The sequence below is a fragment of the Pinus tabuliformis genome, chromosome 6 (assembly GCF_031772625.1).
Source record: "Pinus tabuliformis cultivar Carrire ecotype Pingquan chromosome 6, CPIR1, whole genome shotgun sequence".
Taxonomy (NCBI): domain Eukaryota; kingdom Viridiplantae; phylum Streptophyta; class Pinopsida; order Pinales; family Pinaceae; genus Pinus; species Pinus tabuliformis.
The window spans coordinates 1,090,881,571-1,090,953,659 of record NC_142292.1 but is presented as its reverse complement, the minus strand read 5'-3'; the positions used below and the strand labels follow the sequence as shown (position 1 = coordinate 1,090,953,659).

Below are 72,089 nucleotides of genomic sequence, written 5' to 3'. Positions count from 1 at the left end.
AGCTAGTTGAAGTTAGATCTTTCATTATAGGTTAGGAGCCATGCATTGGGATCTATGTACCATGCCTCAAGGTGTGTGCACAATGCTTCGTGATGCATGCACAATGCCTTGTGATCCTTGTATTTGCATTGGAATTCACGTACCTATCTACAATTATATTCAATTGTACTGGAATGCATGTAAAAGTTTCTTAGGATGTGTGTCCATGCCTTGGAATCTATGTTAGATGATATCGACGATGACATAGGCACCACATCATCACCTAAGGTCTACATCATCATTCATGTACACAACACATTATTTGGAGCATCATTATTATTCATTGTATATGTATTACTAGCACATGTGTTAAGGGCACCCCCCTTCTTGTATTCATGGCCAATGAAAGTTTATTTGATCTAGTTTTGAAATAGTGTGTCACATCCATGAGACTAAACATAATTAGTCACCACTATTACTCTTCTAGAAGTTTCTAGGAAGTGATTTGAGATTTCACGATGAACATTTACTTCTAGAACTTCTCAAAAGGGGGGCCAACTTCATGGATAGTTATCTTCTGATAAATTGCCCATAATTCTACCAGATCAATGCCATTAAATATGAAATTGAAGGTGAGAATTCCAAAAAGCGGTCATAACAAAAAAGAGATAAAAATGACCAACTTACATTATTGTAAAAATTGCCATGTGCAAATTATTGTGTTTTGATCGTTTTGCATGCACATGTATGGACATTTATTGAAGTAATGCTCCATTATTTTTAGTATGTTTTGACCTTGTCTGCCTCACACATGTGGACAAAGGTTGGTTAGGAAAAAAATTATAAATATATAAATGTATATAATTTTGAGGAATTAATACTTGAAATTCAACCAAAATAGATTTAAAAGCTCCACTAGTCACTAGGACAACGTCTATGAGTGAATTCAATATGACTTTGGTCAAAATGGAAGAACAACAAAAGTGAAGTGATCAGAAGTATGACGCACTTCAACAAGAGTTGAGGGAGAAGCATGCACTGTTAGAAGACATATCAATCAAATTGACAATATCATACAACAAGATCAAGCAAAGCTAAAGAGCTTGGTTGAAAAAAATCACAATGAACTAAAAGATTTGTGCACTATATTAGAAATTCTCATAATGAACCTTGCCACATCACAAACATGACTAGTCCACAACAAAATACTTCAAATACTTCCAATGTACCGAGCTCATTTAACATACCAAATTCACAAATAAATATACGTTCAAGTCCGTCTAACATTCCAAACCTGCATATAAATATAGCTCATCATGGCATGATGATTCATAGCCAATTCCCACCATATAGCCAACTAGTTCTTACTTATCCACCAAGAGATAAATTGGAATTCTCAAAATCAACGAGAATTAAAAAAAAGTTGTAGCCTAGTTCAACAAAGGAAAAGTATATTTTGAAATCTATGGTATTTCTAATGAGGATGAAAAAATAAGATATGCATCCATGCAACTGGAAGGAGACACATATCACTAGTAGATGTTGTGGAAAAAATAGGATATTTAATAAATTTAAAAATAAATTCTTTAACAATTCTAGGGTATCAAAGAAATATATTTTTTTCACAAAACTCAGCAAGTTGCAACAAAAAGGAAATGTGGATGAATTACATGTGAAAGGGAAGCACTAGCCACAAGAATATCTAGATTTTCGACAGGACGTTTAGTTCGATCTTACATTATCGAACTGAAACCACACATCAAGGTTGAGTTGAAGCTACATGATATTACAACTACAGAGGATGCAATACATAAAGCAAAGAGAATAATTTTGAAACATCATCACTACAAATATTTGATAAGGTCTACTCAAGGATAAGGATTTCCCAAACTACAAAAAATAGAAAATTCAATGTGTTTTCCACCCATTTAAGAGACGGTAAACCTAATTTGGAATCCCAACAAATAAAATAAGGAAAATGTAGACATTGTGGCTAAAAATGGGACCCCAAACATAAATGTTTTAAGGAAATGATACCAAGAATTTATATAAATATGATGCGAAAGATTCAAATAATGAGGAATCAATCGAAGAAGAAGTTGAGGACCCTCAACATTGTTCTATAGATTTAGATAATGAGAATGCACCACAAACATCACCATCCGCCACGACAGGAATAACCTAGCCTAGACATTAATATTAAAAAGGCATTTCAAGAATGAAAATGTAATGGTCATAATAGATACATGAAGCAAGCATAATTTTGTTAACACAAATCTTGCAAAAAGGTTGAAATTTTTCATATATCCATTGCTCGATATGAAGGTTATGGTAGAAGATCGAAAGAAAATTGAATGTGTAGGGAAATTCCATAAAGCTAAATTATAGATTCAATACTACAATTTAGAATTCCAATTTCACACTGTACAATTGGGAGGAGTGGATGTAGCCCTAGGCATCCAATGGCAACAAACATTAGGAACTTACTCCACCAACCATCAAATATACTTTGTAAATTTAGGTGGAAAGGAGAAAAGTATAAGTTACATGGGTTTCAATCACCCAAAAATCAAATTGTATCCTCCCATCAAATGGTGAAGTTAGTCCAAAAAGGAGCACTAGCATATATAGTACAATGTTATCAAATTGACATATTGACCTCAAGATTAGTTAACGTTGAGCCAATCGTGATTCAAGAATTAATTCAAAAACAAAAAAGAAATTCCAAGATCTGCACTTGGAGATGCCTCCTAAAAGGGAGATTGAGCACATTATTGAAGTTAAAACATGAGTGAACCCTATCAACATAAACCATATCAATATCTATGTTATGAAACCAGCTCAAGAAAAGATAGAAAAGATAGATCAACTCCTTAGAATTCAGCCTCTTTGAGGGGGCAACCTCCTTTACATTATATAAATGAACAATTCTTGGATGATTCAAATGACAAAACCTCCTTTCTATATATAGGAGTCTAAGGAGTCACAATATAATCCAGCCGACCTAACAATAATAATATAAAGCCACAAAAATAACAATAGAGGGATTCTATGGGGCACAAAAATAACAATATGGGGGTAATAGGGGCACAACAATATAAATAAGGGGTATAACTACAATAGTAATGGGGTAATCACTAGTATTATAGGGACCCAACAATCTACAACATCGAAAAACATAAATAGTCCAAGATCTAATGAGATGTGGTTTTATCACAAAAAGTAGAAGTTTTTATGCAACTCTTGTAGTCCTAGTTTGAAAGGACAAGTCTCTTAGAATATGCATAGATTATAGAGGGTTGAATAAGATAACCATAAAAAAAAAAAAATTCCTATTCCCTTCATACAAGAAATGTTGGATGAACTTCATAGAGCTAAGTATTTTTCTAAATTGGAGTTGAGATCAAGCTACTACCAAATCAAAGTACGATTAGAAGGTGTGGCGAAAATCACCTTCCAAACTCATGAAGGGCACTACAAATTCAAAGTTATGCCCTTCAGGTTAATGAACACTCCAACAAACTTTCAGGAAACCACGAATGAAGTATTATGACCCTACCTGAGTTTGTTTTACTTTTCTTATACGACATTTTGGCACATAGTGAACATGGGATGAAAATTTGAAGAACCTGGAGCAAGTTCTTTCTCCTCTAGAAAAGTACCAATATTACACAAAAATGTCAAAATGCACCTTTATAAAAGATAAAAGTATATTATCTAGGACATGTGATATTAAGGGAAGGAGTTAAGGTATACCCCAACAAAATTAAGGCAATCACAAGATGGCCCATGCCAACTAACATTTCCAAGTCAAGGGGATTTTTGACTTTGATGGGATACTATCGAAGGTCTATTCAAAAGAAATTATTAAAACAAACCCATGTTTTAATAGTTATTAAAAGTATGCTCATGTAACCACACCCATAAGAAACCTTTCAAAAAAGAACTCATTCCAATAGTATGATAAAGAAAACAAATGTTTTGAAATCTTAAATGAAATTATGTCCACCAGACATGTATTAGCAACTCCATATTTTTCAAAACATTTTGTAATCGATTATGATGCTTCAAGTTTTAAAATAGGGGTAATGTTGAGCGCCAATGGCACAGGAAACACTCCCCATGTTAGATGATGAAGGGAATATCATTCTAGAACTAGAAGGAACCATTACCACCAAAGAAAAGAAATTTCATTCATGAGTAGTTAAAGAATATCTCACTAAGTCAACGAACCTATTGGAAGAAGATCCCTCTTGGGAGACAATTTTTTTTGTCAACAACATCTTTCGTTACCTATGCTTTGAGTACAAAGCCTTTCTTTAAGGGGAAGGAAATATTAGTCATATAGTAAATAATAAACAAATAGTGAAACTAAAGAATATTAAATACTAAAATTCATGTCTCAAAGGGTCATGACTATTCATAAGGATACCTTAGGCTATATCTAACATGAGCCCCATTCATTATAACAAGATTCATAAATCATTATTTGTTCATTCTTTATAAATATACATAAATATTTCATTGGTCATTAAAATTCTCATGCACCAGAAGCAAACCTAAAGTAGAAGCTTCAAACTTTCATTTATGTGTGCACTTTTGATGGAATTCGACAGAAAAACGTGCAATTCTTCAATTTAACAAATGCTTACTTTTTATGCGAGTCTTAAGATTATCTTACCAAGGATCATCCTTACTATAGACTTGTTACACACCAAAATTCGGTAACCCGTAGGAGAAAATTGTTCACCTCACTGACAGTTAACTAGCCAGTTGAAATATGATGGTCTTCAGATATCTTTACACTAGAGCTCTCCACCTATTGCTCTAGTTAGTTCTCTCATCCATCTAGCATTCTTCTTGAAGGAAGGTGGATCATTTATCAACAAGTACTTTACCCATTTTAGAAATTATGTGCTTTCATTTAATATTACGAGCATATTAGTATGAATCATGGGGCAAGTTAGATGATTGTCTGCTCCTGATCATATCCTTGTTCCCACACTTCACCTGGGAGGTTAGCCTCTGACTTAGTCCAGTGGGACCTCCTCTAAGGCCTTATGCTTTAGGAGGGGCACTAATAGGGGGTGTTGATTGATATAACATGTCCATGGTAATACATACTTACCACTTTCCATCTTCAACTGTTATTCATTTCCATTTTTTGGGTTGATTGTCACTGGTCATTGAGATCGACACCCTATATCCACATCCTTGAGCCAGGGCCCAAAAACTTGGTCCAAACTTGGCCTTGGAGGTTAATGCAACTAAAAGAATGGTAAAGCATATTAAGCCACAATAGAAACAAAATGTAAAATGAAAAAGATGGTTGGTACTTATTTAGAACATGGTAAAAATCCTAACATGAGCTCTACCCCTTCATTAGCCATCACCTAATTCTTCAAGCATTTAATGGTTCATCTAAATAAAGAAACACTTGAATTTTGCAACCCCGACAAGTGAGAATAAGCGATGCACCAAAAAAAGACAAATCATTAAAGAAAAAGGTGCACTATAGGGGTGGAAAAGGCAGGCTAAGGATAGGGGTAACTCATGCCGCCATGATTTCTCCCCCCTTACATCACTATACTCAAGATGTTGGGCATCCATTAGCTAGTCTCATGGGTGTGACATCTTCCTTTAAGTATTTCCCACTCCATGACCACATTATCACTTATGCCTATGAATTGATGGGTCTACCTAGGACATGCCATTCCCCTTGGGGGTTGGAAACACCTAATAGGGTTGTTGACCTAATCATCCCTAACAAAAGTGAGGTAACTTGTTTACAAATCTTGAGCTAGTTAGACATTTTTTTTTGTTAAGCTTGGTAGTACCTCCTTTTTCTATTGATTTTATTAGCAAGTTACAACCAGTTCTGAAATTTGTTAGGTGGCCTCAACTTGCCCTGTGGGAAACCAAGTCTGTTGGCCACCTAACGACATGGTATGCCATCCAAAAATGATACATTTTGATTCTTTATACCCAAGCCATGTATGACTGTATGTTCATGTATACCCCGCTATCTACTTGCTTACTAGCATAACTGTAATTACAAGTAAAAGTAAAAGTTATCAAACCTACAAAAAAGAGAGACATCAATTTCATTGTTTTTCTTCCTCAGCTGAGGTAGATTAAACTGGATCCGGGTCTTTTGCAGTCGACCCTGGGAGTTCTATCGATGCTAGAATGTAAGGCAAATGCTTTTCAATGCGCTGGAGGCGCCCGTCCTGCTTCTATATTTGAAATAGTAGCTTTTGGAAGTCCTTTTTGTAATCCGGGAATGTCTGCACTGCAACGACCATATTCAAAGCAATTTGTGCTAGGTCCTTGCCCATAATTCCCTTCATTGACCAGTAGAGGAACAACATGTGTTTGAATTGGGTGACTCGGCATCGGGTATGCCTTGGGTCAAGAACTAAGACCCTCCAATCGTTTTCTTCAATCTCCACGAATCCTACTTGACGGTTCAAGTTTGCCTCCCACTCCTCTTTCAACTTTCAAATTTCTTCATCTATGCCCTCATGATAGGCATCCGCTGCTTCATTGATGATGCCGACAGATGGTTTACAGCCTCTCAACTTTTCCCCTGGGTTGCTAGATTTCCCTTCCTCTTATATGTCCTTACTTTTTGATTGCGGCCACGCGGGGTTGGGTTGCAAGTTCTGGCCGTTGCACATACCATTTTGTTCAACTTCCTTTGTGATGTTCTATGGCAGTGGATGCTCACGGGTGATATGAGCCCCCAACCTTTCGGGTAATAAGAACTACTGCCAACTTGTTGACCCATACAGAGACCAACAAGCACCCATAAAACCAAAAAAAAATTCTTGTCAGCATTCCAAGGTTCAGAATAGAGTTTAGCATGTTTTCCAGAAGAAAACAGGGGTTCCAACTCATAATCAGAATTATGATTTCCAGAAACCAGGCTCCATACCATCCACCTCTCATGGGTGCAACTCGAAGGATTTCCCTCCCCAAGCTGCCAGGAAGTTACAACCACAACAAAATCTCCACGCACTCAGTTACCCTTCTCCCCCTCATCCCATTTCCCCTCAGACTTCTAGGACCAATCGTTCATAGGCTTTCCTACATTTTCCCAATTCCCTTCCAGGTCAGCCCTGCTTAGATGCAGAGCCATGGCTGCAGTGTTTGTGAGCAGGCCAAGCTTTATGGTCATAGGCATTCACCCATACCCCTTAGCATAAGTAGTTCCTCGAGGCCATTCGGACAAATGCCAGGTGGGTTTGCCAGGAAATCCGCTGTTCGATTTCCTTCCCTGCTTACATGCTTTGTGATTACATATTCAAAATTCTTAATTAGCTCCCCCAGCTCTTGCACCAACATGGCGGTTCTCCAACTGTGATTAAGCTTATCCCAATTAGTCCCCTAGCTTAGTTACTTGAGAGTATTGATTATAAATTGGGAGTCTCCCTCTACTATTATCTTTCTGTATCCCATTTTAGCAGCTAGGATTATGCCTTTATGGGTACCTGCAAATTCTGATTCATTGTTGCTTACCTGTCCACAGTAATGCGCATATATGAACCTAGTCCCTGCTTTGTGATCCCGAAATAACCCACTGAACCCTACAAAACCCAAGTTTCCTTTCGAGGCCCCATCAAAACTTAATTTAAGAAAGCCCTCAGGTGGGGTGGTGAATATTTTAGCTGATTCCTCTCGCCCTGAGGTCAATTTCCAAGAGTATGGGGCGATCATAGTCAGTGCTAATTTAAGACATTTAAGAATTCTAGCTTCTTGGGGGTTTACTTGCCAATCGTTTGGTAACAATTTCTCGGCCAGGATAGTTTCACGGATATTTTGAACTATCCCTTCCCATACTAGCTCCTGGGTCTGTCCTCTATTCTTGAAGGTTCTACGGTTACGCTCCTTCCAGATTGTTTAGAGTGTAAAGCCTAGGCCAGGCTTGGTTGAGAAGCAGGCTGGATAAAAGTCCTTGGCACCACAAAAGAATGGATTCTCTAATGCTCTGGGGGTCCCAATCCATTCTACCAAAGAGTTCCTCTACTTGATCCCATTTTTGAGTGGCATATTGACATGTATTTAAAAGGTGTTCAAGACCCTCAGTTTGGCTTCCACAAAGAATACAGTATGAGGGCCTGTAAAAGCCTATTTTTTGAAGTTGATCCCGTGTTAAAGTTTTTCCTCTGCACACTAGCCATAGAAAGAAAGCCACTTTTGGCCACCATTTTCTTCCCCAGAATTTTTTCGAAATTGTTTGTTGATTCTGGTGACCCCAACCTACTTTTAATCCATACGCCTCTTGGGTCGTGTAAGTGCCTCTTGTTGTTTATCCCCATCTTAGGATGTCCTATCCTTCCTGTCTGGTTATTCTTCTGGATTCCAACTCTTTTTCTGACTACATCCATTGGTTCGAATCTGGTGGTTTAGGCCAATCCTCACGAGTTTTCCATCTTCTCCATTCTTCAGTTCTCGAGCCTTGTTTCCAGTATTGGTTTACTGTTTGATAGTTGTTGTTTGTTTTTTTTTTGTTTCTTTGTTTTTTTGTTATTTGTTTTTTTTTTTGTTTTGTTTTGTTTTGTTTTTTGTTTTTGTTTTTGTTTTTTGTTTTTTGTTTTGTTTGTTTGTTTGTTTGTTTGTTTGTTTTTTTGAGGCATAGAGGAACAAATCACTCTAATCTTGTTTGGCGAAAATCCTTCCCCTCTGTTTTTTTTTTTTTTTTTCCTGAGGCATAGAGGAACAAATCACTCAGATCTTGTTTGGCGAAAATCTTTCCCCTCTGTTTCCATGACTCTTGCCAGAATTCAGAATTGGGTTGTAGCCCCATTTGATAGTTGTTGTTGTTGTTGTTTGTTTGTTTTTGTTTTTTCTGTTTTTGTTTTTTGAGGCATAGAGGAGCAGATCACTCAGATCTTGTTTGGCGAAAATCTTTCCCCTCTGTTTTTTTTTTTTTTTTTTGAGGCATAGAGGAACAGATCACTCAGATCTTATTTGGCAAAAATATTTCCCCTCTGTTGTTTGTTTGTTTGTTTGTTTTTTTATGAGGCATATAGGAACAAATCACTTATATCTTGTTTGGCGAAAATCTTTCCCCTTTGTTTCCATGACTCCTGCCAGAATTGGGTTGTAGCTCCATTCCTGGTTTCCCAAAAGAAATGTTGGTGAATAAGGTCCCTGTTTTGAGCAACTAGACTCCATATTGCCAATCCTTTAGGTGGGTCTTGGTACCTAAGGATATCTTCGATGTGGGTTGGTGTACCATATTTCTGGGTCCAAATATGTTTCCATAAATCTACACTGCCTCTTATCCAACTCCACCATAATTTAGCTCCCATAACTTGGTTCAAGGTGAGAGGATCTCGCAACCCCAATCCTCCTTCCATTTTGTGCCTAGATAAGTTGGGCCATGACACTAGAGCCCATTTCTTAAGTTGTTGAGCTCCTCCACAGAGGAATTTTTGAAGGTCTCAACCATTTTGGCGCAAGATGTTTTGGGGGAAGCCATAACCGATAGCTGGTAAATTGGGATGGACTGGAGAATGACTTTGAGTAGAACCGTTCGACCTGCTAGGTTGAGATTTCAGAATGTCCAATTACTAAGATTCTTTTGAATATTCTGAAGGAGAGAGTTCTAACAAGAGGTTTTTAAAGAGTTCAAAGATAGGGTCGTTCCCAAGTATTTGGATGGTAGGGCGCTGATTCCAAAGCCTAGCACACGAGCTAAGAAGGTTCGGATATTTCTTGCGATATTGAAGAAGAAGATGCAAGATTTATCATTGTTAATCAGGGTCCCCGAGGCTTCCATAAAGTCTTGGAGGATTTCTTTGATACACCGAGCTTATTTTAGGGATACATGGAAAAAGAGCATGATATCATCAACAAAATGCTCGTGAGTAATTGTGAGGACATTTCCCCAAAGTCCGAGACCTTGGATTTTTAGGGACTGGGCTTCCTTTTTTAGATACCTACCCAGTCCTTCAATTGTCAAGATGAATAGGAACGGTGAGAGTGGATCTCCTTGTATCAAGCCTCGGGAGGGGTTGAAAGTTCTGTTTGAGGAGCCATTTAAGAGGATGGAATAAACAAGATAGGCCACCATTGCTGAGATCCAACTCATCCATCTATGATCAAAGCCATAAGATTTAAGAATGTTGGCGAGGAAGGTACAGCTAATATGATCATAAGCTTTGGATAAGTCTAGGTTGATTATCATACCAGTGACTTTGAGATGTTTTAAGGAGTGGATTGCCTCTTGAGAAGTTATAATCCATCCAGAATTTGATGACCCTCGGCAAATCCTGTTTGTTCCAGGGAGATGAGGTTAGGCAGCAGGGATTTGACACGCTTCACGATGATAGTGGCTATAATTTTGTATATCATATTACGCAGGGCTATATATCTAAACCCTTTGGGGTCCTCTGACTTGGCCATTTTAGGAATTAAAGTGATAAAAGTAGAATTTATGCTTGGACATACCTTTTGGTTGTGTCTAGATTCCTCCACCACTTCCAATACATCTTTGCCGATAAAGGTCCAGGCTACTTGGAATAATTCCCCTGGGAATCCATCAGGGCTAGGGGATTTATTTTTCACCATTCCTTTAACCACCTCTCCCACATCCTCCAAGGAGACCACCCTCATAAGCCCCAAGTTTTGGTCTCTAGATACCAGGTGAGGGATGTTTTGGGTAATTCTTCGAATTGCCTCTGTCCTGTCATTGACCGGTTCCATAAGAAGAGAGTGAAAATGATTCATGACATGTCCTCCATTTCCTCATGCTTGACTATTCTGTTCCCAACCTCGTCCTTTAGAGAGAAGATCTGACTGTGATGATGGTGCTGGATCATTGCTTTGTGGAAGAACTGAGTGTTTTTCCCCTTCTCTTAGCCAACTAATCCTGGATTTCTGTTTCCATAGGATCTCTTCCCATTGTCGGCATTCTTCCAGCCAGTTGATGATCCTCCCTTCTTCCTCAACTAGGTGTTCTGCCTTGCCTTGGCTTATGATTTGTTGTTGGATCTTTTCCATCTTATTTCTCAGCTGCTGCTGGTCTCTCATAATATGCCTGAACTCTTCCTTATTCCATTTCTTAATATTTCTTTTCATTTCCTTAAGTTTCAATTGGAACGTGTGCATATGGTTTCTTCCCACTTCCTCACTGTCCTTCCACCAATTTTCCACTTTCTGCATCAACTTCAGATCTCTGAGCCAAAAGGACTTGAATCTAAAAGGTCAGTTTTTGGGCCCTGTTTTTAAGTCAATTTCCAAGCGGATTGGCCAATGATCAGAACCCATCCTAGGTAGAATGGAGGCTTCCAAGAAAATGTCTCACCTAACTACCTGCTAAGAGATGAGGAATCGATTGAGCCGAGATTCGATCTGGTGAGGTCCCACCCTTTTATTATTCTAGTTGTAGGTTCCATTGTTGGTCAACATGTCCATTAAGTGCAGCTCGGTGATCATGTCCCAAAACCTTTCCATATTTACGTCCTGGCTTTGACTTCCCCCTTTTTTCTCCTTTAGGGACGTGATCATGTTGAAATCTCCCCTGACGATCCATAAGTCATCTCGATAATCTCCTCTTAGATTTTCTAGGTTTTGTAAGAAACCCCCTCTTTCTCCTGGAATATGAGGCCCATAAACTCCTGTTAGTAAGGCCCAATCTCGAGATCCAATATGCCTAAATCTCCCTGAGAGGATTCTGGGCTGACTAACCCAGTCCTCAAAAAATATTTCTGTTGTGTTCCATATGATGGCTAGTCCGCCTGCACTACCCCTGGCATCTTGGGCTACCACTTCATATTGCGGTTTGAAAGTCTTTATAATGTCTTTGAATTTAGCTTTCGAGATTTTGGTTTCTTGAATCACCATGATGTTGGGCTTGTCTTTCCTGAGTCTCTCTTTCAAATAGCGTTGTTTGCCTTTGCTATTAAGGCCTCTAATATTCCAGGATGTAATTATCATTTAGATGATTTGTTGAGTTTTTGAAAGACCGCGGATAGTGGTACCACCCTTCCAAAGTTCACCAGCACTTCTCCTATCATTTGGATGGTATCTTTTAAATTTTTCTGCCCTCGTTTCTTTCCTCCTTTCCCCAGGGGTCCCTGGTCTCCCCATGACTGATTTGAGATCCTATTTGTTCTGATTGAATTGATGCCCCTATGCCCTGTTTTGCTTTGTACTATTGGAATCTTTATCTGTAGAGTTGCTTCTAATCCTCCATTATAAAATGCTCATCCAAATTCCTCCACTCAATCAACAACTTTCGTAGGACCTTCTCTTCCTTGCTTATCTCTTATCTCTAGCTGTGGATTTCCATGTTGGCCTGTTCTACTGGCTATTCCATGGGCTCATTTTCCGTTATTACCTCTTCCACTTTTCTCTTGGCATTATTTCCGTCCCTTGGCAGTGATGGTTGGTTGTCTAGTGTTTCCATTTGCACTTCTCCTATCTCTTCCTCCTCCTGTAGGAATCTGTTATTGATTTGCACTCCTTTGTTTGGCTGCAGTTGGGTTACTTTATGGTGGGTGTTCTGATTCTACCTCCTCCTCTAGACTTCTTGGAAACCATCCTCTCCTTCTTGCATTTTACCAGAGTTATTGGTTTTGGATGGCTCTTGAGTGTCAGAGTGGTTTAGCGGGCATTCCCGGAACAAATGACCATATTCATGGCATCGACGACATCTAGAGGGTATGTGTTCATAATCAACGGGTTGCTGCGAAACCTCCTCGTGGTATTCCAGTTCAATGGATTCTGGTAAGGGTTCGGTTATATTGATATACAAAAAGATATGTGCGTAGGATGTGTACCTGCCCCTTCTCATCGAGTCTGCAACTTTCACGAAACTACTAATGGAGTTTCCGATACCTTCCAAGATGTCAGGATCCCAAAATTCCATCGGAAGGCTGAATTGGTGTACCCATACCAGAGCCATTATGATTTTTTCCAGATCTGGGTTATAACACTCCTCCCAGTGTCTCATAAATAATATTCCATTGTTGAAGAAGTATGTGCCACCATCAAACACCCTTTCTTTGTCCTCCAGGCTAGAGAAAATCACCATGAAGAATCCCCTAGCCCCTAATTTCAGCTCTATGTGCCCCTTTGGTTGCCATTTATGCTGGATCCACTTCACCATATCCCATTCTGTTGGCTAGAATCCTATAAATTTTCACATCATTGCATGGTCTTTCATATATTTCATGTAGTCTTCAAGTTTATTGCTGGGTATGACGAAATGAGGCTTCTCAATGGCCCTTGGAAGGCACTGGCTGTGCATACGGTTATGCCATTGAGCCCCGAGGACATGAGGCCCTTTTCCATGGCTGTTCTGCGTGCCCTACGCACTTGCCTCGTCGGTTACTATATTTAGGTAGGAGGGGATCTCCCCCCTTGCCGTGGCATTCACCCCGTCCGTCAGCTTTGCCATTTGTGGCAATCGAGCTCTGGTTTTCCTATGGTGTTCAGGCTTGCGATGTCAGATTGCTCAAAACCCTATCAGGATCTGCAAACCTTAGCGACTGTGCTCTGCATCCCAAATTTTTTTATAGCCATACCAAGTATCTTTATTCTCACTCGTCGTATTAAAGTTGCCTTCAGTGAGCTAGTTAGACATTTGAACATAAGTCTTGTGTGAAATATTCCTACGGCCCTAGCATTAGATATGGTCCACTATGATGCTTTAATGGCTTTATGTCCGTAATGATGTTGATATCACATGATCTTAGGAGGTTTGTTCATTTTGAATCAAATATGTAGTAAATATCCCTTGAGGGATGTCTTAACTCCTTTCCAACACACTCCAAAGGATGCTTTGGCCCATTCTAAGAGTAGGTGTTGCACCTCCATAGATGAGTGTTAGGCCTTGAACATATTTCACATGGTTCCATACCTATTGATGTACCTCTCGATGCTGAAACATTGGCCAAGGAAGCTTGGGCATTGACGTGATTGATGATGTGCCCAGATGGACCCATAATGTCCCCGGGCTTGCCTTCACCTTGTTTGATGGATGTTTCCTTGTTTTGGAGCCCGAATATGGATGGATGTCACCAAAATGACTTTGGAGGGCTAGCACACCATGCCTTGATGCCAACATTTTCCCTAGATGTAGATGATGCCACATCATCCCTATGTGCCCTAAGAGTGTGAAATAAGCTTCTTTATGGATGATGTCATGGTGGAGGAGGTGCCTTTTGAAGATGTACCCATGCATTTCTAGGATTTCTTGGAGTGAGGAGAACTCAATGGACCATTTCATCGCTTGCTTGATGGAGATTGATCATTCTTGGATTATGATGTCATGGTGGAGGGTCTTATTTCCCACACATGTGGGTTTTTCTAGATTAGTATTATGTTCTTGAGCTATCTCAAGGTTAGCTTGTGACCCTTCACCTAATTGAATGCTTAAACCTTTTAGGGATTTTACTTGTAAATTAATTAAAAGAGACTTGGTTGCTCTCATATAAATAGAGGTAAGTCTCTTTAACTCATGGATCATCATCATTCATCGCACTTCTCTTCTTCAGGAAGTGCGCATTAGTAATTTGCCTTCTTCAACATGGATGTAATGTGATCTTTAAGGAGTGAATTGCCTAGGGAGGGAGATGTTTGCATGGGAGACTTCATTGGGATTTATTGAAGTGATTGTTGTGGAATAGTGTAAGTTTCATGTTAATTTCCTTCCATTTTGCATGCTGTATTATGTGAATTAGGGTTTCTATGTGTGCCATATTAACTGAAATACCTTTCTTTGGAGTCTTAATTTTTCACGATACGTAAAATTTGTTTGCAAGAATCCTTCAAGGGAACCTTGATATATGCATCTATTGAACTTTAAATCTCCCATATAAGGAAGTCGCTAGGGTTTCTAAGTAGAGTTTTCCATTCTCTCACCCTCTTCATATTTCTTTTCCTAAATGACTTCATTGCCCAACTAGATCAAGGTACTAGTCTAGTATGCATTGATCAAACCTTAGTTTCTCTATATTTTTTCTCTTTTCTCGATAACTAGAGTTAGAATTAGGTTAAATTTACATTTTCTGCAAAATTTATGTTTATGTGTTATTTCCCTAGTGAAGGAATTGCATTTAATAAACATGAAAAGTAAAATCTAGCATTATTTGCATGTAAAAACCCTAGAATAATAATGATGTCATCTTATTTATTGCTATTCTATGCATGTTTCAGCAAAAAAAAAACTTTTTTTGCCCTAAACTTTGTCTACCCTTTGATAATATTGCTCCTTTGTTGGTCCATGCTTGATAGGCTATCTTCTTGAGCTTCTCTATGCCATCCTGTGCCATAATTCTATAACATCTCTCTTCTAAATTACATAGGTCTTAAGGAAGCATACTTGAAATTTGAACAACTCATACCTTAGCCTCTCAAGGCTTCGCCAATACCTTTCCTTCAATCATTTGACCTTACATCACCATTAAGCCCTTCTTTATTGAATATACTTTTGGTAATCTTCTGTAGGGATGTAATGTCCCCTTGAAATAGGCCTGTAATTTTGATTTTCTCACCATTTAAACATTTTGTCAAACACTTTGTAGGCAAATATTTCGTCAAAATATGAAAACCATACAACAAATAAACCCGCAATGTTACCACAGTAACTGGTAAAGAAAATCCCTCTTCTACTCAACTAGTGTACAAAATCCAATAATTATGTTTATTAATACCATAGAATTTTTTTTTTTTTTTTTTTCTAAATAAATCTAGCATAGGAAAAAATACACAACAATAAAATCAACGAATTATTTATTAATATTGATCATGCAAATTACATGCCAAACAACCTATTTAAGATGCAAAATTTAGATTTTTGGAACCTGTGGATAAATCACGCGAATGGCATGATTTGGCTACTTGAATAATGTTGCCCCAATAAACTACGACCTCTCTAGAAGAAATTGCTATTACATACAAAAGGCCATGACCTCCTTATGAAAAACACAAAATCGTTGTAAATGGACAAGCCGACTCCTCCTCAAGCTCCATGTTCTCATGCAAGATTCTCGTCACTAAGCATGTATAAGAAATCTAGATGATTCTTCCTTAACTAGCTAGGGTAAATAGATTCATTACCAAAACCAATTTTGCCTGATCAGCAAGGGTGGATCTCTCACTACCAAAATTAACCCTCCTCATAAGGGTTCTCACCATAGTATTCAAAATTGGAATCGATGACCGAACCATTCCACCTAATAAAATAGGTTTCAAACCGGAACTGGTCAACCGGGATTGGTCAGATATCAATGAACCGAATTTAAAAAAAATACACGAAATAATTATTTTTTAATGAAAAAAACTATTTTAAAGATTTAAAACCATGATTCCAAACCAATAGAGACAAAATATGCAAATTTCGCTCATCTATATACCATGTAAGGGGTGAGTATATCAAAATGGAATCAAGTGCAATACATATAATCGACAAAATACATAAGCAATGAGGCTCTAAATGGCCTATAAAGTCCAAAAATAATGCTACAATCTATATCGATACATATCAGTGATCAACATGATCATTCCTCATAATGATCAAACTCATCAACACTACTAGACACAAGATTATCAACAAGAGCTACATAAACATCATATGGATCAGAGTTTGAGGATGTCTCATCTTCATCTACAACCTCAACAGTAGCACCAATAACAATAGAACTAGACCTAATGGAAGCACGAGCTAGTCGAGTTGCATGATTAGTGTGTTCCACTGGTTGTTTTCCTTTGCTTGATGCGGCTACTAATTTTGGTTTTGATGGCGCTACCAAATTTTCATTGGGATCAACCCTCCCTAATATGACATCAATATCAAAATCAACATCAAGCTCAAGATATTTAGTCTCCTCCACAAATTTTGATGTTGGATTATTATTGTCCAACACAATGGGATCTAGATCAGATCTTCTGTTCATCATTTGATTATGCCTTAGTGGAAGGTTGTATTGCACAAAGCCAAGATCATTTAATTGGTTTTTCTCCAAACAATTTCTCTTCTTCATGTGTATGCGCTAAAAAACAGACAAATTGTGATTACAACATGAAGCACTGCAAGTTTGGCTGAGGACTCTAACTGCAAACTTTGTTATTGAGGACATTGGCTGCCAAATGAATCCCACCAATGTGCTGCAAAGAAAAAGAATTTAATTAGTAACTTAGTTCATTTAATTACTTATTTACAAGTATTTACAGATAGTTTGAATTTTAAATTTGTAAACAATTGAACTTTAAAAGAAAAACAAATTGGAATTGCTTACCTGGTTAATCCACATCTCTTGCCATCTTTGCCAAGTTTTTGCCAAAGGTATATGTTGCCATTTTGAAAAAGAGTAAGTTGTCTATGTATTTCCAACAAGTCAGAATTGTTAGGGACCGTGCGCTCCAAGCAATCATACAATCCATCTCTGACCTCCCCAAACTGTAGATCTCCTAACCAAGCTTTATAATGATACTTTGGGTTCAAAAAATACCTAGTTGCATGTATAGGACGATGAAGTTGATTGTTCCATCCATTATCAATGGTCTCCTAAATATGCCCATATTTATCTAATCTATCTTTGTAAGTTCCCTGTATCTGCTCTTTTTCCTGATCCATAGCCTCATAGATGTAGCCCATGGCAAAATTTTCCCCATCCACCATACATACCACCTTAACAGGGGGCTCGATAATTTTCACAAGCTTTGCAGATCTTTTCCAAAAATAATTGTCAAAAACTTTCTTTTTGGTGTCTTTGCCATCTTATTTATGAGCCCACCAAGATGAAGTCCAATCATTAGAAGAAAACATTTTCTGCAAGTTTTTTTGTTAAGAATTGAGACATTACAACATAAGGAACTAAGTTGCAAATCTCGTAATTGCAGGTCTAACGAGTTCTTTTCCCTTGGCACTTTTCCTCATTAGGTTCAATACCCATGAGCGATTGTAGATGTATTTTATAATGCACTTGGCATGCTCTACAATTTTTTTTATCCACTCCGCTTTGCCTATGTCGTCAAGCATGAGGTCTTATATTTGGATTCTAGCATATTTCTAGCGAGAACATAGTTTGAGGCATTATCTGTGATTACCTGCACAACATTCTACTCCCCTACTTGCTGAATAATATCATCCAAAAGCTCAAATAGAAGGTTTGCATCCTTCACCTTATCAGATGCATCGACTGTTCTAAAAAACATGGTTCCTTGAGGGAAATGAACAAGGAAATTAATGATAGTGTGGTTCTTTCCTTCGGTCCATCCATATGACATGATGGAACAACTTGTTTTGACCCACTACTCTCTATACTCAAGCGAAATACTCATCAATGGAGCAAATCTATTTTTGCAAAAGAGCTCCCCTCAAGTCATGAACAATAGGGCCTTTGAAGTCCTTTCCTATAGATATAACATAGTCCCACATATCTTGGTTAGAAGGTGAGCGGGCAACATTAAATGGGATATTTGCATCATACCACCATCTAGCAATGTATTGAAAAGAATATTCTCTTCATTGCTTTTTCCAATGGTCATCCAAAATGGGTTGACATTGAGTTAGACTTGGTTCAGAGGAAGTGGGATTCGTAGAGGCAGTGGTGGCAGAGGTTGAGAAATAACTATAGATGTTCATCCTCTTTGTTCCTTTAGATTGTTGGCCTTGATGATAAGCACCAAGAGCGGGAGGGACATAGTGAAAGGGTTCATTGGTGTAAGGGATAGAAGAGGAGTCTTGAATCCTAAAAATAATCATACCCACCATCTTTCATGGCTTGTAAAATTTCCTTCTTCCTTGCAATTTCTTCTTGGATAACCTTCTCCCTTGCCTTATTCTCCTCAAACTTCTCAAACTTGGCAAGGTATTCTGCCCTAACATAGCCTATCATTTCCTTTGGTGCATCACATGGCTTTACTTGGCCTCTTATCCCATTGAAGTGTTGTTTCAACTCGAGAATACCCCCGCCTCCAATAGATTTATTGCAAAATTTGCATATCATTTTTCCATTAATCACATCACAATGAGCCCATGCAATGTCCTTGGATTTTGGAGGCATGGTGGCTAGAAATATTTGAAATTTGGAAATGAAAGAAATCTGCCAATTTTAAAAAAATTGCAGCTAAGAAAAATGGAAAACCTAAGATAAATTTGGGAAAAAAATGGGGCATATTTAGCCTACAAAATTTGATAGCATAAAACACATAAAGAAATTAAATACATGGACAACAATGAAATATGGATTTTTTCAAATGAAAATCCTTACTTGGAAATGCAAACTAGCTCCCTTAGCCTCCTCTTAAAGATGTAAACTCCACTAACAACTCCAAACTATCTCCAAAATAGCTCCAAGTCCAATTCCAATAAATTTGGGAAAAAAATGGGGCATATTTAGCCTACAAAATTTGATAGCATAAAACACATGAAGAAATTAATACATGGACAACAATGAAATATGGATTTTTTCAAATGAAAATCCTTACTTGGAAATGCAAACTAGCTCCCTTAGCCTCCTCTTAAAGATGTAAACTCCACTAACAACTCCAAACTATCTCCAAAATAGCTCCAAGTCCAAGTCCAAGCCTCCAAGCCTCCAGATGACTACTCCAACAAAAACTCGACACTCTCCAAGCTCCCAATGAAACTCACAAAAACTCCAAATGAGATGTGTGAGGCAAATGAGAGGGGAGACCTTTTATTGGCTTGGAGGGGTTGTTTTTGGAGGGAAACAACCCTTAGTTTCCCTCCAAACCACCTCACAAGCCTCCAAGAATGCGTCCGATGGGTTCGCGGCCCGCCTAGCAATGAACCAACCAGTTTATGTGAAAATTGGCTAGTTACGGCATAAACCGGCTTGTTTATGCCCTGTTTTGTCGAAAAAATCAGTGAGTGAGGGCGTCTGACCAACTTTTTAAATTGGTCCAGTGGGTTTATCCAATGAACCGACTAGTTTGACTGGTTTCCGGTTCAAATCGACCGATTTTGAATGTTATGGTTCTTACCCATATTCTCAAGCTACAAGAGCTCTCAAAACAATTATCAAAATCAATAACCAATGCACATATGAAAGTGAGCTCCAATTCTCCTTTTATAACGTTTATTATTAGAATACCATCGGTCTTCATAATACTATGGATCTCCCCATTTTACCTTTTTCTCGCTCAATAGGATAAAGTGATTTTATAAAGTTTTCTTTATTTTTCTCCATAGTCACTTTTTAATTTAATTATTCATTGAAATTCAAACAATTAATTGATCCCATTTTTTCCCCATATAGCTTACGAGAATCATATAGGCTACTGAATTAATATTTAGAAGTGATTATTCAAAAAGGGACATTACAATCATTCCTTCCCAAGATTGCTTGCCCTCAAGCAATCTAGAACTTGCATATCAATACCAAGATTGCAAATTTTCTTGTACAATGTTCTAACATTTGTCTGTTTTATCATCATGAACCCAACATTGCTGTTAGGCAATCCATTATAATGTAAACCATCCGTTATATGCCTCATAAGCCCAAACAATTCAGTAATATCACTTCCTAGCTCCTCCATACATATGTTTTTTTGAGAAACACTGTGATTAAGAATCAGATCATCCTAACCATCTAAGGATAAAAATTCAGTTGGAAATCCTTCCACTGAATTTGAGCACTTCACTATTACTCTTTGACATTTGCACTTAACAATTGCATTGGAAATTTTAATCATAGAACTCAACAATTGCTTTTTATCACTGTTGAGTAAGATTACTTCACTATTGCTTATGTAAAGCCCATTCTCCTCACAGTGTAATCCCAGAGGCCAATTCATTTAAAGAAATTGGCTAGCTGTCTAAAATGGCCCTCCATCATGCACTTTAACGACTGCCAATGCAGGCGAGGTTCCAGAAGTCCATATTGATAGTTGATTCAGTGTGGACTTATTCAGGAGGGATTTGTCAAATAGAAGCCTGGTTGAAAGTTATGTATCAACAATGAATACTATGTTTTCTTCTTCACAGAGAGAGCTAAACATTTGTTGATCCACACTTAACTACTGTGAAGGCTCAACTTGAGATTCTAAAGGTTGGGGATAAAGGTTATGAATGCAATCCCCATCAAAATCTACACCAAGGGGCCCGCATATGTGAGAGTCAATAATCACTGTAGAGCTTGGATGTAAGTATGCTTTTAATGCCCGCAATGAATGTTTGTGCATACTTGGAGGGCAAGCCATATTTCCAAGTCTATACATTATTTACTACCCTAAAAGTACATGACTGTGACAGTACCCGTTACAGTACCCTCCTCTGTCGTGGAGGATTCATACATAGAGAATTCATGCAAGCATTCATACATAGAGGATTCATGTAAGCATTCATACATAGATGACCATACATGGATTTTGACAACCGATACGCATCACAACATTCACTACTTTTGCTCAACATTTTTATTATTATTTTATTTTAACTTTTACTCAAGATTATTTTCTTTATTTTATATGATACATGGATATAATTTTTTTTAATAAACTTAATTTAGAACAAATGGATTCATAATTGATTTTTTTTTGTATTATAAAATTCATAATTGATTTTTATTTTGATTTTTTTTATTATATTAATATAATAAAAAACATTCAAAATAAAATTCAATTATGAATCCACTTGTTTTAAATTTAAGCATATTATTATTCAAATAAAGTAAGTATGATATAAAATAAAGAAAATAATATTGAGCAAAAAGTTATGGATGTGTGATATGAATCCTCCGCGAGAGATAGTACAATAACGGGTATTGTCATTGTGATGTACTTTTAGGGTAGTAAATAATGTATATAATTGGTTTACTTACTTGGATGGTTGATCAAAACAAAATCCCCATCTCTAAGTAATTGCAAATAATACTTTGATTTCATCCTTTTCAGTGTACAATGGCTTCTTCCCCTTTGCCCGTTCATTATGTGAAACGAGGACACATTAAAAACCAGATGGTCATACCCACCAATATTTCCAACTCTATAGGCCCATTAATACATTCAAAAGATAGTGTGGCATGCCCATACATCCATCTCTTTCTCATCCATGAGCATCCTGTACTCTGGTACTTGCTCACTGGGGCGATTCCTATTTCCGTCACAATTCTTTAATTAATGCCCCCTGACATACGGGGGCATTAGGGAAATATAACGCGAGCTGAAAAAACTAGAGGTGAAAAAAAAACAGCTCGCGTTATATTTCCTTAATGCCCCGCATGTCAGGGGGCATTAATTAAAAAATTGTGGCGGAAATAGGAATCGCCCACCACTACGACATAGCTCCTCCGACACAGTTAATGAAACATGTACATGGTGGTAGGAGGCCCGAATACCTGCATTTAATGCCACCTTCCCACCATATTTCAAACGCGTATTTCAAACTCTTCCACTAGCGCGAGAATCAACATATTTTAGAGTCGAAAACTTGTGTGGGAATTTTTAAAAAATGAAATGGATGCAAGGAGGGTAGCATGGAAAAACCAATATGGTGCTGTGGTGAGGAAAATGGGGCCGAAGGTCCCACTGACCTCTTCTTGTACATACCTACCCAAAAGAGAGAGGCAATCGTCTGGTTTTAATCTCCACTTCTGTGTGAGCTGCAATTGCAGTCATTTTACATAAGAGCAGTCAGTTGAATGCTAGAGTGGGGTCGACTCTGGAAAGCAACGGTATGGGCTGGCTCGACATGAGGAATGCCAGAGTGGGCTTGACTAGAATATTGTGGATGCCCGTTCCGGTCTCCCTTCGTTCTTGTCTCCCTAGGATGAGAGTAGGGATCTAGTTGAGTTGGTGTTGGTACAAGTGCTTATGGCAGCAGGGAAATTTTTTTCTTTCTAGTGGACTGCCTCTGCGTCTATTGCAATTGGATTTTCCTTTGTAGATTATGGATATGGGTAGGAAATAGAGACTTTGACTTGATCAAATGAGTTAATTGGGGCTTTGCTTGCTTGCTGTCCAAAGATACAAGGTACAACCAAAAGTAAAACGAGCCAGATAAGAAGAGGGAATTTAGTAGGTCTGATGTATGTCTTCCATGGGGCAAAGAGTAACAGTGGCGCTGAACACAAGAAGTTCATAAATCGCAACAGAGAATATGGAACCATTGACTACCTAGATGGGATGGTTCCATGGTTGATGTTCTGTGATCTCCCGTAGATGGCCATGTCTTTGGATTTTATTATCCCATTTGAACTTTTCCAGTGCTAAATTTACGACATAACTAATTGATAATATTTTTTTATATCCTTCTATTAAAATTTGGGTCCATTGTTCCTCTTTAAAAAGAGTGAAACAAATCACTCTTGAATGCTTGGTGAATCTTCCAACTTTCGTTTTTCCTTGCAACTGCCTGACATTTTTAAAGCTTAAGAGATTTCATTTGACATGAATATCTCCATTTTTTTTTGCACTTTTAGATACCTTATAACCCGCTTTCTATAATTTGTCTTTATTATGGGTCATATGGTTGAATAGATTGTAGCGTAATACCTCTCAACAGTGACATGTTGTTATGGGGATAAATAATTTGAAGACTTCTGCAAACAATCTCAAGTATTTGTATTTTACAAGAATTACATCATTGACCGTGACGTGCCTACAACTACCTTTTCTTATTGTTCTTTTGAATATGAAGCTTAATTCATGCAGGGCCTAAATTTCTACACAAAGGAGATCAAGGCACTTCAAAATAATTGTGCTTCATGAGTTCACTACCAATGTGACTTCTCTCACAATTCTTAGTCATTTCTACTACCTGGAATAACTCTCCATAGAAAGTAATAATGAGGTAAATACTTGTGTGGCCTTTATAGTAAGGTAAATACTCACTTGACATTTTCTCTTTATTATGGAGGAGATTGACGAGGGCAGACTTAGAGGTGGCAAACTTGATCCTTCCCTTAAACAACGTCAAAGTGGTGTATGTAAAGGTTTCAAGATTTAAAGAGCAGGAAATTGCTCTGTTGGGTTTCCTTCTCAGAAGTGCTCCCTCTTTGCAAAAAAATTACACTGAGTCTACTCATATCCCCTCAATATATCCATAAGGAAATATTTTTAAAACGACTTCTGAGCTTGGAAAGATCTTCTGGAAAAACATAACAGAAAAACATGGTAGCCATTGCAAGGAATGCTTTCTTTAGATGGCAAAGATGTCTTCCAATGATCAATGACGTTTTATTTTGGTCAAGCTTCATTGAAACATTTAACAAAAAATTCAAGGATTGAATTATTCTTAGAGATAAAGTTGTAAGTTTTTGCGTAATTATTAAATCTACACTCTGCTTTTATTATTATCTTACTTGGTTTTACCAATTGTTCTTCTTAGAGATAAAAAGCTGTAAGTTTTTGCGTAATTATTAAATCTACACTATGCTTTTATTATTATCTTACTTGGTTTTACCAATTGTTCTTCTTAGAGATAAAAAGCTGTAAGTTTTTGCGTAATTATTAAATCTACACTCTGCTTTTATTATTATCTGACGTGGTTTTACCAATTGTTCTCGTTCCTCAGGTTTGGAAAAACCAAGTGTAACATTAACTTATTCAATTTACCGAGTTTTCTTAAGTTTTTGGTTAATCTAGTTGATCCAATTGCTTTATGCAAAAAAAAATTCAAATTTTATTATATTTTCGATTCAGAATTCCAAGCGGAAGAGTTGAAACTTTTTATAATATATGGAATTAAAAAAAAATTGCCTTAATTATTTTTTTAATATCGATTTGGTTTATATAAACATATATTAGTTGTTTCATACCATCAAAGTGAATTTATATTAATTGTTTCACACAATTAAACGAGAGTAAATGTCAACCTATAAAATGATGTTAGACTAATGTTCTTTCTTTGGATGTGCTTCTCAAGCATCATGTTTACACCATTCAAAATGGGTTGCATTAATTGATTTTGAAGTACTAACCACCGTTCCAATAGGCAATGGAATCACGAATACGCCAGTGAAATTATTTTAGCGGTTTTGGATAGACAGTGCAATTACAATAATATTTTTTAATTCGTTGTTATTATTGATAGCAAATAATTGGTTAGGGAGAGTTAATAATAAATTTAATGAATTTTTTCTAGTGTTTTAAGGTATTATTATTTTTTTATCTAAATAATTAGTGTTTTAAGGTATTATTATTTTTAATTTATATTTTAATGTATTATTATTTTTAATTTAAATAGTTAGTATTATTTGTAAATTTCTCTAAATAGTTTTAGAAATCTTAATCTTATTTAGAAATCTTAATCTTATTTTACCATATATGGAATATTATTATGTATTTTAGGTAACAAAAATCTAATGAAATATTTCTCTTAATTTTCGCAAAGATATATTGAGGGGATATGAGTATTTTAGGTAACAAAAATCTAATGAAATATTTCTCTTAATTTTCGCAAAGATATATTGAGGGGATATGAGTAGACTAAGTTTAATTTTTGGCAAAGATATACTGAGGGGGATATAAGTAGACTAAGTTTATTTTTGCGCAAAGATACATGGAGGGGATATGAGTAGACCAAGTTTAATTTTTTTCGCAAAGAGAGAGCACTTCTGAGAAGGAAACGCAGCAAAGCAATTTCCTACTCTTTAAAACTTTTAGATACACCACTTTGACGCTGTTTAAGGGGAAGATCAAGTTTGCCACCTCTAAGTGTGCCTTCGTCAATCTCCTCCATAATAAAGAGAAAATGTCAGGTAAGTATTTACCTTACTATAAAGGCCACATAAGTATTCTTCCGGGTAGTAGAAATGATTAAAAACTGTGAAAGAAGTCACATTGGTAGTGAACTCATAAAGCACGATTATTTTGAAGTGCCTTGATCTCCAATGTAGCTGTAGACAAGTCACTGTCAATGATGTAATTCTTGTAAAATACAAATAATTGAGATAGACAAGTCACTGTCAATGATGTAATTCTTGTAAAATACAAATACTTGAGATTTTTAGTAGAAGTCTTCAAAGTATTTAGCGGATAACAACATGTCACTGTTAAATTTTCAAGAATAGGGTTTTTCGTTACAAGCTGTTCAACCATGTGATCAGTAATAAAGAAAAATTATAGAATGCATGTTATATGGTATCTAAAAATGTAAAAAAAAGGAAGATATTTATGTCAAATGAAATATTTTAAGCTTTAAAAATGTCAGGCAGTCGCAAGGGAAAACGAGAGTTGAAAGATTCACTGAGCACTCAAGAGTAATTTGTTTCCTTTTTTTAAAGAGGAACAATGGACTCACTTAACAACATTTTGTCATCGTTCATTTTATTTAGAAATGACGCTGAAACCTCAGAAATTTCAAATTGAAAAGAATGATAGAAAATATTATTATCAATTAATTTTGTTGTAAATTTAGCACTGGAAAAGTTCAAATGGAATAATAAAATCCAAAGACATGGCCATCTACGGGATACCACATAACATCCATGGAACCATGCCATCTAGGTATTCCTTCTTCTTATCTAGCTCGTTTTACTTTTGATTGGACCTTGCATCTTTCTTTGACCACGAAAGCGAAGCAAGCCGGAAAAGGGCCCATTAACTCATTTGATTCAGTCAAAGACTCTATTTTCTACCCATATCCGTAAGATACAAAGGAAAAGCCAATTGCAATAGAGGCAAAAGCAAAGACTCTATTTTCTACCCATATCCGTAAGATACAAAGGAAAAGCCAATTACAGTAGAGGCAAAAGCAGTCCACTAGAAAGGCCAAAGTTTCGCCGCTGCCTTATCCCATCACCAACTCAACCGGATCTTTACTCTCATCATAGGGAGGACAGAAGGCCCATCTACAATATTCAAGTCGAGCCCACTTTGGCAATCCTCAAGTCGATCTAGCCCATACCGTTGCTTTCAAGAGTCACTCTAGCGTTCAACTGACTGCTCTTACGTAAAACAACTGCAAGCGCAGCGCACACAGAAGTGGAGATTAAAACTAGACAATTACCTCTCTCTTTTGGGTAGGTATGTAGGGGAAGGGATCAGTGGGATATTCGGCCCCATTTTCATGGCAACGTATTGGTTTTCTATACTTCCCTCCTAGCATTTCATTTCATTTTTAGTCTACGGAGGCTGTAGAATGGCCCCTTTTCCGAGGCAAGTTTTCAACTCTGAAATATGCTTTTGAAATATGGTGGGAAGGTGGTATTAAATGCAACTATTCGGGCCTCCTACCACCACGTACATGTTGCAAAAATTGTGTCGGAGTCCATTATGTTGTAGTGGTGGGCAAGTACGAGAGTACCAGATGCATGGATGAGAAGGTGATGGATGTATGGGCATGCCACACCGTCAAGGACTGCATTAATGGGCCTATAGGGTTGGAAATATTAGTTGCGGACGCTCATAGGCTGGCCGCTGCCTTATGCATAAGTATTAGGCTGAAAGTGGATCTAGGTACTTGTATACCAATGATAATATCCCATATAGGTGAGGCCAGTGACGAATTGCTACAAGCTTCTTCAATATACCTTGCCCCCCTGCTTTGATGACTCGATCTCTTACTAAGAGCAACTGCATGTCCTTTTCTGCACAAAATTGTCCTGTAGTCACTAGCATTTGCTACAAAAATTATGTTTCCTACAATCATTGTTACTGCAGCCGTGCAACCAGGGTACCAATCCCTACATTGACCTTTTGACGTATAAGAATGCAATCCCAGTTCATTACGAGACAAGATGTCTGTTCTGATCAATGCATTCACCAAGGATTCACCAATGCTTCTGAAGGGTTTTTAGTTGTAACCCCTAGTCAGTTGCAGCGGGAATAGTTTTCTCATAGAAAAGATGAACACAGTTATCTTGCAAGAATGCTTGCCAGAATTCTTCCGAATCTTTGAAGACTAATAACAAGAACCTAACAAAAGCCTTTGAGGACTACAAGAAGAACGTAACAAAGGTGACAAATCAGATTGCAGCGTTGACACTCCAATTATCAGTTGATTCCAACAAAAAGAAGCGTGACGACAGCGCAAAAAATCATGAAGACCTTAAATCAGTTGAGGGGAAGAGAAGATTGCAAATCTGAAGATGATAGAGCAGCAGTTGAAGATCAGGAAACCAACGTAACTGTTGAACATAATCCTCGCAATAAAGAAGCTATTCCGGGCAAATCAAGTGGGGCACATGCAGTGTCCACTTTTTGTGAAACCTCACCAGCAAAAGGAGCTCATTCCGCGGCCCTTAATTCAGGCTTACATCAACAATTAGGAAAACAGCAAGTATCTTCAGGTAGTGCAAAGAGAATTTCCCAAGCGTTGTTAAGGAGGGCAACGCATGCTGGGTTAAGGGTAAGCAGTGGCAACTGCTTGCTGAAATTCTTGACAAAGGGACAGTCAAATTTATTTTCAGACCAACAACATAGGAGACTCCGACATGCAGGCATCGGGATTTTAATGTACACTTGTTTTTTTTATGGCAATCAAGCATAGGGGTAATGATACATTTGGAAAGGAAGTTTGCAGTCTTTATGTTGAAAAAGATCGCCCAGCTGTATAAAAGGGGCAGTTTCCAGTTTCAGTTGGCATTATGGATGTAAATGGGGAATTTTTTGGGCAAATGGTTGTTGTTTCTAACCCTCGTACAAACCAAACCAGATGCCAGGCTTTAAGTGGAAGCCTATGATTTCGTGGTCAGAGAATATTCTTGCACAATGCATGCCCAAATTCCCGGAGGCTGAAATATTTGCTGAATTTGAGTTTCTTAGCTAGGGTTCGATTTCTATTCATGGAGGTCGAGTTTCATACTGAGATGCCAAGTTTATCAAAGGGGAGGCTGCATTTGTCTTGTGGAGGCCGCAGCTAGTTCATGGCGGCCATAATTCATCCATGAAGGGAGCACTTTTAGGGAGGCCGAGTACCCTATAGCTGAGACTCTTCCAAGAAGTAAAAATGGTCGAATTGTGGCAGAATTCGTGCTTAATTCAAAAGGGCCAGAATTCCACTGTAGGCGTGGTCACAATTTGTGAAGGCCAAGCTATTGTATGGGCCAAGTTGCTGGAGGAACCCATTATTTCAAGTGGATGCTGAGGGGTTCGACTTAGGCCCGAGTTGCTTAGTTGCTTATTTATGGAACCCAAGTTCATTGCAGGGCCTTGAGTTAATGCTGAAGAATTCAAGATCTTTCTAGACTGCCGAATCTATTGTTGCAACAGAAGTCTATCAGCCATTCTTATATCTGGAATATGCCAACCTGGTTATTCACAGGTTCCGAAATTTGTAATGATAGGCATGTATCTTCATACTCCAAAATTAATAAAAAAATTGGCTGAGTGATTTGGAGTTTTATTGCGCCATTGAGGGTTTAATATTTATTTGCATGAGAAATGTCTCTACCATAGGAGTTCTCTCGTTTGCTGTAATATTCCTAATGGAGGGATTAACATAATAGCAACTGCACACAAAATTTTTACACACATAAGTAAACACATATTTTTTTTTCCAAAAACTGAGCTAAGTTGAGCCATTTTATTATAATTCAGTGGGATACAACAAAGTAGGGAGTGAAAAGTATGGAGTGAGTATCCGTGGGCTCCCAGGGAAAGAAAACAAGAAAACAATGGCCCTGATGATGTGAAGACAATTCTGCTCCAAACTTTGTGCTGGCTTAACTGCACTGCTGGCTGATGTAGATCTGCTGTTTGGACCTCCTCTAGTGCTCAGAAAATTTTGGGAAATTAACCCCGGCCTCCTCTCAAATAACCCACGAAAACCCAAAAAGTGTTTGACCTAGTTCAGATGCCCAAAATTACCCCCAATTTCCATGTACTCCTCCAACTGCTGGGTAATTCGCCCCCTGGAAATACCCCTGTTTTGTGCCTACAAAATGAGAGTAAATGCTGGCAAAATTCCTCTTTGGATGCCCCAACAAAAGCTCTAGCTCAATCCGGCCAAATTGCCCCTTCCCCTAAGCTCTCACGTGTGGCTCAAAGACTCTCTTTGTGCAGACCAACATAGTCCCTGAAATGGTATCACTGCTACAACAAAATCCCCTCAAGAATGTCCTTGCCCAACACTCCAAATCTCCAGCAGAAAATGGTCCAAGGCTCTCCCGGAAAACTCAGTGAGTTTGCCGCTCCGCAACCCTTTCCCTCAGGGGTTATGTATCCCCTTTTCTATGGTCGGTTTGCTGAGTAAATCCCATGAAATACAATGGTGCTAAGTCTGGAACAACTCCCAAATGATGTAGGTTTTCCTCCTTGGGTTGGCACTCGAAGTCCACCGAAGGTAGGGTGAAAATCTTGTGTGCTAAACAACACTTGTAGACTTGGCTCAACAGCTCAAGCGTGCTAGTTAGGTTCGATATGCAAAGGTTAAAAAACATCCAAAATGATACATCCCTCACTACTTATCCTTGAACTTCCCCTCCTCCATGTGGGCCCCATGCATCGACCCCACCTTGGTCTTTCTCCCTCCAGAAGTGCGAGTTTGCTCAAGGGGTGCATATTCCTCTTTTGGGGTGGCCCCTACCGTCCACTACAACTTCGTTTGCCCTTTTTCTCCGATGTTGGGACCCTCCTTAGCCAATTTAATTAAATAAGGTCCTCCTAACCCTTTCCCCTAAGTTAGGCACTCCAAAACATCAAAATTGCCATGTCTTAGCCAAAATTGCAAAATTGGTGTAGTTGTTGGGTGAAATTAATTAGAGGGGACATCACATTTTCATACAATATGTTTGACAAAATGTTTTCATGCCAAGTGTTTGTTAAAATGCTTCAAAGTGATTTTTTTAGCATTTACTGAAAGGGGTCATTAAAAGGGAAGCCTCCCTTATGGGATTAAATTCACCACTAAACAACTAGAGAGAAGCCATTGAGGTGATAGTGGTGGTTGATCTCTTGTTGCCATATGACCTAGGTTGCCTAGCAGGGCTTTTCACTAAGCCTGTTAGATTTTGTAGTAACAATACCTATGTTGGGTAAAGCAATGAGTAAGGGGGCACAACCATAACCCCTTCTTCTTAGGTATTAGGGACAAGAGGTACTTCAATGACTTCCAAACAAGGTGTTCAGAGAACCCCTCTATGTCAATTGGCCCAAGAGTCACAAGCACTTCTTCTAGTGGTTCAAATTCAATTTCTTCAAAGAACCCTAATGGCCCAATGGTGAAACTTGTGACCCAAGATAGCAGTTCTTTAGTGGTTGGGAATACAATGCAATTCCAAGAATACCATAGCCACATTTCTTTTTCATTCAACATGATGACAATGACAAAAATATAAACAACCATTACTATACCGTATACACAGAGACCATAACACCACCAAGAAGTTATTGGCTAACCTAAGTCAAAAGATATATAATAATGAATAGTCATGACAATACCATTAGGCTAGAACCAAAACAATGGGGTGAGCAAAGAAGGCAGTGTCTAGTGGGAAATAATGCATTGATATGATGACTCATCAAATGATTTGAAAGTTTGGCCTCTAAGCAATGCTTTCCCTATAGCCACCAATTGCTTAAGCAAATTTGTTTGAAATTATTCAGCCAACGTAAACCATGTCAGTGGTCAAAACCCCATAAATTAATCAAGTGGCATTATTGAAGAATAAGTCACGTCATCCAAAAGAAAAAAACGAGGTTACCATTTTGAAATGGGTGTTGTTTTAGAATCTATATTGTAAATTACACAACATATTATAGAGAAAAAGAATTTATAATCATAAAACCTTGAGATTGAAATATAAAGGTACATTAGATTGTTATTATAAATATATAGCTATAAAGGGTGTCATGATATTCCACAGTAAGAATTTATAAGGATTTAATCCAAAGTTAGAGAAAATGGTACCATTAAAAGGAAGCCTAGTTATAACTATGGCATTGATATCAAAATTTGCGTAAACACTTTATAGAGAAATGTGCACAGTAGCAAAAATAACTTAAGGGGCTTAGAGAATCATTTAACAAACGTTGTGAAATGTTTGGTTTACAATTTAAAATAGACACTTTGATGATGAAATTAATTGCTTCAAATGTGAGGTGGTAAAATATAAAAAAACAATTAGAAATCACAACAAAAGAAGCAAGATCTTGAGAATGCTAATGAACATCTTCAATATGAAGTGCATATACTAGAATGTAGATTATAAGTGTAATTAACAAAGAAAAATAAATTTGAAAGTCAATTACAACTTATAAGAATAAGAGAACACTATTATAACTTACAAATCAAGGATAAAGAACAAATGTTATAGGATGCCACAACTCAATATGACCAAGAATTGCAACAATAAGTTAAACAAATACAAGTGAATCGAGATGGTAAAATATAATTTTTTTGTGATATTCCCACTTAGCAAGGTTGCCAAGTGAAATATCAATTTTGACCAATTTTGTTAATTTTTGGATAGCAACTTAAGCAAAGTGGGTTGAGGGGCCCCACTTGCAATTTTGAGGTGAAAGAAGGCTCCAACATAGGGAAAAAGGCAAAATCGATTTGATGGTGGAAGGTGGGGGTCACACTAAAGAGGAATACGCTCCCCTTGGCTAGTATGCTTGCATGGAGGGAAGAGAGAGAGGGAAAATCAATGGATGGGATCCACATGGAGAAATTGGAGGCCCAACGACTAAAATAGGAGGATCACTCATCATTTGGGCATCTTTGATCATTTGAACATTCACCTTTGACTAGCACGCTTGAGCTGAGAGCCAAGTTTGCATGTGTTGTTGAGCACACAAGATTTTCAAGCGAGAATCTCACCCTACCTTTGGTGGACTTCGAGTGCCAGCCCAAGGAGGTGACTTGCATCATTTCTGATTTGACTAGGGAGCTTGCTAAGTGAATTTGTGGAGCTGGTTTAGCAGATGGGATGCAGGAAAAAGGGAATACGCTGCATTTGGAGGAGTTGGTTATGGAGCCGAGGATTTGTTGGGTTTTCAGGGACAACCTAGGGCCATCATTTATTGAATATTCAGAGTGCTTGCAGGGCTCCCTTTTGTGGGAGATTGCTGTGTCAACACAATCTTCACTAAGGACTGTGTGGGTCTGCGTAGTGGTACCTTTGTGCCACATGTGGGAGCTTGGAGAGAGAGGAATTGAGGGTTGAGGCTTGTGGGGTATTTCCGGAGGGGAAATTGCTGAATATTGTAGCCATTTTGGAGACCATCTACAGTGATATTTTTAGGCCGGTCGAGATTCCCAGCGACAGAGGAGTGGGTGGAAATTGGGTTGAATTTCGAAGGTCAGCATTTGGCCAAACCCTTTATGGGTTTTGGTGGGTTATTGGTGGAGAGACTGGGGTTAATTTCCCGGAATTTTGTGAGCAATAGAGGAGGTCCTAGCAGCAATTTCTTGCAGCCAATAGTGTAGTTTTTTTGGGGCCAGCGCGGAGCTTTTATGGGGGACAATTCCTAGTGGTTGAGAAAATGATTTCATCACCTAGGTCTCGTTAGATTGCCTGGGCAAGCCTAGGTGCATACATTTTGATCTTACATGGAACCCCTTTTGTATCATAATAAAATGGCTCAGTTCTGCGTAGATTTTGGAGTTCTTTTGGGTATTTAATATTGTGTGTTTTTTGTTATGCATGCCTTGTTTATCGCTGTTAATTTCACTTAGGAATATTACCGTGGTATCAGAGCTCATAGTCTTGGCTTAGCCTGTAGGAGCAACGATCAGTCTATGACACCAAAGGATAATCAGAACGTCACTTATAGAAGGCAAAGGTATAGTAGCGGAGAAAGATAGCTACAAATTACTCCTGATCCAGTAACAATTGAACCAAAGGTTGAGAGGCCAAACATGGGGGATAATGAGGGAGATAAGATGAGTTTTCTCAGCATCTTTTGAAGGCCATCAATGATTTGTCTAAGGGCATTGATGAACTGAGGCAGAAAAACTGCAACATCAACAAGGGAAAGAGGATTCAAGGAGAAATTCATCTGGGTGAAGGTTCAAGTACTTCTCACCACCATGCAACAAATCCACCCAAAGTACCTCTTGTTTCTAGCACACCACCCAGGTCAATTATCCCCACATTTCTAGCATCAGGTGCTGGAGGGCTGCAAGGGCATGAGGAGATGCCCATGGGGGACTATTTGGCGGAGTATCAATCCTATGGGCCTGATTTCAAGATGCCATCACCTTCAAGGGCTTCTGTCAGCTTAAGGGAAACAATAGAAGTAGGGGACAAAGTGGAGGAGGCTACTCAAATGGCATTGATTTACAACGCATGATGGGGAGGTTATTCCTCCCAACTTTTGATGGATTGCCTAAGAGCCCATCCATGGCATCGATTGAGAAGCTCAATGTCTATTTCCAACTCAACCAAATGTCAGAAGGGGAGGCAATCAAAATTGCCACACTTCACTTAAAGGGGGAAGCCCATGATTGGTGGTTCCAAGGGTTGACCACTATGGGACATGTGGGAGTTAATGCTTATGATGATTTCACTCGGAGGGTATTGGAGCATTTTGAGAGGAGAGACCCGGAGGAGCACTTTGGAGAGATGAAAAGACTCAAGCAAACTGGGAGTATTAAGTCCTATATCTCGGAGTTTCCAAGATTGTTAGTGATGGTACCAGATTTATCAGAGGCCAGGAGGGTCTTCATGTTTTTGGAGGGGCTAGCAGAGTTATTGAGGGGCTTGGTGAGGTCTAACAGTCCCACCACTTTGAAGGACACAATTGGTAGAGCCCGGGACTTGTAGGATGCCCTGTCCAGGGCAAGAGCGTGGATGCCCACTAGGCCTGTATTCCAACACAGGGGAAGAGACAGCATACCCCCACCACAACGAGACATTCAGGGGCGTGGGAAGTTGGATGATGAGGCTAGGAGAGACCTCCAACGGAGGAAGTTGTGCTTCACTTGCCAAGAGTCGTGGGCATTGGGACATGGATGTACCAAGGGAAAGGCCCACTTGATAGAGGTATTTTTTGATAGCAAGTCGGAGGATGAGGTGGAGCTAAAGGTAGATGTGGGAGATGATGGTCCACCTATGGCCGAAGGAGGAGGTAGAGGTCCACCATCCCCACCAGGGGGAGCTCCTTTCTTGCTAGCAGCGGGGCTCATTTCTTCACTTCGAGGAGTGCCGAAGTACCTCACTTTGAGGATTAGGGGAACAGTGCAGGGGAAACATGTTTCAGTACTAACTGATAGTGGGGATACCCCCAATTTTGTAGATGCCTGGATGGTGGATAGGAAGGGCATACACACAAAATCCTTTAAGGGATTCTTGGCCTTGATACCAGCAGACTGTACCATGTAGTGCACTAGATATGTCCTCGGGTTGACAATAGTGATGGGGAACTACTCTATGACGGACCACTTCTTTGTGGTTGATGTTCCCGACACCAACGTAGTGCTTAATGTGCAGTGGATGTACTCACTTGGGAGCGTTACCACTGACTGGTATAAGTTGGAGATGGAGTTCATGGGGCTTGACAGGAAGATGGTTTTATTGAGAGGCATGCATTCATACTCTCCACAAAAAAGTGTCAACACACAAGATGGACGCTGATTTGAGGTATGGTGAAATAGAGCGGGCAGTGGAGCTGAAGATATCTAATGCAGGGGGTAAGCCTCAACCACCACACCCAGATGTGCATGCTGTTTTAGATAGGTACCCAATAGTGTTTAGGAACATTATGTTGAGACGACCACCTGACAGGGGTTTGAGCACACAATTGAGCTCAAACCAGGGGTACAGGCAGTGATTACGGCCCTGTATCAACATCCCAAGGGTTATTAGGATGAAATCAAGAGGGCCATTCATGAGTTGTTGGAATTGGGGCATATCAGGCCCAGTTCTAGCCCTTTTGCTTCATCAGTTGTCCTGGTGAAGAAGAAAGATGGCACGCTGAGGATGTGCATTAATTACTGGGCCCTTAATAAGAAGACGCTAAAGAACCGATATCCCATTCCTTGGATCGACGAGTTGATGGATGAGCTTAGAGGAGCTAAGTACTTCTCTAAGATAGACCTGCGTTCAAGATATCACCGAATCAGGGTACGTAAGCAAGACATCCCTAAGACAACATTTCACTGTCATTATGGGCATTTTGAGTTTTTGGTGATTCCCTTTGGGCTAACCAATGCACCGACCACATTTCAGTCTTGCATGAACCACGTATTTCATGAGCATCCGAGGCGCTATGTCCTTATTTTCTTCGATGATATATTTATCTACAACAAGACATGGGAGGAGCACTTGCAACATTTAGAGGAAGTGCTCAAGATCTTGGAGGGGCATTAGTTATATGCTAAGTTGTCCAAGTGTAAGTTCAGGTTGACAAACATGCTCTATTTGGGGCACATCTTTGGAGAGGATGGCGTAACGGTGCATGAGGAGAAGATTCAAGCCATCCGAGATTGGTCCGTGCCTTGGAATGTGATTGAGTAGAGGGTTTTTGTGGGCATATGCACTTATTACAAGAAATTCGTGAAGGGCTTCTCACAGTTGGCAACTCCCCTTACTAATTTGATCAAGAAGGGGGACTTTGCATGGACCGATAGGGAACAAACAACCTTTAAGCACCTCAAGGAGGTGATGAGTAGTTGCCCGGTCTTGGCACTTCCTGATTTCACCCAGCCGTTCACATTACAGTGTGATGCATTGGGTGAAGGCGTGGGCATAGCACTATCACAAGGTGGACATCCCACTGCTTTTGAGAGTCGTAAGCTCCTTCCGCATGAGAAGTTGCACTCGATTTATGACAAGGAGACGTTAGCCATTATGCATGCCTTGGCCAAATTCTGAAATTACTTGTTGGGAAACAAGTTTAGAGTGAAGACTGATCATAACAGTCTTCGCCACTTCTTGGGGTAGAAGGGCCTCAATGACAGACAACAGAACTGGGTCAGCATGATTCAGGCCTACGATTTTGACATAGAGTATGTCAAGGGCAAGCATAACGTGGTGGCAGATGCCCTATCTAGGAGGCCCGACTGATAATGAGAAGCAACGTGCAATTTGGGAGACAAAGGACAACAAGGCATATGCATTAATAACTGGATCAGTGACAAAAGAGGTAAACCGATATATCATTTCTTGTGATACTACATTCAAAGCATTAAAGAAGTTGAAAGAACTGTATGATTCACACTTAGAACTCGAAAGTATTCACTTGTTGTTGAATTTGTTCAATTTGGAGATGAAAGATAATGATTCGTTAAAGATTTCTTCTGAAATAAAAGCCATTGGAATTGAAGTCGATTTACAACTTACACCTTTTATAAAATTCCTTCACCTTGTCTATTCACACTATTTGGAATCTCTCCAAGCTATTAGGCAATTAAAAGACATTACATTTGATAAACTTGGAAACAAAATAGCTAAGAGAGTAAAGGCCTTTGGGAAGAAAGAGGCTCCACCTAACTCTAATGTAGAGACTTTGTGCCTTGCACAAAAGGATAAGAAGTCTCATGCTGAAACTTCTAGAGGTTATAAAAGTTGTAGAGTCCATGGTAGGAGAAATTATAGAGGCAGGGGGGGAAATAATTAGGGAGACAAACAACAAAATGATAGAAAACAAAGGAATTTTAATGATAGACCAACTATAAAATGTTTTAGATGTGGTAAAATTGGTCATACTGCTGCTAACTATCAATGAAAGGAGAGAACAATTGAATGAAAAGAAAGATCAGCCACCACCAGATAAGCGAAAATCATCAAAGTTTGCACATTACATTATTGCTCATTGTAATTTTAATATTAATGATGTTTTCAACACAGCATTTTCTGCATGGCGAGATAGTTGGATTTTGGATTCATGAGCCACTTGTCATATGAAATTTATGTGATATTTTTTTGAAACTTTCATTGATGATATTGATGGTGTTATTTACTTTGCTGACAAGTCTCAAATTAAACCATATGGAATTGGGTCTATTCGTTTGAAGATACTGAATCTTGCAAATTATGTTCTACATGTGTACTTTATATTCCACAGTTTTCAACGAAATTTGATGTCTCTTATCCATATTCGGCAACAAATTCATTCTATTCATATATTTGATGGAATCATCAAGATACAAAGAGCATCTAATCATGCAGTTATTATGACCGGTGTGAGGAAGGTACACTTTTAAAATTAAATGGTAGTTCATATAATAATTCTCGTGAAAGTTATGCTTTTTTGGCGCAACAAAGTGCTATCATGTCTCCCAACTTATTGTGGCATGCTCAGTTTGGTCACATCAATTATGGAAACATTAGAATTATGAAAAAGTAAGGTATGAAAGGTCTTCCTATAGTTCCAAGAAAGATTACAACTTGTGATGTTTGTATTTTGGGAAAACATTGTAAATATCCTTTTCATAGTTCTTCTTTCAGATCTTCAGGAAAATTAGGTATCATACATTCAGATTTATGTGGACCTATGCTTGTTGAAACTGCGATTGGAAATAAATATGTGCTGACAGTTATTGATGATTACCCAAGAATGTGTTGGGTGTATTTGTTGAAGGATAAGTCACAAGTGTTTGAAGTTTTTAAAACTTTTCATTTGATAATTAAAAATGAAACTTAACAGAATATAGGCATTCTCAGAACTGATAACGGTGGTGAGTATACTTCTCATGTCTTTGAACAATATTTGAAGGACAATGGAATCAAACGTCAAACTACCATACCTTATAATCCACAAAAGAATGACTTTGCGGAACAAAAGGAATAGAACTTTGCTTAATATGATTAGATCTATGATGTTTTTTAAGAATGTGAAATTGATTTTTTGGGGCGAAGCAATTGTTTGTGCAACTTATATTAGAAATAATTGTCCTTCTTATGTTATTAACAAAAGGACTCCATATGAACTTTGGTATGATCGACTCCCAATTTTTCAATATTTTAGAGTTTTTTGATCAAAATGCTATGCTTTGATTCCTAAGCAACAACGAAATAAATTAGGTGCAAGAAGTCAAAAATGTATATTTTTGGGTTATTCTAACACTTGCAAAGCATACAGGCTGTATGATGAAGAAAATAAGAAGTCCATTCTTTCCAGAGATGTTATTTTTCTTGAATCAGATAAATATAATTCCATTGTTGATAGGAAACTGATTCATTTGGAGAAATTTGCATCTAAAAAGTTCTGTTTTGAATCTGACAATGATGTTCCACATAATGAAGGGGGGGGGGGGGGGGGTTCCCATTATTGATCAGTTTGTGGGTTTTATATCTTTAACTCATGAGAATGATGAGGATATTACCGCTGAAGAAAATTTGGAGGATAATGTTATTTATGTAGGGTCACAAAGTGTTCCTAAAGAACCCGTACTTCAGGATGAGCAACCATCACAACCATTTCAACAACCTTTACGAAGATCCACACACACTCGTAAATTTCCAAGCAGATATGATGTTTTTGACATAGGAAGTTATTCTAAAGTTGATTCATGTAATGTTTCTCATGAATGTGAATTTAATCATTCTACAATTAGTGAACCCAATTGTTTTGAAGAAGCTGCTAATTGTGATGAATGGAAGGATGCAATGAAAAAGGAATATGATGCACTTATTAAGAATGGAACTTGGAGGTTAGTGGATCCTCCAACATATGTCAAACCTATTAGTTGCAATTGGGTGTATAAGATCAAATACAAGGCAGATGGTTCACTTGATAAATACAAGGCAAGGCTTGTAGAAAAAGGCTATGCTAAGAAGGAAGATGTTGACTACATAAAGACATTTGCTCCTACAACAAAATGGGGCATGATTAGAATTCTGTTTTCTCTTGCAGCTCAAAATAACTGGAAGATACACCATATGGATGTTAAAACAACCTTTTTGAAGGGCGATTTGAATGAGGATGTTTATATGTTTCAGCATGAAGGTTTTGCTGTCAAAGGCAAAGATAAAAGGGTATGTAAATTGATTAAGGCTTTGTATGGAATGAAACAAGCATCTCGTGGATGATATGAAAAATTAATTGAACACCTTCTCAAGTTGAACTATAAGTTATTTGATTTGGATGATGCAACTCTTTTTTAAGAAGATTGGAAAGTCAGTTGTATATTTGGTTGTGTATGTAGATTATTTGATGATCATAGGAAACAATGACTATATATCATTCATTAAAAGAGAATTATTGAAATTTTTTGACATGAAAAATTTGTGTTTATTACATTATTATTTAGGGATTGAAGTTGATAAAAAACCGGATTGTAATCCTGTTGCTACTCCTATGGAGCAAAATTTGAAACTTACTTCCACTGAAGGAAGTGTGTTGAAGATTCAACAAAGTACATGCAACTTGTTGGAAGTTTGAATTTTCTAACTACTACTTGACCTAACATAGATTTTTCTGTAGGGATACTTTCTAGGTTCATGCATCAGCCATGTGAAGGTAATTGGAATGCAGCAAAGCGAGTCCTCAAGTACTTGGAAGGCACTCAAACATATGGCCTCAAATATTCCAAAGTTGTAGATTTCCATCTTACCGGCTATTAAGATTCTGATTTTGATGGAGATAAGGAGAATGGAGTCTCTACTTCTGGTTATTTGATGAGTCTTGGATCAACAACTATCAGTTGGAGATCACACAAGCAATCTGTTCCTGCTGATTCTACCATAGAAGCCGAATATGTTGTGGCAGCTCAAGCTACAAAAGAAATCATTTGGATTCACAAAATACTTGAATATTTGCAGGAGAAACAAAAGGCTTCAATTCCACTACTTATTGACAACTCTTTTGCAATTCAGTTGGCCAAGAATCCAAAGTTTCATGATTGAAACAAGCATATTAACACCAAATATCACTTGATTCGAAATTTTGTAGAGGCCAAAGTTATTCAATTGACTCATTGTCCTACTTCAGAGCAGATCACAAACATATTTACAAAGGCATTGGGACGTGAAAAGTTTGATAAGTTCAGAATGTTACTCGACATGTCAGATGTCCCTTTGGATTAAGGGGGGGAGGGGTGTTAACTAATCCTTTAGGATTTCTATTGTACAATATGTAATTAGTTTTATATTCCATTTTTACAGTTAATAGGTTATCGAGACACAACTGTCTCGTACCTGGGTTTCACATGTATAAATAAGTGATTTTATCATTAAGACGATGCCCTTCCATTGTGCTTTTTCATTGTGGAGTTTATTCAGGCTTGTACAAATGGAATATATTCCCAGAACCAATTTTTATGGAAAACTACTTGAGAATTTGTAAGGAATTGAATTTATCTATTGCCTAGCTTGAATATCCACATAGTGCCATTTTCTATTTGCATTTTCATTAAGGTTACAAACAAAAATTCATTGTGTTTGGGCCATTTTGAACTACATGTTGAGACTGAATCAACCCAAATTTAATAATTTGTTACGACAACAAGTGCTACTAATATCTAGTCCCTGCTGTTTAGTTTAGGGTCTTTTTGCGTGGAAGAGGTATGTATTTCATTTGCTAGTGAGGTATGTATTTAAAAAAATGTTATTGAAACAAATAACAAGTTCTAGAGCATATTATAACATGCACAACCTTGGCTTTGTACTTAATGGATTTAAAGATTTGTTTCAGAATTTGACCTATGGATTTTGTTTTATTTTCTTAAGTTAAATATAGAAATTTTACTTAATCTTCCTCTCTTATTAAATCTTCAACCATTATAAGGTTGATGTTATTTATTGTTTTTCCCTTAAAAAACTCATAACATGTATTTAGTTGTTTGTAAATATTAATTCTTTTGAAATAGAATAAAACTTACTTTGTATATCAGATATGTAACATAGAAGGTAAGTGTGACTAAACAAAAATAGTTAAAAGGAATTTATTAAAAAAACTTATAATAATTTTTTTAAAAGACAACATCTAAGTAAGTTTAATATTTTAAATGTATAACAACGTGCATTCACTGTTTAATATTTAAATTTGCGACTTAAATAGATTGCTTTGTGTATTTATATATATAAAATAGTTACGTGTCATCCTTTTAGATATTCAATATTATTCTATAAATGTATAATGGGTCGGTTGGGATTACGAAAAAGGATGTTAAGTCAGTGTAGTTGGCTTAAGATTAAGGATCGTTGAAGACTAAGAGAAGGGTGGTTGGGGCCTTCTTGATATGCATCTCTTTGGCAAGGCGCTCATTTGCAAATCCTTTCACAGAGGCTTATTTGGAAATGGTCCGTGGAGTCTCTTGATAAGACAAAAGTATCTAAAGGGCCGCCCCTTGGCTCACTGGTTCTATCGATCTTCACTTGGTATTCGATGTGGCTCCCCCATTTGGAACAGTTTCAAAAAGATCCATCCATTCTTCAGGAAGCACCTAAAATGGACTCTCTTCTCCGGCTCCTCCATCCTTATTGGTATAGACCCCACTCTATACAACCTGGAGTCCATGATCCCCCCTTCTTTGCTCCTTTTTTTCCATTCTAGAGGTTTTTTCACTTGGAACTCCCTCATAGACTCCTGGTCTTCTCTTCATCCGATATGGAAAACCGACCTCCAGCTGGCCATCCCTCCCCCCCTCCGCCCCCTATGGCTATCCTTCACTTCCCGTTTCTCCCACCATGGGATTGTCCAACATGGCACAAAAGATTCCCTCATTTGGTCCATCGACTCCAACATCCATCCCATCTCTGTCCGGAAAATATACTCCTCCATCATTGCTGATCTCCCTCCCCTTCCCTCTGTTTTTCCAGTTAAGTTCTGGAAGGCCCCTTGCCCTCTAAAAACCATTCTTTTCTCTTGGCTGCTCTTCTTTGATAAGAACCTCACCTGGGATGTTTTACAGAGGAAAGGTTGGCATGGTCCTGGCAGATGTCTTCTCTGCCTCCTGGAGAATGAATCCAATTCCCACATGTTTCTCCAATGCCCTGCCGCCCAAGCAATCTGGTATGAACTCTCGACACTCTTCAGTTTTCCTCACTGTTTATTCTCCTCTGTACAGGATGCTTTTTTATGGTGGGCCGATCAAAGTTCCGATAGACAGGCTCTTTTCTGCCTCACATGCTGGAATATCTGGACGTGGAGGAACATGCGCATCTTTCAGGCCTCCTGCCTGCCGCTGGTCTCCATTCTGCCTTTTATTATGGGATCTATGCCCTCTCAGATCTGACTGCCGAGACCTTCTCGAAACATGCGCATTGAAGCTCGGATTTTTCTTATATGTCAATGTTTCTCTCAATATTATCCAAAGGATGTAATATTTTGCTTTCTGGTTCCCTCTTTATATTTGGCACACTCATTATCTTGGCGCAGTCACAAGCGCACAGTTGCTCTCTTTTATGATTTCCATGTCAACTCATGCGCACATATGCTCTCTTTATGTTCCACATGCTGCTGTCTATTCTACGCAATCATATGCGCTCATCCGGATCCATTTATATATGTATTTTCTTCCCTCGTCTATTCTGACCGAGGTCAAGATGCCTTATATTCAGATCATTATACCAAGACTGCGGTCTTCAATTGTATCCATGATCCATATATTTCTCTCAATATATAACATGCTGATTTTTTCTTACTGAAAAAAAAGATAAGGAGGAGTTAATATATCTAAAAACCTAAACTCCTCACACAACTTGTCATACGTGTCTTAAAAACATTCGATTGAAGATCTGTATTACTCATTTGTTTAGAAAAGTGTGTTAATAATATATCTCCAAAGTCTAATCAACGAACACTACTTATCATTACCATATTTTAAGATTTCGATGACATTCATTCAATTTCCACATGGCTTAAAACAAAGTTGGGTGAATTACATAGAGAGCTTGAGGTTCGTAGGCCTGTCCGCTAATTGGGACGTTACACATGCCAATTACTTCAAATATATAATAATAAGAAGGTTTACCTGCAACCATGATACGGAGAAGAGAGAGATCCTTGAGGCTAGCGGAAACAGATATCTCACTTTAATAAATCCCATTCTGTAGAACAGAAAAACATTAACGTCTACCTCTCGTTGCGATGAAAAGCTTTCAATATTTTTCTGACACATCATCAATCTATAAAGTGATACGAGCAGGAAGTACATCGTAGAGCATGTAGGCAATTACTTATATTGTATTGGCTAAAAACCATTTTCTTATGCGTGCTTGAATTGTTTGGTCACCTAATTTGATTTTGTTACCAAATATTGAGGAGATGATGAATCAATGAAACCCATGATATTAGATTTCAATAAATGTAGATATTTTGGCAAAAAGAGACTGAGGCGAGGCCGCTCGATTATATATTTCGTCGCGGAGTTGAGAAAAGCTGCTTTGGTTTAGGGATTGCAGTGGTCGTACAATGTCCTCTGCAACTATGGGCATGCAAGTACACTTTCTGGCCATCCTTTTTCGATGACAATACAGGGATTAAAAATAGCATGGGTTACCTATACATCCGATATTATATCTTGCTATTTATTTTTGAATATGATAGCCATCACATCGATCACAATCTATCTGTGTTAAACAGGGGTCCATAGAGCCCAGTGGATCAATAATAAGTGGCGGAACAATAAATGTGTTGAGGCCACATGTGTTTTTGCACCAAGGCTTGGGTCCTGCAAGTGCATGGTCCAGTGGTTTAGATTTTATAAACTAACATGACTGACGGTAAAACCATCATTGCAAAATAAGACTGAAACCCAGTAAACCAATCAGAGTTCAAATAAATAAAATTAAAATATTCAAAAAAAAAATTAATTTGGTTTTATAATGTGAACTTTATATATTGTCATTTGATTTTTAGCCAAATAGGGGATTAATTTATGGTCAACGCCTAAACGAATGCGTTATCACCTTCCGACAACAGGGATAATAAGATAATTAATCAGAAATAATATGTTGGCACTCAACTTAAATAAGAGAAAGGAAGTACAATCATAACATTATAAGCAGAAACTGGGAATTGTCATGGAGCTCTTATTCCAACACACAATATATATACATATATGTACATGCAATCAACATAAATGGAAGTATGGCACATAGTACACAATGATAATGCCTCAACACATGATGATAACTTAATTCAAAATAGGGGTCTCTTCATAGTCACATTGTTTATCAGTCTACATAGAGTCCCCCCCAAGTAGACCTTAACCATCGTTGAAATGTGTGATGTCCCTTCGCAATCCTTAAAAGTATGAAAGGGTGGTGTTATGGCCTCACTGGATCCCATGGGCTATTGGCAGAAAATAAGGAGGTCAATAGAATAAAATAAATTAGAATTAAATAAATAAAGGTGGCAAAAGTCACTTTACTAAAAAATAAAGTGACTTGTGGTTTTTATTCACCACCCATGGTTATCGGAAGAGGAATGGTTATTAAAAGGAGAAGGGGACTCAAGGAGTGACATGTGAAGAATTACCAGTGAATTTTCAAGAGCTCATTGTGAAAGGGAGAAATCCTTGTTGCTTCCCAATTTCGGTGGTGGTAAAGCAACCCCAATTGATCATTGATTTTGCAGGTGATCAATCATATGAGGAGGAAGATGCACTTCTATCATAAGAGAAGCCAAATTACCATATTATTCTAGAGGCCGAGTTCATTGTGCTAGCAAGGGTTGAGTCCTTACCTTTCAAGGGGAAAATCAGACTTGGGAAATGACTAAGTCATTGAGCATCAAAATTTTGAGTGAGAGGGTTGAATTACTGTGGTGTGAATTTCCAGCCAATAGAGGTGTGAATAATTGGAGGCCAAGTGAATAAATTCCTTCAATATTGCATGGGCTAAATTGCCATTAATTAAGGAGTGAGTTTCATCTAGCTTATGGAATGAGTTGTTGGTGTGAGTTGTTGATTGTTTTGAAGGGGCCAAGTTGCATTTCTCAGGGTTGAATTAATCTCCAGTTTCCCAATTTTCCAGAGGACGAATTTGTGTTTCAAGAGAAGGGCCAAATTTATTAAAATTTGTGGGTTGAATTGCATTTTCTAGAACTATCAGATTACTTATTGCCTCAAAGGATCAAATCACATTATCAAGGAGGGCTACAATTGCCTATAACAAGGGGTTTGAAACACCCAATGAAGTTGAATTGTCAAGAAGATTAGGTGCAAGCATTTTTAAGAGTTAACTCCCCAGGTTTTGCTTCAAAGTATTCATGTAAATTTCCTTCAAATAGTTCCAGTAATAAAATAATGTTGGAGTTGTAGCATTTCATTTAATTTCTGGATTTTACATCGCATGTTTACTTTAATTTTCTAGAAATTTCTAGTATGTGAATTTGTACAATTTTTATGGTGTCTTTGGAATAGAAATTCATGATATAATTTTCGGAAGAAAATTCCCTAGAATTTTCTTGAAAATGATAATAAGGGATATTAAAATGGTACCATGGTTGAGCATCCTTCTAGCTTGAAAGGGTTTCCACAGTTAATGATTCCAAAGGATCAAGGGTATATAAATTATAGGAAGAAGAAGAAAGAAAAGGAGAACCCCTACCCGAAACGGGAGGAAGAAGAGGGAGGAATGGGGAACCACGAAGATCAACCCTAGGAAAACCTCAGGCACATCCTAAATGATTTATCCAAGGGGTTGCAAGAGATAGCCCAGGCGATAACCAAAGGACAACACGAGACACCTTAGGAGATAGCATAGCTCAGCCCATGGCTAGCCTTCATGGGATTCAACCCAATAATTGGGTAGAGGGTTCACACAGAAACTATAGCTTGTTCAGAGGAAATGAAAATCACCATGTTGATGCCGATAATTCATCAAATCTAGTTCACCCATCAACAAACAATGCTACATCAAGGACACTATTGCCAAAATTCTTAGAGGAACCAATAGATAACCAATAATGGAGATATGAAAGTTTCATGGAATATATGAGGGAGTACGAGGCATTGGGGGAAAATTTCCATGCACAAATGCCACTCCAAGATTATTGCACCATCAAGCATAGGAATAAATTGGTGGATGAACCACAATGTTCCGAGGAAGGCAAGAAAAATGAATATTCCATCTTTTAGTGTGACTTCCAATGGCACAAATAGAGCATGGATATAGAAGCTAGATACATATTTCCAACTTAACGCCATGAGGGAATTGGATGGAATCTAATATGCCATACTACATTTGGAGGGCAAAGCACATGAATGGTGGTATCACGGGTTGTCAACAATTAGGCGTGCCAACATCAAATCCGATATGGAGTTTACTGATAGATTGATCCAAAGATTTAACAAGAAAAATATGGAGCTATATTTCAGAGATATAGCATGGATTAAGCGAATAGGGAGAAAAATAGCTACATCATGGAGTTCCATAGATTAGCAATAATGGTGACGAATATATCCCAATATCAATTGGTGATGTTATTCTTGGAGGGACTAAGCGACCCACTACGTGATTGGGTGAAGGATTTTAAGCATAGTACACTTCAAGATGACATTACCTAAAACATGGATATGAAAGATGTAGTGCCCAAGAAAGCACTGACCAAATTCATTCCCCCACAAAAGAATAAGGAGAAGAATCCTTAGCAACGAAAAATTGGATGGAAGAAACCAAGGATGAACTGAAAAGAAAGAAGATTTTCTACAGCTGCAAATAACCTTGGGCCCTTGGACATAGATGCATGGGAAAGGGAAAGGTCCATTATATAGAAGTAATTTCAGACAACGAAGAGGAGGAAGAATAGGTAGCAACATAGGAGGAGGAGCATAATAGTAGCATTAGTGATGAAGAACCACCAAGGAGAAAACCAACTAGAGCTGCTATAGCCAAAATCTCATGCGTCCCTAAGTACAACACCTTTAGAGTAAGGGGAGTCATACAAGGGAAATAGGTATGAAGGATCCACTCATAATTTTATAGATGCATCCCTGGTAGGTAGGAGTTTAGCTACAAAAGAATTGGAGGGTTTTGACATAGAGGATGAAATATGGCTTGCTTGAAGATGGTTCCTCAAATGGAGTTGAAGATGGGTTATTACACCCAAGTCGATGATTTATATGCGGTAAAGCCTATTGATACAAACATGGTGCTAAGTGTACAATGGCTCATTTCCATAGCGATGCATTGGAATGATTATCGTACCATGGAAATGGAATGGGTCACACCAGAAGGACAAAGGGTGCATCTAAAAGGAATGACCAATGGTGCTCCAAGGGTGGTCATGACTATGAAGATGGAAGCTATCTTTCTCCATGGAGACATAGCGTGGACTACACAGTACATGATAACACAACAAAAGGCATCAGATGGGGATAGGCACTACTCAACATATATCCATGCCTTGTTGAATAAACACTAAAGGGTTTTCAAGACTATTTTTCTAGGGCGACCACCAGACAAGAGTTTCGAGCACACTATAAAACTATATGAGGAATCCAAGCCAATCATCACTACACCATATAGGCACCACAAAATATTTAAGGAGGAGATTGAGAAGACCATTAAGGAATTTTCGAATAGGGGGCACATAAGGCCCAACACCAATCCATTTGCATCCTTAGTGGTATTGGTTAAAAAGAATGATGGGATGATGAGGATGTGCGTAGACTACAAAGCCCTCAACAAGAAGACGATTAAGAATAGATACCCAATACCATGGACCAATGAGCTCTTGGATGAGCTACATGGAGTGATGTACTTCTACAAAATCAATTTGAAGTCAAGTTATCATCAGATCAGGGTTCAAGAGTAGGACACACAAAATACAACTTTCAAATGCCACGATGGACATTATGAATTTCTCGACATGCCATTTGGGTTGATGAATGCACCAAATACCTTCCAGTCATGTATGAATCATGTATTGAAGAGGTGGATATAGAAGTTTTTGCAAGTTTTCTTTGATTATCTTCTCATTTACAACAAAACCTAGGAGGAGCACTTGGGGCACTTAGACGAGGTGTTAAGCACATTAGAGGAGAAATCACTCTTTGCCAAGGAGTCCAGATGCAAACTTGGAATGGCGAATATTTTATACCTTCAGAACATCATCAATGCATGAGGATTTCAAGTCCACATGGAGTTCAAAAGGTTCATGGGAATATGCAATTATTATCAGCGATTTGTCAAAGGATACTCTTAGATGGTGGCACCCTTGACATATTTGACAAAGAAATGGGATTTTAGATGGACAAAAGAAGCACATCGTACTTTTGAAAGGTACAAGGAGGTATGAGTTCCTGTCCCATTCTCGCACTTCTAGACTTCTCACAACCCTATGTTTTAGAATGTGATGCCTTAGGGGAAGGCATCAAGTTGTATTGATGCAAGACAAGCATCCAATAACTTTCAAGAGTCGAAAGCTAAGGGAGCCAGAGAGGCTCTACTTGATATATAACAAGGATATGTTTTCCATAATGTGTGCACTCGAAAAGTTCAGACAATACTTGGTGGGAGGAAGATTCATGGTCAAGACAAATCACAACAGCCTAAGATACTTTTTGGAGGAAAAATATCTCAACGAGAGGCAGCAGAAATGGGTCAGAGGAATCCAAGCCTATGACTTCGACATCAAGTATGTGAAGGGGAAGAAGAATGTGGTGGTCGATGCTCTCTATGAGATACTAGCATCTTGTTCTCTCATGGATATCCGTAGTGACTGGAGGGCACTTCTACTAATGTAGTACTCAAATAATAATTTCACATGTGAGTTGATGGATGGAGTAATTCAGGATGAAAGATACAGGGTCGCAAATGAAAGTATCTATTACAAAGGAAGGATATTATTGGTCAATAAGTCACAACTCAAGGAGAGGATCATGAGGGCCATTCATGACTCACCCCTAGCCGAACACCAAGCAATATTCAAATCATACAAGTAGGCACGAGAGATATTTGCATAGAAGGGCCTCAAGGGGGATGTTTGGAGACATCCAGTAGAATGTGCCACTTGCCAACAAAATGAGATAGAGCAAACTCATCCAACATGACTATTACAACCACTGTTGATACCAGATCAAAAAATGGGAAAGCATTTTGATGGCTTTCATCACAAGGTTTTCGAAGGTGCAAGGGAGAGATTTTATCTTCGTGGTGGTGGACAAGTTAATTTTTTTTTCCCATTTCATGGCCATATCTTCCAAATGCTCAACAACACAGATGGCAGAGACATTTTTTCAAGAGGTCTTCAGATTGCACAAGATCCAGAAACACATTGTCAGTGACAAAGATAGCAGATTCCTTAGTGCATTTTGGTAGGAGCTATTTAGTTTAGCCAGCATGAAGTTGACCCCGATTATCAGTTATCATCCTCAGATAAATGGCCAGACATAAATCATAAACAAGTGGGTGGAAGGATATTTAAGGAACTATGTGGTCGAGTAGCAGAAAACTTGGGCTAGGTGGTTGCACTTGGGTATGACTCCTTCTAGGGCATTGTATGGATAAGATGCTCCCACATTCATAGAGATAACACTAAGAGTCAACAGGGCACCAATGGCCAGGGATTGGTTGCAAGAGAGTCAATATATCCTTAGAATCCTCAAGGAGAACCTACAAGTAGCCCAAAATTAGTATAAGATGTATGCAAATTGCCATAGGGTAGATCAAAACTTTCAAGAGGGGGATATTTTTTATCTAAGACTTCAGCCATATAGGAAATCATCCTTCAAGAAGAGTGGTTATGAGAAATTAAGGCCATGATTATATGGACCTTACAAGGTGATCAAGAAGATTGGGGAGATTGTTTATGAATTAGAGCTGTAAGAATAAAGCAAGATTCACAAACTTTTCCATGTATCTTACCTTAAAAAGGTGCTTGGACAACAGGTCAAGGCCTCAATAGAGATTCCTCCACTTGGCGAGGAAGGGAAATTGGTTCTCATTCTATAGGAGGTCATGGAAATAAGGGAAAGGAAGTTAAGGAGTAGAGTCATATAAAAGTATTTAATTTGATGAAATGCTTTCCGATTGAAGATGCTAAAAGAGAAGGTGAAAAAGTGTTGCAGTTGCTTAATGGCAAGCAAATTTGAGAAGGGAGGAATGTGATATCCCTTTCCAATCCTTAGAAGCATGAAAGGGTCGATTCATAGCCTACTTTGAAAGGCAGAAACCCTTGTTGCTTCCTAGTTTCAGTGTTGAGATATACACCCTAGCTAGAGGTGATTGATTTTGGTAGTTGTAAGGCCACCCTAGTTGATCATTGATTTTGCAGGTGATCAATCATACAAGGGCAACACACTTCCATCAGAAGAGAGGCCAAATTTATTGTGCTATTAAGGGTAGAGTACTTAACTCTCAAGGGGAGAATCGATCTTGGGAAAAAGGTCAAGTTATTGAGCAACAAAAGACCGAGTGAGAGGGTAGAATTATTGTGGTTTTGGAGAAAGAAATTCCACACAAATTACTAGTGTGAATTCTCAGCCATCTAAGGCATGAATTATTGGAGGTCGAGTAATTAAATTCCATCAATATTGTGTAGGTGAAATTGCCAGTACTTGAGGATCCAGTTTCATCTAGCTTATGGGACAAGTTGCTGGTGCGAGTTGTTGATTTTTATGAAGATAACGACTTACTCTTATCACAGATGAATTAATCTCCACTTACCCAATTTCCCAGAGGACAAGTTTGTGTTTCAAGATGAGGGTGAAATTGATTATAATTTTTGGGTAAAATTGCGTTATCAAGAAGTTTCGAATTAATAGTTGCCTCAAAGGGCCGAATTACATTATAAAGGAGGGTCACAATTTCCTATAGCAGTGGGTTCGAAATACCAAATGAAGTTGAATTGTCATGAAGGTCGGGTGCAAGCATTTTTAGGAGTGAAATCCCTAAGTTTTGCTTCAAAGTATTCATGTAAATTTCCTCCAAAGAATTCCAATAATAAAAGATTGTCAGAGTTGCAACATTTTATTTTATTTTTGGGTTTTACATTGCAAGTTTAATTTATTTTTTCTGGCAATTTCTAGCATGTGAAATTGTATAATTTTTATGGTGTCTTTGGAATAGAAATTCATGATATAATTTTTTGAAGCAAATTCCCTAATATTTTAGTGAAAATAATACTAAGGGATATTTCAAAATGGGTCAGTTTAGGCATGACTAAGTTAGAACCACCAAGTCTTAGTCAGACTCACTGGATTTGATGGGTCAACCTAGGTCAGACAATGACCTTATCCTGTGAAAGTATGTAAAGGCCAACCACCCCACTTTTTCCAATGTTCCACAGAGTTTCTGGGATGGGGAAACGCGAGAGAGGGGATACACACAAGGGGGAAGTATATAAGCAACCCCAAATTTTAGGGAAATTTCAGGGGAAACAGGGGGGGACGTTAGAGTCATAAAAATTATAAAATTATTAAAAATTTAATATATAAAAATAAAAAATAAAATCCCAACAATATGTCAATAACTATGTTAGTAAATATTAAATCTTAATAGTTATGAAATGTACATCTAAATACGATTATTATTTCATATTAGACTATTATGAATCATAATTATCATTTGACTTTTCAGCAATCATCAATGTAAAATTGAAAATCTAAAACTAAATTACTATATTGAATCCATCATTTGACATTATGCAATGTTCCATCTAAATTCATCATCTTGCAAGGGGCATTACTATTATGCAAGGTACATATAAATTAAATTAATCATTTGAAAATTGGAATTACACAATGCATATCAAAAGTAAATTCATCATATGAAAATGGCATTATGCTGAAGTCTATAATAGCCATAGAATACTAAACTAAAAATAAACATAGAAAGTAGTGAAATACTAGTAAATATCTCAAAAAGTACTAAATAATAAATCGCAGCTCCAATCCGGTGGCTCCAAGTCACAAAATGAAAATCACAACGCCAATCTGGCAGCTCCAAGTCACAAAACAAAAATCACAACTCCAAATGTTTTAGGCCCCAGTCAATGATAAATCCGAATCACACTAAATTGCAAATGGAAAATGTTGAGGGACGACAACAGGAAAATCTCAGGCGGCAAGGTAAAATGTTGAGCGGTAGTATAAGGAAAATGTTGGGAGAAAAGGTAAAATCATAGGGTTATTGATAAATTAATTAGGAATATGAATGCTTATGTTTTAAAGTTTTAATTTATCCTTTAATTTTTATTTTTTATTTATTATTTTTTTTAATTTTATCAAAATTTGTTATTTTTTATTGTTTTAATTGTTATTAGCAAAAAAATTTGGAGGGGCACGGGGGGGATGCTTTTCGTCACCAGAACACCCCCCCCCCCCCCCCAAAGTTTTCTTGAGTTTCCTCAAGAAAGGGGACATGGCAAAATGTTTCCTCATCCCAGGAGCTTGGGGAAGCGAGGAAGTGTGTCCCCCACCTTGGTGGAGGTGTCCCTGTGGAACATTGACTTTGTCACATTTCTTTGAATATGATTTGGAGGAGTGTTTTGCACTAACGTTTTGGAATTTTGCACAATGAGTTCCAGGGAATCTTGGATATGAGGTCATTGAAACGAAATATTTTTATCCAACATCCAATTGGATCATTGATCATGGCGATGAAATCCCCAAACCATTATTTCCAAAGAACGATATTAATGTGGTTGGAGCAAACTAGGAGCATGATTGCAGCAAGGATATTGAATACTTGGCCTCCACTTCACATAATAACATTGGGTATATGCAACAACATATATAAACCCTTCAACTTAGTCTCAAAGAGATGTATTTGATCTGCACAATTTAAGTTATTGCTATAGGAACTTGATTTCAAAGCTATAATTCGACCCCTTCCACAGCCAACTCGTCCTCTAGATTTTTTCATGTTATCCAACCTACAAACAATATAGATTCAACCCCTAAAAGAATAGATCTAGTCCCCTACAACCAACTACTACAACCTACAAACGAAATATAATTTTGATATGCTCATAAGAGACTCCTTCAACCTAAATTTAAGTCCCATGATTTTTCATGCTTGGATGGATAATAATTTTATGCTATGACCTCCAAGGATGTATGCAACAAGCACTGAATTCAATCTCCTAAATCCTACCCCAGGAATTATGCACCTATTATGATCTAAGATATTTTACTTATAGATACATCAAAATTACATGAAATAGATCCTATTAACCATGGAACTTAAAAGCACATAAAACAATGTGGAAATAACAATATAAGCATGAAACCGTGACAAAACGATTTGATTACAGATTTCATCCAATTTGGACTACGTCTCTAGGCCCTGCTCAATAGTGGGGAGACCTTCTTTCATTAAGTGGCATAAAAAGAGATAAAAGTACAAGCAACAATCATTTACAATCCTTATACCTCTAAGTTGGAAGATGGATGAAGAATGGAGAGCCTAGCTTCAGAAACAGATAGTACCACTGAATCCTGGTGAAAAATCATGTAGAATCGCCTATCCTAACACCCAATTTGGAGAAATAAAACTTCTGCTCCCTCTCAGAACCTCCCTACTACTCAAGGCGAGGTTCTGGCCTGCTTCCAGGTCAGGTTACTGTTGTTCAATGGTTTCTGAACTATGCCAGTCTCCCCCTTTTCCTATGATGATAGTCCAATATATATACTTGGTGGCTAACTCCTCAATTTCGGGTAGTTCCAAACAGATGACAAGTATTAGCAGGCGGGTTTGTTTCGGGCAGAGAATCTTGGGTCCTACATAGTACGCGGAAACAAACCTTTCAAACATGGAAAAAACTTCTTTAACCACACATTTAACCCGATGGATTTTAATATCGACGTTTCCCATTGGCGTACAAACCCAAGCATTTACAACCAGTGCCCTGTGATAATAGCGGAATTGACGGGCTATTAACACAGTACATAATATATCGGGTCCTGAAGCCTCATCGCAAATCGCAATCGGCAGGAACCGAGGTTGGTACTCCATATGACTTCTCCCCTTTGCGAACTGCGATTGCGATATATCACATCGCAACCTGACTCTTTTGGGGCCGATTCCTCAACTCTTCCTTCCTTGCGATATGCGATTGCGATGTATTGCATCACAACCTGGCTTGCTCTAGGGTTGATTCTTTAACTCCGACCGCCTCCGATCTGTGATTGTGATATCGCAAATCGCAACTCGGTAGTGCTGGGGCCGATTTTCTTAAGCCACGACCTCTTCCTTCTGCGATCTGCGATATGCGGGACCAATGGTGGCCTACCACTTGGCGCTTCCCCATTCACTGAGAGTTTTTCGACATCACTTCCTCCTACCACCTGTCCAAGTCAAACTTGATCTTTGACTTGCTCTAACTTCTTCTTATGAACTCGGATTTGAGTGCCGTTCACACCATTGGAATCATGATGATGAGCACTTTGATTCGATGCTAAGTCAACCCAAATTCTGCCACTTTGAGTTTTGAGCCTTCTTACCATGCCATTGGTATTTTTTTTAGAGATCCAACTAGATCAATCCTCCCCATCGTGAAGTTCTGGTTTTCCTGTCGAGTATGATATATTTTGGAAACTTGTCTAGATACTCTCGTGAAAAATCGTCCACTGTAGGAATCTGTGCAACCTCTTCGGTGTCCATAATCAATGGAGGTTCATAAAGCTTCAGGTTTTCAACATTCACTACTGAGTACATTTGCATATAAGTGGGAAAGTCAAGACGAAAAGCATTGTCTCCAATCTTTGCCAATATGGTGAAGGTGTAGGGACCAACCCTATAAAAAAACATTGACAAACACTAAAAATACAACCATAAAAATAACATTGGGAACTCAAAAATCATTAAACAATATATAAAACTTTCTTGAAATTCTCTTTATTGAACATATCATCTAATTTACATGTTGTTAACTAAAACCATAATGAAGTCATACAAAAGAATACTATAACAACAGATACCATTCACCAGGAGACGAGATTCAAACTTGACTTGCTGCTATTTTCCTTCCTTCGTTGTCGGTCGCCTCCAAGTGTGAATGTCGATGTGCTTAATCCGAATGCAATGACCCACCGGTTGACCTCCCAGCCTACTTCTTGGGTACTCTCCTTCCCCGCGGACCCCCGCGCTGCAATGGGGTTGTACAATGGAGGAATGTATTAGCTGGTAGAGGAGAGCACACCTTGGCTCAAGAGTCCCCTCTCTAAAGTTCTCTACCTCACCAAACTCACTATAGCTCATAGTCACTACTCTGACATAGTCTCATCCATCCAAAAATAGGGTAATCAAAAGTCCTTTCTCCCATGGCTTGCCCCTTCTTTTATAGGAGTCCTCATAGGTGACACTTGGCATTTCATGCATAATTGATTATTTTTTTATAATTCAATAGTTTGATTATTCACCCACCCATGTGTCACTCTCTCATCAAGGATCTCCAAAATTATTTACTTAAATTTTAATTTAAAAATAATATTTTTCCTCACCTCAAGAAGATTCCTATTTCTTCTCCTAGTTGTCTCTTGATCCCCCTTTTTTACTCCTTAATTTGTGTTCATTACTAAAGTCAATTGATGAGTCAAGATTTGATCCCCTATCTACTCCCTAATTTAACTCAAGTTATCTCTTAGATGGATATTATTATGTTGGTTGTTTCCACATGGAGGTTCTCTATATTTCTCTAAAATTTAATTTATTAATCTTATTTTAATTCACCATCTCCTTCTCTTAATTAGGTTTAATTGTTTTAGGATTAATATTTATCCTTACATTTATTTCCCTCATTCCCCTTTTTACCTAATTAAACTACATTATCTACGTAATATTTTCCAACATGGGAAGGGTAGAGTTTTTAAGGTAAAATATTTTACTTCTTCCTATGATCCTCTTAACCCAAGTTTTATTCTTGATTTAATTACCTCGGTTTCTAACATCATTTACCCTTGATGTGAATTTACCTGGTTTTCATTTCTTGATTATATTTATTAATTTATTTATTTTTAATGATTCCAAGGCTACCAAGTTTGGTCGTTCCATTCAAGAACTTCCCTTGGAGTTCCAAGGGTGCCATGCCTAACATTTTATTTGTGATGCCATGGGTTCCAAGTTGGTCATGCCATTCAAGAAATTCCCTTGAAGTTCCAAGGGTGCCATGCCACTTGCCCTTCAAGCATTCAGTGGCTACGAGGGGAAAGTATAGGTGCAACGACAGAGACCCTATCATCTCTTATGTTGCCTGATATAGTGAGACTAATGGTGTTGAGGATCAAGGAATCCGCCTTGATGCGCCCCCCCCCCCCGATAAAATCCTCATGAGCAACCCAACTTTGGGTCCTGCCCTCATGACATCGTGATCTTCAAGGCAAAGGTGGTTCAACCTTTCCAGCCCAAGTCACGGCGGGAGTGCTAATGGGTGAGATCAGGGACACTGTCCCACCCCTCCCATGCAGTTCCATCCAATTGTACAACCCCATCACCCATATGTGAGTCATTCGGCCAAGAAACTAATATGTGCCTGCAACCACTAACATATCATCAGAAAACATATATAGCAGGTTTCAAAATTGACTTAGAATTTCAAAGATAAAATAATATAAATTTTCATCAAACCAGGTGTTGTCAACTCATCATATGTGAGTGCCTCTGGTGGTTTCCTGCCATACTCAATAATCATCAGTAACAAGGTTTCTCGGTGTTAGTCATTGTCATAATAGCATCATTAACATCACCTAGTCATTCACATCATAGTTCATTGTGAACCAGAACTAATGCAAGTAGGTAACATAGGGGACACATCCATCATGGCTATCATCATCATAACATCAATGGAAACATACATATCCATCAAAGCTATCAACATCGTAACATTAATAGAAAACATACCTATCCATAAAATCTATCATCATCATGATATCAATAGAGAGCATACATATCCTTTACTGCTATCATCATCATAAATTCAATAGAGAACATACATAAACATCACAACCACTAATAATAGAGTCATGTGTCTGGATCCTCAACCTAAGGTCCTCAAAGAATAAAGTGTGGGTCTTAGGGCTAAATAAATGTTAATGTCATATCAATGTTAGTCGACTAGAGTGGGGCACTACATACACCCCCTCTTAATACTAGACTTCATCTTGAAGTCCTTGGAATAGGTAAGGAAAACAATGATGCATCTCCTTGGCGTCCTCCCAAGTAGCTGAAATGGGACTATAATTGTCCCACTGGACCTTAACCTGGTCCACTAATGCTCGGTCCTCTAGTCGGTCCCAACTGAGAGGTGTTCTGCAAGGTCTTCCGTATAAGAATGCAAATGGCGCCATCTTGATGGAACTCTGATAACTATAATTGTAAGCAAATTCCACGAGGGGTAAAAACTCTTCCCATCTCTTTTGTTGGTCCATCACATACATCCGAAGCATGTCTTTGAGGATTTGATTAGTCCTTTCTATCTTTCCATCTGTCTCAAGGTGATAAGTAGTGCTGAAGTTCAACTGGGTTCCCAAGGCTTCTTGGAAACTGGTCCAAAACCTTCCTGTAAACACTGCTCCCCTATCAGATATGATCTTCCTAGGCACTCCATGCAATCTCATAATCTCATCAATAAAAGCTCTGGCTATTTCTGATGCCTTATATGTAGTCTTAACTGGTATGAAATGGGCTCTCTTGGTCAACGTGTCCACCACTACAAATATGGAATCATGTCTTCTTGAGGTCATTGGTAGTCCCACAATGAAGTCCATTGATATAACTTCCCATTTTGATTTTGGTATCTCATGGGGTTGCAATAATCCTGTTGGATGTCTGTGTTCAACTTTTACTCGTTGACACTCTAAGCATATTGCTACCAAGTTTACGATGTCCTTCTTCATCCCTTTCCAAAAGAAGAGTGGTTTCAGGTCTGCACTCATCTTCTTAACACCAGGGTGTGCCATGTATACTATGTGATGTGCTTCATTCAAGATTAACTGGCATATATCTTCATTCGGTGGTACATATATCCTTCCCTAAAATCGTAGTAGCCCATCATTATCAAGGGATTATTCTTCATATTTTGGGACCCTCATCTCATCCTCCCTCAAAATTTTGCTAACCTCCTGGTACCAGGTGTCTTTAAATTGTAAATCTTTAAGGGAATCACTGAAAAATGCCTCCTACTTAAAGCATCAACCACCCTATTTACCGTTCCTTTTATGTAAGTGATATCAAAATCATATTCACTAATTAGCTCAGACCATCATCTTTGTCTTGCATTTAAGTGGTCTTCAGTGAATATGTGTTGTAGCCCACAATGGTCAATCCTAAGATCAAACTTCCTTCCTAGAAGGTAGTGTCTCCAAATATTTAGTTCATAAACAATTGCTGCCATTTCTAAATCATGGGTTGTGTAGTTTTCTTCGTGGGTTCTAAGTTTCCTTGATGCATAGGCTATTACTCTTCCTTCTTGCATCAACACACAACCCAGCCCTTCCTTGGAGGCATCAGTGCAAACCAAAAATTCTTGTTCCATATCCAACACCTTCAAAATTGGTGTTGTCGTTAATAACACCTTTAACCTTTGGAATGCCTCTTCACATTTTTCAGTCCAAATGAATTTCTTGTTTCTTTTTTTTTTTGGAGCTTGGTAATGGCGCTCGCTATCTTCGAAAACCCTTCAATAAATCTATGATAATACTCTGCCATGCCCTTGAAAATTCGTATTTCATGAAAATTGGTTGGTGTTGGCCATTCCATGATGGCCTCGATCTCTACCGAGTCTAATGCGATACCATCCCCAGAGATAATGTGCCCAAGATAGTGAATATCGGTTTGGTAAAAGGAACACTTTAACAACTTCCCGTATAATTGGTTTTCTCTAAGACATTGTAGAACTATCCTCAAGTGTTTGTCATGCTCTTCTGGGGTCTTTGAGTAGATCAAAATGTCATCGATAAAGACTTGTATAAACTTGTCTAATTAATCCCAAAATATTTCGTTCATCAAACTCATGAAAACACCCGGGGCATTTTCAGTCCAAAGGGTAAAACTACAAATTCATATTGTCCAAATCTTGTCTTAAAGGTTGTCTTTGAGATATCTTCTTCCTTGATTCTCAACTGATGATATCCCGACCTCAGATCTATCTTTGAAAACACAGTTGCCCCCCTCATTTGATCAACAAGTCATCTATCCTTGGCAGAGGGTATTGATTTTTTTATCGTCACTTTGTTCAACTGGCGGTAGTCAATGCACAGTCGCCAAGACCCATCCTTCTTCTTAACGAAAATCACAGGGGCTCCCCACGGAGATATGCTAGGTTGTATGAACCCCAAGTCCAACATTTCCTTTAATTGGATCTGCAATTCCTTTAGTTCTGGAGCCAACATACAATAGGGTGCCTTTGCAATAGGCTCAGTGCCTGGTTTAAGGTCGATGGTGAAATCAATTTCCCTTTTTGGGGGTAGCCTGGGTAGTTCTTTAGGAAATACATCCTTAAATTCAACAAGAAATGGATTTTTATCAAGGTTTTCATAATCACCCTTATCGTTTAGAGCTAACACCGAGAACATTTGACATCCCTTTCACCTATATTTCATTAGTTGTATGGAGGAGATGAACCTCAGGGACACTCCTCGGTTCTTTCCCCTTAATCATTTTCTTTGGCCATCATCGTCTGTGAAATGTAGAATCTTGTATTTTTAGTCTAGGAGTGGTTCATGTCGTTCCAACCAATCCATTCCTATAACTATGTCATACACTCCTAAAATTGTAGAGTACAAAGATACCTTGGTCTTACATACACCCAGGTCCACTTCACAATCCTTTACCATCCTTCCTACATTTCTTTTCATACCACATGCCATTTCTACATGTCTAAATTCATATTGTGCAATTGCTTTATGTTTAGTCCTTGATAATGCATTTAGAGAAATAAAGGAATCAATAGCTCCTAGATCTATTAAAATGACAAAACTCATACCATCAATCTACTCAAATAGTATGCTTAGACCACATCATGTCATGTAAATGGTAGAGGTGGTTGGTGCATTATCATAACATAAACTGAGAATGTCCTTAGTAAAAAGAGAGAGAGAATAAGTTTCTAATGTTTTATGATTTCAATATTGGAAGTACCAAAAACCCTAATAATAATAAGCATAGGTAAATATTGTGTTATATAGCATACCACTAGAATAGGGTAATTATTATGTTACGTGCATGTATGATAGGGATACCAATTCGAAATAATAATTAATTTGGGCTTACATTAATGGTTCTTTATATATAATTTCTTATACAGCTAAAAGTGTATGGTGGTAATTATTATATTATGTGCATGTATGATAGGGATACCAATTCGAAATAATAATTAATTTGGGCTTACATTAATGGTTATTTATATATAATTTCTTATATAGCTAAAAGTGTATGGTATGACACAATGTTATACCTTAGTATATAAGATATCTAAGAACAAGTATTAATAATGAAATAATATATAATAATAAATTCCATTATTTATATGGAAAAATAATTAAATAATTAAAAAAATGTAATGATTCTACCATGAAACATAAATGACTAGAATAGTGCAAGAGCTATTTGAGATATTATTTACATTTAGGTAAAGAAGCATTTTTACCGATAGTTATTGCCCACCATTATTTATGCAAAATATTTTTTCAATAAGAGATATGATAATTGTTTACCTGTTTTACTTTAACATGGTTGTTTTTTTGTTTTCTTGAATGCAACAAACTCTTTTTGTAAAAATTTACTACGCTGAGGCAATCAATGCAACTCAAAATTTCATTTTTTTTTTTTCTTGGAAATTTCTTGGACTTTAACCTATTCAATTTTTTATCCTTAAAGTTGTTATGAAATATAAATAAAAGAGAAACAACAACAAACTATTTATTTCAACAAAATCCAATCTAGAAATAGTAGTTTTCAGTTGATTTCTTTGAACTTTTATTAAATATTAACAAAAAGAAATCTTACTATAAATAAACTCAAAACGTGGAAAGAAAAACTCAAAAACTGGAACCCTACATATTACTCTATGGAAAAGAATCACATTAAATCACTCTTTTGTTTAAACCCTGCCATTTATTCCTCCATTGTGGCTAAACCAGAAGCAGGCTCTATCTGACAAGGTTGTCTCTAACAAGTCAAGGGACTGGAGAGTGCATACATTTCAGAAACCAATACACTTTGAGAATGTTAATAGGTACACTTTTATAAAACAATGGATATGTTTAATAATTCAATATGTGTTTCATAAGTCACATTTCAATACTTGTTTTATAAATTTTGTTTTAAATTCAGTTTACATGGTCATACAATACACACGATAATTTATTTTTTTTTAACAATAATATTTCAAATAACTAGATAATAGTATCTTCTTATTTCCTGGAAAATAAGGCAGAACACTGAAGCAGCAAATTCCAAAGCAAGAGCAAGAATTATATTCTTATAACCAACCACAACAAAAAGAATATGAAGAAAAAGCCCTTTCATAATCCAATGCCCAGACGTTTGATAATCCAATGTACATTGGAATACAATTTTCAATGCACGATTTCATAATATACCATGTATTTAATACCAAAAAAAAATGAAAAAAAAATACAATAATTTCAAACCCTAAAATTATGATACAACAAACCATAATATAATATAAGTAAACTCAAAAACTGAAACGGTAATGCAATGAAACCCCTTCCGGCAAAGAATCACATTAAATCATTTTATTTTATTTTTATTCAGTTCTCCATAACGACACCTTTCTATTTGGCAGCATGCAATATATTTTGTCCCATATTGATAATGGCATTTAGTATGGGGAGGACGTTGATGTCAAGGTTAAGGATTTTGATCCTGAAAATGAAGATTGTGAGTGAGACTTTCTATGGAGATGGCCGAGCATATGAGAACAGTCTTCAAGCGCAACAAAAAGAATCACGCAGATTTCATTCAGGGGCGAAGATAGAGTCATTGATCGGGTCACGGGAGCCAAGGTTTTGAAGTTTCTGCAGAACGATTTACTGCCCTTGACTGTGGAACCTCCAGTTGAGCGAAAGGAATTAATCAATGTAAGCACCGGTGATATTGCAGTGAAGAAGACCGAGGATAATAGTACTGAGAAATCCATGAAAGATGAAACAAAACTGGAAATCTCAGCTTTTCATTTTAGCGAAAAAATGATTCAAAAATTGAAGGAACAAACTCAGAAATCCGAAAAATATTTTTTACGGTAATCCACAAATCTGAAAAGGCTTGAGTCCATTGTTGTTTAACGTGAGGGGTTTTAGATTGGCATATAATTTCCGGATAAATGTTTGTTTTTTTGTTTTTGTTTTTTTTGTTTTGGTGTTGTTGTTGTTGTTTTTTTTTTTTTTTTTATTACAGATGCAAAGGATTTCAAAAGAAGCACTGAGATTTAGGGCCTTCCCATTCAATAAATGGAAGGGAATTTTGTTACAGGGTTTGGGGCTATTGTTCTCACTACCTAAATCAATTTACTAGGCTTATACTCATATTGATAAGGGTTTTTTTATCAGTTTTCTCACTGCATATTTAAGATCCGGGGTTTTTTATTTTTGCTGCAAGCTTCTCGGGATTCTAAATTTCTTGCTTCCAAAATCATAAGCTAACCCTTTGATGTTTGCAGCGATTAACAAATTTTCCAAGGAGAGTTATTCTATTAAATTTTGGCATAATTTTTTATTTTTTATTTTTATTTTGACTGATATATTTTTGCCACATGGTTTTATGGCTTGTTCTCTGTTGTGGGTTTTATATGCACTAATCCTTATGATTTTTAGTGAGTAGATAAGGTTTTGAAGGGATTTCTATTTGCAAATTTGTCATAAAGTTTCACCTTTTTTAGATCTCAAAAATTTCTGTGAAGACGGCAAGGTTTGAGCTCATTTTTTCTGCTAGTCGAGAGCCTTAGAGGTTATTTTCTTTATCTGGTGCAAAGAGAAATCTAAGGAGGATTTGACACTCAAATTCGGAAGGGAATCGAAATCAGAAACTTACAAAAAGTTCCCTTAAAATTCAAATTGAAAATTTATATAATCGGTTTTCTAAAGCTAGTCACATTTTTTTTAGTTAATTCTTGCTAAATATCAGTCCTGGGTTAATTGTTGGTGAATGCAGATATAATGTGATCTTTGGAGAGGATTTCTTTATTTTTGGTGCAAAAGTTCTATGACTAAGTTGTATCTTGCAGATAGAACGGTATATTGTAAAATAGACCCAAAAAAAGACGATAAAAATGGAAGTGCTATAATACTCTCTAAGACCTTTGCTTTTAACATCCTTTCTTGAGATTGCATTCTCTTTGGAATATTCATATAGGATTTGCATAGAACCATTTTCAATAAAAAAAAGAATGCAGTAATACATGACAAATATCTGTTTTAATGCGGCAAACTTGTTAACCTAGCTAGACCTAAAAAAATAATTCAGACATGCTAAATAGAAGATGCATCAACAATAACACAAAGGAGGTCATCAAGACCTTCAAGGCAACTGTGCTTCCAACCTGCAAGCTTTCAGTCTATCGAATATTATGCAAAGTTGAACAACCATATCAGATGATACTGTAGCAATGTGGAGATGTGTAGGCTCACTGAACAAGTCATATTTTCAGATCCATATATGTTAGCACCAAACAACCATTGGACTTCTCCTTATCTTGATGATGATGCTAAGGCGGTACGGGAGGATAATCAATTGAAGATGGAAGTTGTTGAATTTAAATCGAATTTTTGTGAGAAGACACAAGCACTTATTCATGGAGACTTACATACTGGATCGGTTATGGTAACAAGCAGCTCAACTCAAGTTATAAATCCAGAATTTGCCTTTTATGGCCCAATGGGTTTTGATATAGGTGTTGTTATTGGCAATTTAATTCTTGCATTCTTCTCACAAGATGGCCATGGAAACTATGAGAACCAACGCTAGGACTATTAACAATGGATTGTTAAACTCATAGAAGAAACATGGAACCTTTTTGAAGTGAAGTTTATTTATTTATGGAATGCAAACACAGAACACTGTGGAGATGCTTATCTAGAAGTTATATATAATAATCCTGATTTTAGATTGCTCGTGCCGCAAAAGTATATAAAATATCTATTTCATGACAGTCCTTGGATTTGGTGCTACAAAAATGATCAGGAGAATTGTTGGGTAGCTCATGTAGAAGATATTAACAAAACTAGTCATGCATGCATGAGCCCATAGGTCTCAATGGTTCAACATGGCTCTGATACCAAGTGTAGGGACCAACCCTATAAAAAAAAATCGACAAATACTAAAAATACAACCATAAAAATAACATTGGGAACTCAAAAATCATTAAGCAATATATAAAACTTTCTTGAAATTCTCTTTATTGAACATATCATCTAATTTACATGTTGTTAACAAAAACCATAATGAAGTCATACAAAATAATACTATAACAACAGATACTGTTCACCAGGAGACGAGATTCAAACTTGATTTGCTGCTATTTTCCTTCCTTCGTTGCCGGTCGCCTCCAAGTGTGAATGTCGATGTGCTTAATCCGAATGCAATGACCCACCGATTGACCTCCCAGCCTACTCCTTGGGTACTCTCCTTCCCTGCGGACCCCTGAGCTACAATGGGGTTATACAATGGAGGAATGTATTAGCTGGTAGAGGAGAGCACACCTTGGCTCAAGAATCCCCTCTTTAAATTTCTCTACCTCACCAAACTCACTATAGCTCGTATTCACTACTTTGGCATAGTCTCATCCATCCAAAAATAGGGTAATCAAAAGTCCTTTCTCCCATGGCTTGCCACTTATTTTATAGGAGTCCTTATAGGTGACACTTGGCATTTCATGCATAATTGATTATTTTTTTATAATTCAATAGTTTTATTATTCACCTATCCATGTGTCACTCTCTCATCAAGGATCTCCAAAATTATTTACTTAAATTTTAATTTAAAAATAATATTTTTCCTCACCTCAAGAAGATTCCTATTTCTTCTCCTCGTTGTCTCTTGATCCCCCTTTTTTACTCCTTAATTTGTGCTCATTACTAAAGTCAATTGATGAGTCAAGATTCGATCCCCTATATACCCCCTAATTTAACTCAAGTTATCTCTTAAATGGATATTCTTATGTTGGTTGTTACCACATGGAGGTTCTCTATATTTCTCTAAAATTTATTTTATTAATCTTTTTTTAATTCACCATCCCCTTCTCTTAATTAGGTTTAACTATTTTAGGATTAATATTTATCCTTACATTTATGTCCCTCATTCTCCTTTTTACCTAATTAAACTACGTTATCTACCTAATATTTTCCAATATGGGAAGGGTAGAGTTTTTAAGGTAAAATATTTTACTTCTTCCTATGATCCTCTTAACCCAAGTTTTATTCTTGATTTAATTACCTCGGTTTCTAACATCATTTACCCTTGATGTGAATTTACCTGGTTTTCATTTATTGATTATATTTATTAATTTATTTATTTTTAATGATTCCAAGGCTACCAAGTTTGGTCGTGCCCTTCAAGAACTTCCCTTGGAGTTCCAAGGGTGCCATGCCTAATAGTTTATTTGTGATGCCAAGGGTGCCAAGTTGGTTGTGCCCTTCAAGAAATTCCCTTGAAGTTCCAAGGGTGCCACACCACTTTCCCTTCAAGCATTCAATGGCTAAGAGGGGAAAGTATGGGTGCAACGACAAAGACCCTATCATCTCTCATGTTGCCTGCTATAGTGAGACTAATGGTGTCGGGGATCAAGGAATCCGCCTTGTTGCGTGCCCCTCGATAAAATCCTCGTGAGCGACCCAACTTTAGGTCCTGCCCTCATGACATCGTGATCTTCAAGGCAAAGGTGGTTCAACCTTTCCATCCCAACTCATGATGGGAGTGCTAATGGGTGAGATCAGGGACACTGTCCCACCCCTCCCATACAGTTCCATCCAATTGTACAACCCCATCACCCATATGTGAGTCATTCGGCCAAACAACTAATATGTGCCTACAACCACTAACATATCATCATAAAACATATATAACAGGTTTCAAAATTGACTTAGAATTTCAAAGATAAAATAATATAAATTTTCATCAAACTAGGTGTTGTCAACTCATCATATGCGAGTGCTTCTGGTGGTTTCCTGCCCTACTCAATAATCATCAGTAACAAGGTTTCTCGGTGTTAGTCATTGTCATAATAACATCATTAACATCACCTAGGCATTCACATCATAGTTCATTGTGAACCAGAACTAATGCAAGTTGGTAACATAGGGGAGACATCCATCATGACTATCATCATCATAACATCAATGGAAACATACATATCCATCAAAGCTATCAACATCGTAACATTAATAGAAAACATACCTATCCATAAAAGCTATCATCATCATGATATCAATAGAGAGCATACATATCCTTTACTCCTATCATCATCATAAATTCAATAGAGAACATACATAAACACCACAACCACTAATAATAGAGTCATGTGTCTGGATCCTCAACCTGAGGTCCTCAAAGAATAAAGTGTATGCCTTAGGGCTAAATAAATGTTAATGTCTTATCACTGTCAGTCGACTAGAGTGGGGAACTACAGAAGGGACCATATTGAATGGGTCTCAATTTCTTCCCTTCTCCCTTCATTCTATCCTTGCTGATGTGGAGCCATACCTTGTACCCAACTTGAAACTGATGGTCAAATTGGTGCTTATCATGTCGAGCTTTATACCGAGCTCGACTCTTCTCCAACTGCTCCTATATTTCCTGATGAATCACCTGTATCCACTAAATAAAATTATGTGCTTTGTCCCTATCATCTTGTCCATTTCCATCCTCATCTTTACCAAAGACCATGTCTAAGGGATCCCTTGGTAGATAACCAAAACATGTCTCGAATGATGAGATCTGTGTGGATGAATGTGCTGCTCAATTGTATGCATGCTGCACATAAGGAAGCTGTTCATCCCACAACTTGGGATGTTTTCCACAATATCCTCGTAACAAGTGTACAACGGTGAGGTTGACGACCTTTGTTTTCCCATTAGTTTGTGGATGAAATGCCATACTTCTTTTGAGCTTAGTGTCCATCATTCTCCACAAGCTGGTCCAAAACTCTCTAAGAAAGCGAGAGTCTCGATTTGACACAATAGATGTGGGCAACCCAAAATGGACCCATACATGATGAAAGAAAAGATAAGCAATCTACTCAGCAGTGACCTGCTTTTTACAAGGCATTAAAATACACATTTTTCTAAAACGATTCTCGATGACATACAAATAGTCGTGACCTTTCCTAGACATAGAAAAACAACCTACAAAGTCCATGGACACACTTTCCCATGGTCGACTCGGAATATGGAATCTTGTGTAGAGCCCAAGTTTTCTATTAGAGGTATTTGAAATAGAACACAACACACAACTCTTTACTAAGCGAGTCACAATGTTTTTCATATGAGGCCAAAAACAAAACCTCTGTAAATGACATAAAGTTTTTTCAACCCCAAAATGATCAGACACAAGAGAGGTATGAGCCTCTCAGATTACATGTACCCTTTTTGGGTATGCACAACTTGCCAAGGTGGTACAATAGTTTTTCCTACAAATAATAATTGTCCACCTGTGATCCACGAGTCAGTTTTGCATAAATCTCTTTATAATAATTATTGTTAGCATATTGTTCAGAATAAATTTCTAACGATAAAGAAGCATTTTTCAAAACTACAGATGCAGAAATAGGAGGGCGAGAAAGCATATCTGCTACTTTGTTGCTGGCACCCTTCTTATTACCAAATGAAACTGATGGAGGAATCCCATCCATCTGAAATGACTGGATTTTTGAATCTTGATCTGCGACTGAAGGTACTACAAGGGCTGATGATCCATATGGATGATGGTCTCCTTGCCGATCAGGTAGTGTTTCCACTTTTTTACACTCTAAACCAAGGCATACAACTCCCTGTCGTACGTGGGATAATTCACAACAGCTTGGGAGAAAGTCTCTGAATGGTAACATACAGGCTTGCTTTGCTGCATCAATACAACGCCCATGGCATATCCATTGGCATCTGTTTCAATCTCAAAAGGCTGTTGAAGGTTTGGTAAGGCTAGCACTGGTGCTGTGCTGATCTTCTCTTTCAGTGTGTCGAAGGATTTCTGCTACTTTCCTCCCCACTGAAAGGCCCGCTTCACACTTGTCAATGCGTGTAAGGTGGCTGCGATAACAAAGAAGTTTGCAATGAACCTTCTCCAATATTGTACCACACCTAAAAAGCTTCAGACCTCTGTAACATTTGTGGGCTCATGCCACTTAGTAATCACATCTACTTTAGAGGTTTCTATTTTCAATTGTCATTCCTGACTATGTGACCTAAATAAACCAGAGAGGTCTTCCCAAACTCACACTTTGACAATTTTACATACAATTTTTCTTTTCTTAGAACATCAAGCACTTTATTCACATGCCATACATGTTCATTCCATGTCCTACTATAAATAAGAATATCGTCCAGATATACAAGCACAAAATTATCAAGAAAATGCCTAAACAGATCATTCATTACCCTCATAAATGTGGCTGGAGCATTGCACAGTCTGAATGGCATCACCATCCATTCGAACAACCCCTATTTGGTTTTGAATGTAGTCTTCCAAATGTCTTGTTCTACAACTCTAACTTGGTGATATCCACTACACAAATCCAGTTTTGTAAAATAGACAACATTTTTCAACTGATCTAATAATTCATCAATGTGAGGGAGAGGGTATTGATTCTTCATCGTAATTTTGTTTATCGCCCTGTAGTCTATGCACATTCTCCATGTGCTGTATTTCTTTGGCACCAACACGATTGGTGAGCTGCATGGAGAAGAAATTGGTCTGATGACCCCTTGACTTAGCAATTCCTGCACCTGTTTCTTGATCTCCTCCATCTCGATAGAAGCCATCCTATACATGCCAATATTTGGTAAAGGAGCATCCTGTTGTAAATGGATCTCATGTTGGATTTCCCATTTTGGGGGAAATCCTCTCGGTTCCTGAAATAATCCATCATAGTCAGAAATAATTTCAAACAATTCTTTCTTATGATCAAGATCACAACCTTTGAAAGCGTCAGCCATCTCGACCTCTTTCGCTCTCACTACCATGATCAGACACCCTTTACTGGAATTAACCAGTCATTTAATCTGTCCCACACTTACAAGGCCAACACTAAATTTTGTATGATGAGCTCTGACTATATATTCTACCCCGTCCTTCGTGAGGTGGTATTTATTTTCATGCCGAAAGAAAATTTCTTTCTATCATATAGATACAGAATTCCCAAGATAATTCCACAAATATCCAAAGGCACAACATCTAACTCTACCTCATCAACTAATTTGGAAGAAATAACAAATCTGACCCTACACTACTTGGTTACTTGTAATTTTGCTTTATCGCTTACCCAACCAAGCGGGTATGGACTCAGATGAGGCTTAGTTTCGAGGCCTAACTTTTTCACTAAGGACTAAGATTTAATTTGCTTGGGAACCTGAATCAAACAGAGCTTCCACCTTTGTGTGTTTTATAATAACCCTAATGTGGAATAATTCAATTCTCTTTCACTCATTAATTACAGGCTCATTCAAATAACTAGTACTTGCAATTGAATTGGAATTATTACTAACATAAAGAGTACCTCTTGTGCCCATGGTTGTGATCAATGTATCGTCACTGGAATTTTATCCAAGGTTCTACTGCATTGTTGCCATTATCTTCTGCTTTCCCTTTCAGCTGAATCTCTTTGGTCTACGCTCCAGATGTAGCTTCCAAACAATGGTCCTTGTCATGACCTTCTCTCTTGCAATGAGTGGAAGATGGCGTTTCTCCATCCTCTTTCTTGGCTGCGACAACCTTCTTATCCTTCCTCTTGCATTTCTTCTGGAATTTGCCATGCTGAGGTTTGAACGATGTTTTATTGGATTGATAATCTCTCTCATTCTTTCCTTGGCTTTCAAGATGAATGGCCTTTGCACTGGCCGCATCAATAGTAGTAGGCTCGAACAATAACAGTGAGTGTCTTATGTAACTATGTAGTGCACCAACATACTTAGTTACAGTCTCGAGCGAATCTAATGAGATGCCCAAATTCAATGCTTGTTTCCAAAATTCTTCAGTGAAGCTTTGCACATTTTGGCCTTTACCTTGCCTTAGATATTTCCATTCCATTAGTGCCTTTTTTTTTATAACCCAAAGGGTAAAATTGGTCTTTCAATGCAGAAATAAAACTGGACCAAGAGGAAAGAAGGTTACCTGACTTTTTGCTGCCCTTCTGCAACTTGCTCTCCCACCAAACGAGAGCAGTGCCACTCAGCTGAAGAGATGCTAACTGGACCTTTGCCTCATCTTCTTTGATTTGCTGAATCTGACAGTAGACCTCTGTTTGCCTTATCCAATTATTAAATTTTTCTACACTAGACTCTCCATTATAAATGGGCAGGTCAAACTTTACATCTAGCTTGGAGAACGGTTTCTTAGTTGTATGTTTGGAATCACGATTAGTGTGATGAGAACTATCACTTGAAGAAGGAGAGGGAGGAGGCTCTTCTCCATCACCTTCATGATTTGATGATCCATTGTCATTGGCATCTTTCTTCTTGTGCCCAAGTGCCTTCTCATACTTTGAAAACAACTTGTCCACTTTCTCTGCCATATTGTAGAATACCTTACAGAATTTTTTTTCCTCTTCCCAACGATCTTCTTCATTTGCCATGTTTCTTCTTCGTTGTGCACATCATGCTTCGGGATCAAAGGACTTAAGCTTTCCTTCGCCTTTTCGTAGCTTGTTCCGAGTTAGCATATACTCATGCAATTCACATCAAAAAAGACCTACTATGATACCAAACTTGATCCAAGATCTTTTACTTATAGATGCATCAAAATTACATGAAACAAAGCTTATTAACCATGGAACTTAAAAGCACATAAAACAATGTGGAAATAACAAGATAAGCATGAAACCATGACACAAAGATTTGATTACGGAGTTCATCCAATTTGGACTACGTCTCCGGGCCCTGCTCAATAGTGGGGAGGCCTTCTTTCATTAAGTGGCATAAAAAGAGATAAAAGTAAAAGCAACAATCATTTACAATCCTTATACCTCCAAGCTGGAAGATGGATGAAGAATGGAGAGCCCAACTTCAGAAATAGACAGTACCACTGAAATCCTGGTGAAAAATCGTGCAGAATCGCCTATCCGAACACCCAATTCAGAGAAATAAAACTTTTGCACCCTCTCAGAACCTCCCTGTTGCTCAAGGCGAGGTTCCGGCCTACTGCCAGGTCAGGTTACTACTGTTCAATGGTTTCTGAACTATGCCAGTCTCCCCCTTTTCCTGTGCTGATAGTCCAATATATATACTTGGTGGCTAACTCCTCAAT

General features: G+C 37.8%; 1 pseudogene; it reads left to right on the top strand.

Moving 5' to 3' along the window:
- Positions 1-35,204: 35,204 nt before the first annotated feature.
- On the top strand, positions 35,205-64,886 carry LOC149262708 (methylthioribose kinase pseudogene; annotated as a pseudogene).
- Positions 64,887-72,089: the final 7,203 nt, after the last annotated feature.